We start from the raw sequence: 72,089 nt of genomic DNA, 5'->3' as shown, positions 1-72,089 counted from the left end.
AAATTTAAAAACGGAAGAACACCACCCATGCAAATACATTACACAACAATACACACATAAAACTAAACACTAATCAGCAATATTAAAAACACTTGATTTTTAATGTTGCAAGACAATAGATTGAAATGAAAATTTACCGCAACTACTGAAAAATGTATAAATACCTTGATAAATGAAGTAATAAGATCAGCATTTTGTCATTATATGCGGAACGAACAGCTATAGTGTATAATGAAATTTGACCATCTATAAAAGGTCATGACCAGATTTGCATGTAAGGTTGCTTTGTTTCAAATAAATGAGGTTTAATCAAGCTCGAAAATGAAATATCATACATATGCTAGGGATGAGTATTGTTAAGTACATATGATATCTTGTAACGTTTTGTTAAATTCTAATCATATAGCATAAAAATTGAACAAAAGGTTCAAAAGTGATTATAAGTTTACAAATTATAAGATAACTTTTAAAAAAATGGAACTGTTACCGTTCATACCACTGAGTTAATTCCAGAAACAGCAAAGGAGTAGGTCTGGTAAGGGCCGATTTTGGCGTAAAACATCAACTTCATCTGATTGACGATTTTAGACACTTTTTAAACATTTAAGTGTTTACTAAACTAGATTCCATTAGTTTATGGGAAAGATTTGAATACATTTAGTCATGAAAGATGCTCAAAGTCAAGCGTAAATATTAAAAATCTATCAAATATGCCAACAAATGTCACTTTTCAGATGATTTCTCTCAAAAATGAAAGTGGCCGCATTTGTTTTCCTCCTCAACCTTAATGTATGTTATGTCTAATCATCAAATACAACTCACATTTAAATATTAAGAATGAACACAAACGCGGTCACTTCCATTTCAGACGGAAACCGTCAAAAAGTAACTAAAATGCTAGAATTATGAAGAGTTCAGTGATTTAGAATGACTTAGTGATGTAAGTACCCGATACATGCGCACTGTATTGTCTAAAACTTCTCATATTTATATAACAAGACTATTCTACTTTTCAATGAATAGCTAAAAGTTTACATTTCAACAATTTTGTAAAACTGCTATATTTTGGGGCTAAAATGGGGTCTTATTGTACCTCCTCCTTTCAGCAATCTTGGTCAAACGAGATACTTATCTGAAAGCAGAATCACGCTCTCAATTCTTCTTCGGAGAGGTTGTCGATATTACAGGGATAAACTCCGTCTTGACTACATGACACCCGATAAATAGGTATGATTACATTAAAAGAGGGGCAAACGATACCAGAGGGACAGTCAAACTCATAGATCGAAAATAAACTGACAACGCCATGGTTAAAAAATAAAAATACAAACAGACAAATAATAGTACACAGGACAAAACATAGAACACTAAAGAATAAGCAACACTAAAGACACTGTATTTACTTTATCAGACTACATGAAAGAATGTTTGATTTCTAGTATGTTAGTTATCTAAGAGGAGTATTGAGTTACAGCTTTTCAACATATTCTTTGACTGTGTTTTATTTTCTACGCACCAAAACTTGTTTTGGTAATTTTACCCATCAATGTATGTTTGTACTTACCTTTTTGCTTCCACTGGAACCCATGCTGTTTCTTTAACGTTTTTAAAGGCTTTGTCCTAAATTGTTTTCCAAGTTTTGGAATAGAACTATGCGCTGACGTAGTTTTACCTTTATAAAAAAAGAAAATTAATTATTTTGCGGCTGGTGATTATTGAGTCTATGTCATACTGAGTAAAAATGATAATCTTATATGAATACACCCAGCTTTGATAAAATCCGAATGGCTAGCTCATTCGAAAAAGAAGAAAAAAATGATATTTCACCTTACTTGAATTTTTATTAGCAGAGAAGTTTTAACCTGTCGTATATCTAGGCCAATCCTCTCATCCAGGAGAGAGAACACATCACAAGAGTAAAGAAAATGTTAGCAGTTAGGCAAAAACATGTTTGTGATTTACGGATTGTTTGGTTTGGGATTTCACCACAAACATCCATCTTGTCCGTGGTTAAATCCATTCGTTTAACAAATATTTCCGTCACACTTTTGAAATGTTTTACAAGTCCAAATTGCTTCAAAGTTTGTGAGTAACTTGGCAGTGATGACGAAAGGAAACGTGTAAGCACTTATCGAGTCTATTAGACAACTGCTTCCTGTTTGTCGATACTTTATGAGTGATTTTGGTATACTTAGTACAACAACGCGTGTATGCGCAATGTCTTGAACAGACTGAACTGTCAAAGAATATTGTACAAGTCAGTAGAATTCCATAGCTTAGCATTAAGTTTTATTAGTAAAATCTGCTTGGAAAGCTAGGATGACAAGTTTGTATCACATTTTTTTCGTTGGCGGCAAATTGAAAAAGAAACTTTGGAAATGATATTTTTTTTATTAATATTTGATTTGCTTCGTTTGTTTTTTCTAACATTTCAAAAGTGAAAAATCCTCCTCCTTGATACTTTATTTTTCTCGTCTATCATCGAGTTACCTGTAGGACAACCGGATATGCCCTTTAGGCCAAAATGTGATTCGGCGGCGCTCAGTAGTCCTACGCCAAAAATTGAACTTTTTTGCGTCGGCCGACGTCAAATGAGAAATGGCGCGTTTTGTAAAACAAAAATCATTCGTTTGCAGCAAAGTACCGGTCGTCTATGCTGTTGATTGTATATACATTTATAAAAACAAATATATAAGTTTACTTATTATTTTCATGTTTGAACAAAAAAATAAAAGAAAATCTTATTTTTTCACATCTGAACATGATAGAATTCCGGATTTCGATTCTCTGCACTGATTAAATAGCAATATTAAAAAGGGGTACAAAAAAATCATATCCTTCAATTATCCTAAAATTTCAACATCGGAATTTCGCTTGATTTTCACATCGAAATCCGTAAAGAAAAGGGGTGTCTAAAGTAGGGCAGAAAATTGTACCCATTTTAAAGTAGCCTAAGGGGTCTCAAATTTTTTATAGTTTTTTCCTTGCATGGCCGGACGAATTAGAAATTGGAAAAGATTCTTTTTTTAAAGTAAATATTCATTCAACTATCAAGAATAGCTGAATCATTATATATGTAACCCCTATAAAAATATCAATATGTGTCAATAATTTGAAAATTTTAGATTTTTTTTTCGAAATTGAAGTATTTCTGTATTACGTCTATTTGTCTGCTATAATTATTAGATGATTCTAAAAAAACTTCCGCCTAGATTTTTTTTATACTTTCATTTATAATATTTGGTACATAATGCAGATATTTTGAAAAAAATTAGGCACTTTTTTGAAATTGAAAACGGTAAGACGCAACGTCAGATATTGCTACCATTCAGTGTAACAGAAAATGACGTGAAATTTGAAATACGCACTATCTTCTTCTTCCTGTTCTTTCCTTTTTGGGTAAATGCAAAGTATAACAAACAAGTATAAATGACGTGAGAATCCAATCCAATATGATTTTATAATTAACATGGGATATTCAATTTTACTGCTAGTAATTATGTTTTTTTGGAGGAATATTGGTGCATTATATACTTGTATTCAAGTATGAATTTATTCAAGCAGTGAAATACAATAGCTTATAGTTATGATACTGACGTTTTCTTACTTTTTGATTGTCTTATAGATGTATATTTTTGTAATGTGTGTATCATTTCGTTTTGTTGAAAGCAGGACATTTATATTTAGTGGAGGAAGGAACACGCAAATGCAGTTCATGCCGTCCCTAGCATATTACACTTGTGGCGACGTCAAATTATGATAACGGACAAACTTGCATTTTCATTAATCCGCATTTTTTTTTATAGATAACCGTGTAATCTTAATGCTATTTGATGTACCAATTTTAACTTTAAAAGTACTTTTTATTGGTATAGTTATCAAAGCCGAAAAATAATCTTCACGAAATCAAATCTCTAGCTAGTTTTTTTACCGTAAAAGTTTTGTGAAGGCATGAAAGTTTAACTCGGACATTTCTGCAAGACATTGCAAATCTATTGTTATGAATTGAATATTTAGCTCAACTTATTTTTCAATCCGAATTTTGGGAGCTTACACTTACTACAAAACGATCGTGCTGACAATTTAATGAATTATCTGTCAAAATTTTATTTTTGAACTGAAATGTTTCAAGTTTCCAAATTTACCTTCCAATAGGACATTTCCGTACATCATATTCTTTTGAAAATATGTATGCAAATCTTAAAAGGAGACAGCCATGTTAACCAGTACTGAAATATATCACGTCATAGAATGTTAATGCAAAATTTCGAAGAGTTGCGTGGACATTTCGCGAATTGTTCGAGTTTTATGTTTCGAGTTTGTTACATGGGACAACGCTAAGTAAACGATTTTTCGAATAACCTGTGTCTTCCTAAGACTATGAATATCATATTTCTATTTTTTCTCTATCATAATGTGAAAATTCAAGAATCAATCTTTATTTTCATGTATAATTTGAAATATTTATTTCAGAATTTCTATAAAAATGTTCCCGTCAAATATTTACTTAACGCTATTTTTCGTGGTAGTAGCAATATCTAACGTTGCGTCATATCTTTATTTTGTATGTCCCCATGCACTATGGGGGCATGGTCCTCCGTTAACCTTGTTTCTAAGTACACGATAGCTATTCATCTCTCGAAATTAGTTATCAACTAAATATCATTGAAACAAAAAGACATCAATAAATTTCAAGTGCTAATAATTTTTTAACAGAATATGCCGGAACCGACCCCTTCCGATGTTGTATCAATACATAGATCAACGTTGTCAATTTCCGGCGCCAAAAATGTCAACGTAAAATGTCATTAAAAGTTGGAATCTTTTCTTCTTTGTAGCAATTTTGTTTATCTTTTGTTTTATTGTCAAGAAAGTCATGCAGTATGTTAAATCCATATCAACGTTATACGAAAACAGGCCTTACTTGGTAAACTAACAGTTTTAGGCCTACATCATCATCATCATGAAATTTACTTGTTGACATCATACTATTATAATAGTTGATCAATATTCCTTTCGTGTATATTGTTACCCGACGCTGAGATTTTAAAATGAACAATTTATCTGTTTGGTCATTTCGATTTCTTTCAGACTTTTTCTTTCGTTCGTTAATACAATAATCGTTATGTGTTTTGTTCTGTTTCTTCTTTTTTTTGGTCAAAAGTGGGGGTCTCTTTAAATTTTGTCAAAGGCACGCGTCATTTTTAGGGACTCATGGTTCTCAATTTCTGGTTTGCTGTGAAAATTCAATCTCTTTATGACTTTACTTACTTAAATCTGTAGTTTTGTAGCTCATTGATATAATTACTATATATGAGTATTACATATATAAAGTAATATATCTATACATAAGGGGAAGGGCGACTATTTGTCATTCTAGGTATTGGGAATTCGAAGAAAATCCTGGTGTGTTCGTACTAGTACTTGTCTATCCTATGTGCTTTACCTTTATACCCATTCAACGGTACCTGTTCTTTCTTTTTTTTGCTATTTTGTTAAATGTAAATTATTCAAAAGTTTGTGGCCAATTTAAAAACAAAACACGCATAAACCATAACATTGGAGATCTATAGTAGAACTTTTTTTTCTGGATTGACTATTTATTAATTTGCATCCATTGCATCATATGCTTTTATTTCTAAATATATTTCAATTTTGCATACAGATGCAGAATATTCTTTTTCAGGTAGTCTTGTGTCATGTTATGTAGGGGTCTTTTTTCACGTAGCTTACTATAAGTTATTAGTTCTGCTAAATGTTGAAGGCTGTCAGAGATCTATATTTTTATCGACCTTTTAGTCATTTGGTATCTGGTGAAGAGTCGTCTGATTGGCAATCGTACCCCAACTTCTTATTTTCATATTAGAACTGTAATCAAGCCTTAAGCAGGCAAACTGAAAGGGAACAGTAGTACCTTTAATAAATAACTTCTTACAAAAAACTGTTCCACTTAAAATAAATCAATGAAATATTTCAAATGATATGATGTAGCTAGCCACATGGAATATGTTTTGTATGTTGTGTATCTCTTTTCTCCTTTCAGTCACAGAGACTATGTTGTATGGTTGGTTGTATCATACATTTGTAACTGGGTGATAGGATATATATGTAGTACTGCAGTGTTGAATACTGATTTCCCTCTCCCTAAATTGATAGGAATAAAATAATTAAATTCTTTCACTAAATCTCAACAACAGGGCCTAAAGTGAAGTAAATCAATCTGAGCACACTATTGGTTCTGCTAATGTTTTCTGCTCTTTGGTTGGGTTGTTGTCTCATTAACACCTTGTCCATTTCCATTTTCAATTTAATGGATTATTTAAGTACATGCATGTGATATGTGATAAATATCCAAAAGTAAGCTTATCTGATGAAATTCAGCCTTGTGATTCAATTCTTGAAAAAATATCAAAGCAAAATTGAGTTTTACAGCACTTTGGTAAAAGTTAAAAGTCTTATTTAACATGAATTTTTTTTATATCATTCTTGAATGGTAAAACTTGAATTAGCCCAAAGGTGAAAATGAGGTTTTTTTTTTTATAAATTACACTCATGCAAAATTAAAGGGAAACACTTGAGTCCAGAAGGAAGATATATTCGTTTTCAGAAGTGTAAAACAAAATGAGGAATCTTATTAATTATACAACAGTGATATTGCTTTGATTTTTTTCTCTCATGAAAACAACTGAGTCAATAAATTTTTTTTTTCACTAAATATGGTGACATTTCACTTATGCACATTTTAATGTTGATGAGTCTTGCATATTTCAAAATCTTCTATTTACTACATTGAGCCCATAGTCAGCTTAGTTTCATTTATTCAATCCTGCAAGAGTTCCCCAAAAATGTCTGCTTATAATCACTTGAACCACCTAGATTACAATTCTGTACATGAATGTATCTCTCATAACAAATTTCATATAAATTGCTGATTCCAGGTATCAAAATTTTCATTCTCGAGTAAAATCATTCTTCTGGCAGGATGTGTTGTGTACTGAAAATATAAAAATACATTTTGTTATTAAATTGAGTTTGTTGTTTTAATTGAAAAGTAATAATGAATGATACTTATAATATATTATATTTCCTTGAAATTGGCATCTTTGACCCAAATATGGTCTGCTTAAGTCATTCTCTTATCTGAAAAAAATGGTCAAGTTTATATAAACACTTTTGAAATTCTCATGGATATGATGCACATCATGTAAGAGTTTATTCCCTTATATCTTTTTTTTTAATCTTTATAAATTAATTTTAAATTACTTCATTCTTGAAATTAGGTTTTAAATCCAAATGAAACTATCTTGAAATTATACAACATAGATAATACTAGTAGTATAAAATCATTAAACTATTAAAAGTATTAAAAGTATGCGCATTTGGCCTGATTCTTTGGCCTATAAACTATAAATTTGAACTTCCATTCCAAATTTGTTCCATTGGCAATTTTCTTGTCTGACTGTTAAATGTTAATCATTTTCAGTCTATTTCCTTATCAATAATGTTTTAATACATAATGTCTATCATGTTTTGTTTTAATATTTGTGGGCTTGAAATCATAGCGCATTGTAAATAACCCACTGTTGTTACCCTGAACAGATACATTTGGATTACTTACCATTAATATATTCTAGTCATATTGTTTTCTATTAACAAAATAATTTTGCTTTCAACATTACTCGTCATTTACATTCCATTTGATTACTGTATGTATATCATACATGTGCATGTAATGCAAGTGTTTTTGTTGATATCTAAAAGTCCTCTGTTTTGAATTTTGGATTCATTGTAAACATCTTTTTCTATCCTGTAAATATAAAGCAAATGTACATTCAATGACTAAATCAATTATACAAAATTATTCAAAGCAAAATTAAACTTTGCACTGTTATTCTCAACACATGAATATTGTGTCTCGCTTCAGGTTTAAGTTAGTTGAATCTGACATCAGACTCAGACTGTTTTGAAGTAAATTTTACAGTGCGTATTGTTGTGTGTGTTTTTTTCTACTTTGGCTAGAGGGAAAGGGAGAGGGGATTTGAGATCTCAAAATAACATGTTTAAGCCTGCCCCAATTCAGGATTTCCTGGCCATTGTTAGTCTTGAGATTTGGGCATCCATGTACTAAAGACACATTCTTGTTCTCGATAATTTTGACGAATAAATAATGAATATTGTCATGATGATCAAAGAACAAGTCATACGACACTAAGATTAGTGAAGGCGAAAAATAAACTTAATCACATTGACAAGAACTACAATAAAACAAATATATATACATATATGGTGTACTTAAGAAATATTGACACCGAAAGATTGTGGCACAACATCCTGTCCACAAGTTAACATTTTTTTTTTCTGTGACGTATTAAATTTATATTAAGATCCATTTTGTTACATCTTGTGATCAATTTTATTTGGCAATCGCCAATGGCAGTCAGCAGGGTTAAAGAACATCAGTTGTTCGACCTGTTAGTCAAATGCGTTTTGTTTAAATATACTTTTTCACTTATTGGTCTTTTGGAAAATGTTGTTTGTGCTGTTTTTAGACCCTTCTACAACGAAATTTGTTTGACATGCACACGTATAAAAATTGCGATTTTTATCCAACGCAGTCATAGGTTTGAACGTAGTTTTCAATTTAGACTCGTTTATTTTTTTTGTTTGGGCATGTATCATATTTTCCCTCCGGTTTATATGATCCGTTTATCCTATATTTGACTCTTAAAATTCAAGAGTTAATCTAAAATGAGGGTACTTTCTCTAAAAATGAGGGTACTTTTTATATGGCCTTCCAAATACCGTTTCGATCCGTAACATCACTGAAGAGACATTTAATGTCGAAATCCGGATATGGTGTACTAAAGAAATATTGACACCAAAAGTTTGTGGCACAACATCCTGTCCACAAGTTAACAATTTTTTTTTCTGCGACGTATTTAATTTATATTAAGATCCATTTTGTTACATCTTGTGATCAATTTTATTTGGCAATCGCCAATGGCAGTCAGCAGGGTTAAAGAACATCAGTTGTTCGACTTGTTAGTCAAATGTGTTTTGCTTAAATATACTTTTTCACTTATTGGTCTTTTGGAAAATGTTGTTTGTGCTGTTTTTAGACCCTTCTACAACGAAATTTGTTTGACATGCACACGTATAAAAATTGCGGTTTTTATCCAACGCAGTCATAGGTTTGAACGTAGTTTTCAATTTAGACTCGTTTATATAAAGGAATATAGAAAATTTTAAGAATACAGATTTATTCGAGATATTAGCATGTTCCAATTTTGTAATGCTATAGAATGATATGGTTATAAATATGGACGTCTGAAATAGATAATAAAAATAAGATGAATTTCGGAAAGTCAACCCTAACGATCGTCTACATATGTCTAGAGGGGATGGGACGGGGTGGTGGTGTACTTCAATACTTAATTGATAGGGGTGCCGCTGTTTTGTACCTCACCCAGCTTTACATTTTATATTTTCTTTTCATTAATTGAGTAGGAAAAAAAGTTACCTTTTCCCATATTGATGTGGTTTCATGTGATTTTATGTAAAAGATTAATACTTAAGTGTCAAAAGAGAAAATTTGGTTGATAGAGACACATCGGGAACACCAAACAAGTTGACAGTCAAAGAAGTTATGGGAACTTTATTGTCCTTATCATATATATCTGATAGTTTTCTTAACTTTTCACTTATTCAAGCTTAAAAAAGTCTAAATAGAAGTGCCCCCTTCAACCCCAACCACTTCCTGAAACATAACTACTGTAATGGAAATACACTGACTTTTGAAAACACCCTTAAATGCATGTGTCTGAGTCTATTTATTTAAGATAATTAATATTAAGATTTCTTAGCGCTAAATGTGTCTTGTCTTTATATTATTCTTCTTGTCGCTGATAAGTGAGATCCCACCCAGCATCAACAATCTGTATATATCAGCAATACCCGGTGTTTTGTTTTGTTTGTTGATGTTTCAATATATTGCTTTCCCCCTTAATATCTACCTTGGAGTTTGTTTCTTTTTACAATTTGCATCTTAAATTGCCTTTCTGTTGCAATATATATTCAAAATTAAATCTTGTAAAATAGAAAACAAATTGTGGTTGCCATGGGCACAGATGTGTTGCTAGGGAGAAACAACAGTGAATTTGGCAGAACGTGCATTTAATTATGATATATTTAAATAGTGTACAAGTGTAAAGTTCACTACATGCTAAACAGGTTCAATTAAAAGTATATATATATATATTAAAGCTGTTTAATAATCATATTTGATGAGTTTAACTCCGCCATTATAGTGGTTGCTAGGCAACAGAATAAACGAGCTAGACCCAAAATTCAATTATTTTCAGGAGGTCTATGGTATAGACTTACAACATGACAAATTAAATGAAATTTGGGGTTGGGGCCAACAATGGCCCTTATAGCCCCTAGTCCTTTGCCTAATAAATTACCAAGAAAAAAATATATTATCTTGCTCCAATGAAGATCCATTCTCAATTTTATATATTTAATATGTATTATAAACGATTATATCTCTAGCGTTTCTGCTCAATACATAAAAGTTACAGGCAAAGAAGCTTACATAAATATCTAACATGTCCATTGTACAAGCTGAAATTTTATACATTTTGGGGACACTCACAACCTAGTTTTAATTTAAATCCATGAACCACCACTGTCATAACACCATTAGTTGGATAATATGATATTAATGAAGTTGGAGTACATTTTTTGAAAGTAATTAGTACTGTCAATGGATTATCGTTTCTAGTTTGTATATATATATATGACTTTAGCCTATAGGAATAATATAACATGATGGATATAAAGAACTTGTACAGGCATATTAAATTTGTAATAGTTCCTGGTAATGGGGATACATGTTAATACAGATGATTCAGTGGTTTATTTCAATTTGTAATTTTTTTTTTAAATATGAGGAATGAATTAAGAGGATGGCTATCTAATACTTTTTTTGTATATGGGAACGAAGAGTTTGTGCCTGAAATATCTGGAATAATCTTTACCTTTTGTGTTCTAAAGCATAAAGTTTAAGCATTAAGGACTGTCATTAATGCAACTTTTCATCGTGGAATACCAATCCAACGTCAAATAATGGCCGCCATGCATTACGTGCACCGAAATCCTTCCTCGGGCGCTTCTGGTTGTCATACTGTACTGGAAATGTTTCATCTAATCTAAACGCCAACATTTGGGACATGGGCATTTTCTAATTTCACTACCTACTAGTCTTTTGTAGACGAAACGCGCGTCTGGCGTATACTAAATTTAGTCCTGGTATCTATGATGAGTTTATTTATCTACTCTTAGTTATAAATACAAAATAAAACAATAAAAAAAAGTGGTATTAAAAGATTTAGATATAATCGCATTGCACGATTATAGCTCTCTTCACCAACTAAAGAATCCCGGGTTAGTCAAGCCAATCTAAAAAAATTCTATACCAAGTAATGCAATAACAAAAAATAATTGTCATATAATTAAAGAATAATTTGAATGTCTTCGTAGCATCAGATCTTTCACGATCCTTTTTACGATCTTCAAAATGGCAGTACGTTATCTTTTACGATCCGAAATAACAATTGTTTTTGTAAATACTTCTTTGTTTACAAAGTTTCAAATTATATTTATACAAAATAACTATGAGAAACATTCGATTCATTCAAATAGAATGGCCTTTTCGGAGAAAAGTAATTTATTTTATTCAAATTATTAAACAAAAATCATGTTTGTTTAAATTTTTTGATGTCATTGAAATGTTGAGGAGCAATCTGCCTTTTGTTGTTTTGTAAAAACTATGTACTTTTAAGAATGGATTTTCTCACATATTGATCATAATGTTGACCCATTTTGACAGAGAGTTTTATTTTGTTGTAAATTTGTTTTTAAAATTAATTAAATTAGATTATTCATTGACCTTTCATATGTCTTCTCGATTAGATTTCTTTCGAGATCTGGTCGCAGAACTTTCACGATCGTCCCGCAATACTTAACCACCGTTAGATATTCTTTCACGATAATTTCTCTCGATTAACCGAATGACTCCCGTGTTTATTATGATACGGAAAAGTTTGTCAACAATTTAAAGTGAAACAATGGAGAAGCCGGAAGGAACCATTTCGTAGACTAATTTTGACTTGTAACAAATGATTGTTATTCAGATACAAAATTGCATTGTATCGGCCTAATGAGCTAAGCCCTTTTTAACTGATTTTAAGTGTTTTTCTTTTTGTTGCGTTGTTACACCACTGTCCCAGGTTTAGGTAAGGATGATCGCTCACACATACGTTTGACCCATCCTCATTATGTATGTGTCTGTTCCAGGTCAGGAGCCTGTAGTTCATAATCAGTGGTTGTTGCCGTTGGTTCAAGTCGTTCATATTAGTTTTCCATATATTATAAATAAAGCCGTTAGTTTTCTCAATTAACTTGTTTCCATTTTATTTTCGCTGTTGAAGGTTGTACGGTTGACTATAATTGCTTACATCTACTTCATTTAAACTTTGGCGGATAGTTATTTTATTTGCAATCATACTACATCCTCTCATTTTTATGTAGTTAATTGTTTATTAATTTGAGTCAATTGGGTGAACAAGAATTTGACAGTTATGTCCCTTTTACAGCGTCTGTTTTGCTTGTAGTTGTACAACATTTTCATATGAATAAATTACATTAGAAGCCACAATGAACATTAATTCATTTATAGGTTTAAATGGATATTTTTTGTAAGCATTTATAGAAAAATAAATTTAAACCTCAATTACAACAGTTCTGCCAATAAGTGTACACTCTTAATAGATTCTTTGTTAAGATTCCTGATCTGCAATAGGTAAATGTGTACTTAAGCGCAGGTGAAATCGTTTATTTGTGACATAAAGAAAATAAATAAATGTGGTAGCTTACCGACAACCAAATTCAAAAAGGAAATTCTCAAGATTTTCAATGTTCAAAGAACTGGTTAGATTATTGAGGGTGGTAAAGGGGTGCTTTCACGAAAACAACGTGAAATAAGACATAATTTCACGTTGAACGTGAAATAGATTCTGTAATAAACGTTGCACGAAAAATAAATACTTTTATGTGAACCTTTTTTGACTGAGTCACTGTCTTCTTGTATATATTAGCTCTTTGTTTTACTTGATATTCCCGATTAAGTATACACATTTATAATATAATTGGTTTACGGCTTTTAAAAAAGTATTTCTTGACGATCCCTGCCAAGAGTTTGAATTTATTTGAAAAATACCGAGCACGCAAAATAAGACTTTGAAAATCACGATGCAAGTAAAATTAAATAAGCAGAACACGTTGAACGAGACACCCGTCTTGAACGACTGAACGTCAAAAAATAAAGTAAAAACAGGTTGAACGTGAAATAAAAAACGGCGATCACGTTGCACGAAAATAACACTTCACCACCCTCATTATTAATGGAACAAGATTAATTGTAACATAACATAATGACATTCCATAATAGAAATACCCACACATTTACATCCGTGTAAGGGATTTTTTTAATTTAGTGTTTTAAGGTAGATTAATGGTATACCGCCATCTTGGATTATACAATCACACTACAAAATCGGCCTAGTTATTTCCCCAAATCAGCAAATTTGGAAACAGATTTGCAATTTAATGGTTAGACTGTTTAACTATTTAAAGAAAACTTGTTAAGTTATTGTATCATTTAAAGTATTTTAACAAATATTAAACTTTTTGGTTTTTAAAATCATTTTTGTCAAATGAGACATTTAAGGGGAGATAACTCTTTAAGTACAAAATTTATACTGGGCTAATTGGGAAATTTTTAATTTTTACTTGTGGCAAGAAAACAAGATCGGTGACACCATATTTTATTTTTATTTTCTTAAAACATATTATGAAACCTATCTTCTCACAACTTATTTCAAAATTCTATCTCATAGATTTTTTTGTTATGCACTCTTATGTGTTTTTTCGTGAACAAACTAACCAAATTTAGTCAATTTTCAACGACTCATAGCTTGAAAAATAGCACGATGATCCATACTTTTCATTATATTTTTGAAAAAAGCATAGTAAAATCTTCATTTTGGTAAATTATAAAGAAATTCTATCTCAAAAACATTTACTTATGATCTACCTTAACTCAGTTAATTTATGATCTTCAAATAAAGTGAAATAGAAGTGTATCGTTTAGTACTTAGCTACAGTGTCAAATCCCTTGCCGAAAAACATACAATAAACCTGACAATAACACGTTTTGAAAAAAAATGTATATAAAAAGAGTAAATGTGCACGATACATTGCCCAATGTATACGATAATGTAAAGACAGGGGTAAAATACAAAGAAAAATGGTAAACCTAAATTACGAAAATGGTGCTACTTAACATGATTAAACATAAGTAATACGACAAATATAATGACAACCGCAACCATGACATCATGCAGCCATTTTTCCTGTTAAAAGTATACATACATGTCCATTATTCTTTCCCATATAAGTCCCTTGAATCCCTGTCAAGACAGCAATGTCTTATGCTTTTATGTTGTTTAATGTTATATCGATGCAGCCACACATTTTTTTAAATAGAAGTGTTTATATTTTGACCTCGGCAAATTATAAAAAATTATTAGCAATTATTTTTTGTTAATAACTACTGTATTGACATGAAGTCAAGGCATTTAAAAAAAATACCGCTAATTATTCATTTATTGTATTAATTGTTTTGCATTTTTTATATTTTCGTGTATCCTAACATTCGTCCTTTTATTCTACTTAGAATTAAATTCATACAGTGTGGTCAACGGTAAAACGTTTATAGCAATTAAACTGAAAATTTTTCCTATAACTTGTTTGTTGTTGGCGACGATTTTATGCTCACTCAGACTATCAGAGGCCTTCCAGTTGGGATTTAAATAATCACTTGTTACACATTTCGATATATGAAATGAATCTTTCTTTTCACAAATCTTTAAAGGAATTTGTTTGAAATGATTTTTATACATCACATACAATAGTTTCATTTTTAAGAATAATAATATTCAGTGCTGATGTCATTAAATAATAATAATAAAGTTTATTCATTGTAAAAGAAAAAAAAATAAGTTAATGGGGTTATTTCACAAAATATCTTATTGATTAAAAGAACAAATACTTCTACGTTGTAATCATTTAAGAGTGGCCTACTATTTATTCAATCCTAAACATTACGGACTTTGTTTGTTAAGAGTTTCGAATAATAAAAAGAAACTTTTTGTTTTGTTTAATGGTATTAATCGATTCTTTCATTCAGATATTTTTCATTAAGTCCAACACAATTCCTCATTTTTCAGTTTGCAAAACTTACATTTTTTTTAAATATTCTTTTGTTGAAGAACCTGACTCCCCTTTACATTCATGACACCAAAAAATTAAATTAAACTTACAACAGAAAAAGGGTCGCTTGTATAGTCTATCTAATATCGAATTCTCAATGTAGCCTTTTTAAAAATGTTGTACATTAATAATGCCCGCGTCACACTGTCCCGATTTTTACGCCGATGGAAACACGATTATGGAAATTTTTAAAATCGGGACTGATCGTATCCAGATCGGGCTATTCGTTATGCCATCATAAACCATCGTAGAACCATCGTCACTTTTTTGTCTAGCCTTCGGGGACAACTTTGGGAAGGGTTCTAAATTTGTTAACATGTTAAAAAATCCCCGAAGGTGCGTCCGATGTTGAGGGTTCGTATTGAGTTCGTATCACCATCCTCACCATCGTAATGTCACCGGGAATGCATCTTTGAACATCGTTTTGCATTCGTGTTTCCATCGTTTCCATAGGACAGTTTTGACATAACGATGTCTACACGAATGAATCATGGAGCTATTTGAAGGTCTTACGATAACAACACGACTTCGCGAATACCTCGTAATCTCGTCGTGTTGCCATCGAATAAAATTACGAAGGCGACAAGATGGAACTACGACGGCAATAAATCCAGGTAAATATAAGTTAATTTTAGCGCTAAAATACATTTAAAGTGCCATGCGCAATATGCACTGGCCAGTCTAATACGACGGTTAAGAAATACTTTCACAAAACATGGAGCTCATATCATATGATTTTATGAGAACAAGAAAGGCGACAGTGTTGTTTCTATTAATTCAAATGGAACAAGAAGAGCACCTATTATAGGCTCAGGATTTACTTTTACAAGTAAAGTATTTCTTTTGTCATTTTTTCATATCAAGTAATATATATACTGTAAACCAACTTATTTTCGCGGATACTTAATTTCGCGTTTTACCAATTCTAGTCCATTTCGCGCCTTTTAAAATTCGCGATTTTCTTATTTTTGCGAAAATAAGTTGGTTTACAGTAATGAAAATCATAAACGCGCCTCGTACACCAACACTGCAGGTACACGTATATAGTTTTACCTTCAAGCCCAAGGTCTTCCGTCTTATGATTAAACCAGAAATGAAATATATAATATAACATATATTCATTTCTGATCAAACAATTTGAAACGCGTGATGCCTTCGGCATATAATCAAAATGCAGCGTAAGCTGTACACGACGTCTTTTAGACATCGTATGGCCATCGCGCCATCATTATAATCCATCGTGTAGCCTTCGTAATCCATCGTGTAGCCTTCATAATCCATCGTGTAGCCTACGTAATCCATCGTGTAGCCTTCGTGATCCACCGTGTAGGCTTCGGCTGAGATTTGAAGCTTAAATACCCGTCTTCGGTTAACTTTCGTATGTCCATCTTTTGCTATCGTATATAATTTCGGCACCATCGTATAGACTTCGTTATTCATCGTACTTGCTTCGGTCACTTTTTGGTATTTTAACGAGATCGCAACCAACTTCGTACGAACTTAAAATTTTTGCATTCGGGTGTCCATCGTATATAAAAATCGGGACAGTGTGACGCGCGCATAACAATTATTTTATTTCACATGAAAATCAAACTGTTGAATTTTCCGCTGCAATAAATTTTTAGTTTTAGTCGTATTTTTAAAATCATAAATGACAATTTTCTTCTTGTATTCTTGTTGGAAGTAGTAGTCAACCTCATACGTATAGATCACTTTTTCCCGCGTTTTTTTCTGTTCTTTTTAGATTACGTTATAATGCATATTACTATTATTGTGTTATAATACATATTGCTAATGACTTATTGTGTAATATGCATATTGCATTAATTGCGTAATATTGATAATTGACTTATTGCAGAATAATGCATTGTATAAGTTTAATGTAATACTGGTTTTTTTTTAATAGGATAAATATGTTATATATGCATGGTGAGTCATTAGGCCAATTAGTACATTATATATGCCATTTTTTCACTTGACCTTTGCGCGTGTCTGTTTAAAGATAATTATCATCAATTTAGTATTTAAATGATTTTGCAAGAAGAAAATCGTACTTAAAAGGAAATAAAAACACGCAAAGATATAATGATCTGTTGAATTAAATCAGGTTTAAGTTGTTATAGTTAATGGTTATTTTTTAATTCAATGTTTTTTGTTGTAGCTTGACGATATAGATTTAAATGATTTGTTTCACAATTGATTATGAAAACACCTGTCCTTGCAGCTTCCAACACGCTTGTATTAAAAATTGACGTCATCTGGCCTGAAGCTTTGTAACTGACAAGACAAATAGTAGTATATATATATATATATATATATAACCAAGGCTCCGTGTTGAAGGCCGTACTTTAACCTATAATGGTTTAATTTTTAAATTGTTATTTGGATGGAGAGTTGTCTCATTGGCACTCACACCACATCTTCCTATATCTATATATATATACAACTCGTCTAAACATCAACCCAAAAATGTTAGATCTGTAAATTTGCTTCCGCAAATTTTTGGTTCTTCCCTCGCCGGGATTCGAACCCATGCAACTGTGATATCGTGACACCAAATCGCCTGCACTGCAGCCGTCCCGCTAGACCACATGACCACCTGGGCTCTCATATATATACAACTCGTTTAAACATCAACCCAACAATGTTAGATCTGTAAATTTGCTTTCGCAAATTTTTGGTTCTTCCCTCGCCGGGATTCGAACCCATGCTACTGTGATATCGTGACACCAAATCGCCTGCACTGCAGCCGTCCCGCTAGACCACACGACCACCTGGGCTCTCAAAAAAAGAGCTTTCGGTGAGCATGTGTTACCTTTCCACGTCATATATATAATATATATATATATATATATATATACAACTCGTCTAAACATCAACCCAACAATGTTAGATCTGTAAATTTGCTTTCGCAAATTTTTGGTTCTTCCCTCGCCGGGATTCGAATCCATGCTACTGTGATATCGTGACACCAAATCGCCTGCACTGCAGCCGTCCCGCTAGACCACACGACCACCTGGGCTCTCAAAAAAAGAGTTTTCGGTGGCCATATGTTACCTTTCCACGTCAGTTTTAATCTAGCGGCGTACTACAGTACATGATATATAAGGCATGAAGATGTTATTGTTACAGATCAGCTAAATTATCTATAGTAAAGGATCCTACAAATTAATGTAAGATACAGTCACAGAAAATAATTATATTCATAAGTACGTCTGAGGCAGTGACAACCCTACAACAGATGTATCCATCGGATCGCCATCAATGATGGTGATACATGGCTGTGTACATAATGTATATACAACTCGTCTAAACATCAACCCAACAATGTTAGATCTGTAAATTTGCTTTCGCAAATTTTTGGTTCTTCCCTCGCCGAGATTCGAACCCATGCTACTGTGATATCGTAACACCAAATCGCCTGCACTGCAGCCGTCCCGCTAGACCACACGACCACCTGGGCTCTCAAAAAAAGAGCTTTCGGTGGCCATATGTTACCTTTTCACGTCAGTTTTAATCTAGCGGCGTACTACAGTACATGCTATATAAGGCATGAAGATGTTATTGTTACAGATCAGCTAAATTATCTATAGTAAAGGATCCTACAAATTAATGTAAGATACAGTCACAGAAAATAATTATATTCATAAGGACGTCTGAGTCAGTGACAACCCTACAACATATGTATCCATCGGATCGCCATCAATGATGGTGATACATGGCTGTGTACATAATGTATATACAACTCGTCTAAACATCAACCCAACAATGTTAGATCTGTAAATTTGCTTTCGCAAATTTTTGGTTCTTCCCTCGCCGGGATATATATATATACCAGAGCCCAGGTTGTCGTGTGGTCTAGCGGGACGGCTGCAGTGCAGGCGATTTGGTGTCACGATATCACAGTAGCATTGGTTCGAATCCCGGCGAGGAAAGAACCAAAAATTTGCGAAAGCAAATTTACAGATCTAACATTGTTGGGTTGATGTTAGACGAGTTGTATATACATTATGTACACAACCATGTATCACATCTGTTGTAGAGTTGTCACTTACTCAGACGTACTTATGTATATATATATATATATATGTGCAGGCGATTTGGTGTCACGATATCACAGCAGCATGGGTTCGAATCCCGGCGAGGGAAGAACCAATAATTTGCGAATAACCTACCGTTATTCAATTTAGATAATCCTTTTTTATTATTTCTAAAAATTATTAAAAACAAAACCTCTTTCTAGTTAAGATTTAAAATCTGTCGTATATACTTAAAGAAGAATTAAAGTAGATATTTTCCCACACTGCAGCTATTTAATACAGATGTCCTTAATCACCCATATAACTAGCGGGTCATGCCATGATTAACATCAAAGGTCATGATTAAGTCAATGAACAGACGATTACATCTTTAGCCACTTAATTATGTCTAGTTAAATACACCAGCTGCATTTGTAATTACCAGTTTGAAAACAAAATATTTCACCCATACTTGACTTCGTATTGCTAAATTGTTTGAATTCCTATTGCTAAATTATTTGAATTCTCATTGCAACATTTTTTGAATTCCTATGCTAGAATATTTGAATTCTCATTGCAACATTATTTGAATTCTTCTGCTAGATTATTTGAATTCCTTACAATCAATTTAAATGCGCATGCATGCTTATTTTTGCGCCACATTTAAACGTGTAATAAACGAAGACATACCAGGGAATTTATGTATGGGATAACTTGGACAATTTATTGCTTAAGGTAAGATTTATTATATAAATTGTTTAACATATCAAGTATTTCAAATACAAAGACAACAAAACCTTTTCGAGAAAAAAACATTTTATTAAACTAGTAATACAGTATTTACAAGTCTTGTAAATCGCGTTTGTTAACCCATGATGAAAATCTCTCTGGCCAATAAAGCCATTTCACAAAATATTGTTTGTTAGGCCCCTTTCCTCTGGTTTTCACAATTTTTTCGATTTTCCACAAATCATCATCTTTCATGGTAACCTTCTGAACTTCACTCTGGTAAAAGGTCCCAACTATTTCTTTTCCGTTGTAATCCTGGAGGCGATAGATTGCCGCATTGTTTCTCCAAAATTTACCAGATATTGTAAATATCTCCCCGGTCCATTTTTTTTTCATATTCACGAGTAAAAACATTTTATGTTATTTTAACACGAGTTCCTATTGAAAATTTGAATCTCAAATGTTTTGGCATTTTCTTTTCCGTGCAAAGTATGTAGCTAGATGTACGCTTTCTTCATTTTGTTTAGACACATTTTTCGGTGTCATATCTATGGTTCTGTATAGTCTTATTATAACCTTCAGCACAATCTTGCAATTTATCTATGTATTTGTAAGATTGTTTATAGGCAAAGTAACGATATATCCTGGTCTTAATGGTTTTTATTGCTCTTTCTGAAATAGCTGCTTTCACCTCATTTAAATCATAGAAATGATTAATTCCCTCGGATTGAAAAACGTGTTGTATATTTCTTGATCTGAACTCTTGACCTTTTTCGGTTCTTATTCAGTTTGGTTTACGACCCTCCTTAAAAATGTCTTTAAATGCCAAAGCAACGGATTCGCCCTGTTTGTTTTTCAATTTCGCAGCCATATGTATTTGGAAAAGGCATCAATTACGACCAAAACGTAAGAGTAATCGTCGTTATATTTTTTTAAATTTCACCATATCCATGAGATCTGCAGACCATTGGTCGTCTATACCGGCGACATTTATATGAATTCGATTTTTAGGTCGTCGAACACCTCTCTGCATTGAATAAGACTTGGTTCTTTAACCATTTTCTTATCTTATATTCACTGAGTTTGTATTTTCCGTCACGCTTTACGAATGCGAACAGTTTATCTGGTCCCGCAAAACTAGCGGCATTTGATGGCTCATAATAAATCTTCTGTAAATATTTTTCCCACGACGCCATGTACACTGGTTCAGTGTCAAAAATAAAATGAAACATAAATTGAGTTTTCAATTTATAACCCCTCCTCCTCCTCCTCCTCCTCTCTCTCTCTCTCTCTCTCTCTCTCTCTCTCTCGCTCTAGAGAGAAATGATTTATATTGATAATCTAATCCTCATCCTCATGTAAGATACAGTCACAGAAAATGACTGTATCTTACATTAATTTGTAGGATCCTTTACTATAGATAATTTAGCTGATCTGTAACAATAACATCTTCATGCCTTATATATCATGTACTGTAGTACGCCGCTAGATTAAAACTGACGTGGAAAGGTGACACATGCCCACCGAAAACTCTTTTTATGAGAGCCCAGGTGGTTGTGTGGTCTAGCGGGACGGCTGCAGTGCAGGCGATTTGGTGTCACGATATCACAGTAGCATGGGTTCGAATCCCGGCGAGGGAAGAACCAAAAATTTGCGAAAGCAAATTTACAGATCTAACATTGTTGGGTTGATGTTTAGACGAGTTGTATATATATATATATATATTCCTTTAATCTACAGGGAATCATCATTTAAGAATGGATCGTCAATCAGGGAAGATGTCACAAAAGTATGAATGTTTGCATTGTGGGGCAGTCTTTTCCAAGCGGAGTTTATTAGAGGAGCACAAAAGAATACTTGGGCATAGAGACTTATTTTCCTGTGATGTTTGTCATAAGAATTTTTACAGAAAAGATAATTTGGATACTCATAGAAAGAAACACGACAAAATCAACAATATATCCTATCAACACTTTTTTGAACCAGAATCTCTAGAGTTAGATCATGTCCATACCCATGGTCAGACTGGAAGAGGTCAAAAGCGAAAAGGACAAGAAAATTATGGACCCCCCGTGAAAAGAAAATTAACAACCTTCGATAATCCTGAAGATATGTATACCACTATGGTCATAGGTGAGCATAGAATGCCAAATTTTAACACAACGTCGGTACAAAGTTAAAGATTTAGATATCATAGGAATTCCCAATATTTTATTTTTACTTTTTAACTCTATCATAAGGAACATGACAGAGTTTATGGATCAAGCTGATCTCGTTCGACTGTCAGTTCAATGTCCAGAACTGGACTTTCCAATCTCTTTACCGTTTATGAAATTATCACAACTGCATACCGAACGCCTACTCTCAGAAATAGAAAAGGTTCTTCAATCATACGAACAATTTGTTCTTGATGAAACACTTGAAATTGAACTGATTCATGTAAGTCTCCCATCTAGTGGTATTGGGAAGCGTTGTAAATATGTAGACTTGGAAAAGACATTGAATGAAAAAAGATGTTTCCTCCAAATTCAAAACAAAGATGACTTATGTTGTGCCAGAGCAATAATGACAGCCAAAGCCAGATTAGATGGCCATGAAAAATGGAATTCAATCCGACAGGGCAGAAATATACAAGGGGAACTAGCCAGAAAGTTTCACAATAAAGCTGGTGTTTCATTTCGCAGATGTGGGATAGAGGAGATCAAGTCTTTCCAAAGAATATTAGATGGCTACCAAATACATGTAGTCTCTTAATAGCATTTCAATGCCATTATATACGAAGGACCAGCTGTAGAAAAGAAAATTTATCTGTACCTCGAAGGGCGTAAATGTAAACATTGCAAGCAGTCTTGGTGTGGAACAAGACAGCACATACCAAATCTATGTATTGCTCACAAGATATGTGAATTGTGCAAAGACACGAAGGTTGACCAGACCAGTTATTGCGATTCATGTGGAAAACATGAAAACATTGAGAATGGAAATGGGGAATGTGTCAAAGAGACAACAACCCGAACAAATAAAAAAACAACAGCAGAAGGTCACAAACAGGTCTTCAATGTAGCGAGAAATTCCCGCACCCGGAGGCGTCCTTCAGCTGGCCCATAAACAAATATATACTAGTTCAGTAATAATGAACGCCATACTAATTTTAATGAACATATATTTAGTGGAGAATCATCAAGAGACGACTTTTGCCGATGGTTTTTTACGGAGAAAAATGCCGGATCAAAAGTACTGTGTCACAACTTTAAAGGTTATGATAGCTATCCTATTTTGCAATATCTTTACAAAAATGCTATATTGCCAGAGGTAATTGTCACAGGGTCCAAGTTTATGTCAATCGACATCCCCCAGTGTATATAAGATTTATTGATTCGATTAATTTTCTATCAATGGCATAAGATAAATTTCCTAAAACATTTGGTCTTAATGAAATGGTTAAAGGTTACTTCCCACACTTGTTCAATACCAAATCTTCCTGATTTGAAGTTCTACAATCCAGATGGAATGACAAGAGACAAAAGATCCACATTTATGGAGTGGTATGGAGAGCACAAGAACGATCATTTCAACCTCCAGGAAGAGCTATTGAAATATTGTAGATCTGATGTCGATATTTTACGAAAAGGTTGTTTAGAGTTCAGAAACATGTTTATGGATTTAACCACAAAAGGCGATTTAGATGGAATCGACCCTTTTGAAAGCTGCATCACGATAGCATCAGCGTGTAACCTGGTTTTTAGAAGAAATTTCTTGGAGCATCAAAGTATCGGTATATTACCAGCTAATGGATACAGATGTGAACATAAGCAGTCCATCAAAGCTTTGAAATGGTTAAAATATCTGTCAGTAAAAGATACTATCAACATTATGCATGCAGGAAACGGAAGCGAGAAACAATTTGGTTCGTTTTTAGTAGATGGGTATAGGGAAACAGAAGCAGGTGAACGAGAAGTATCCGAATTCCATGGTTGTTTCTGGCATGGTTGCGACAAATGCTTTGGAAGATCTACCAGAAATCCGGTAACTGGTAATACCATGGCGGATCTTTTCCAGCGAACAATGGACAAGAGGAAATATCTTGAAAAAGATGGTTACAAGTATATATCGATTTGGGAATGCCAATTGACAATGAATTAAAGAGTAATGTACAAATGAGGATTTTTTTTGAAAATATGTGCCTTAAAGATCCTAGATCCATTGGAACCTCGGAACGCCTTTTATGGAGGTCGAACTGAGGCATATACAACCTACAAAGAGGCCAAAGGGGGAAAAATGATTAATATGATGTAACATCATTATACCCGTTTATTAATAAAACGAGAAAAATTCCTTTGGGTCAACCCAAACTTATCACCGAAAATTTTTAGGACATCGATAGATATGAGGGGCTAATCAAATTTAAAATTGTTCCACCCAGAGGATTGTTCCTACCAGTGTTGCCATTAAAATGGAATGGAAAACTTTTGTTTGGGTTGTGTCATACATGTATGAAAAACAACTTTACTGACGAATGTAAGCATACTGAGGAGAAAAGAGCAATAGTCGGAACTTGGGTAACTGACGAAGTACAAAAAGCTATATCAAAAGGATATTTAATAACGGAACTTTATGAAGTGTGGCATTTTGACGAAGTATCACAATACAATCCTGATACCAAAGAAGATGGAATCTTTACAGAATACGTAAAAACATTTTTGAAGATTAAACAAGAGGAAAGTGTTTGGCCCGAGTGGTGTTTGACAGACCAAGAAAAACACACATATATAAAGAACTATTTCGAAAAGGAGGGAATCTTGCTGGAAGCGAAAAACATTAAAGAGAATCCAGGTTTACGACAACTTGCAAAATTGATATTAAATAGGTAAAGTTTTTTTTATCTTCTTACAAATTTGTATACTTGAAGTCAGATACAATTCAAAACTAAAAATAAATACGGATAAACATGCTTCAAATGTAAAAACATTTTAATGAATATTTGATAACATATATTTTTTAAATATTAAAGCATCTTAAATCTTCTCTTATTTAAGCTTCTTGGGTAAATTTAGACTACGTTTGAACCTACCGAAGACGACCTACGTTAAAGATGCAGCAACTTATTTTGACATACTGATAAGCGACGGACAGGAAGTTAAAGATGTTGGCTTTGTATCAGAAGAGATGGTTCGTCTTCAATGGATAAATAACGAAAAATTTGTTGAAGAATCTGGAAAAACGAATGTAGTAATTGCTGCGTACACTACGGCTCAAGCTCGACTACAGTTGTACAAATACCTTGAAAAGCTTGGTGACCGATCACTATATTGTGACACTGATTCAATAATATGTTCTTCAAAACCAGGCGATTGGCGAGATTATTTGGGTGATTTGACTGATGAGCTACCAAACAATAACATTGAAGTTTTTGTAAGTGGTGGGCCTAAGAACTATGCGTTCAAATTAATAAAACCTGACAAAGCTGGCAACCAAACATGTTGTAAAATACGTGGCATCACATTGAACTATAAAATTCACTAGAACTGAACTTTAAAATAGTAAAAGAGATTGTAAAAGGTAGAATGAAATCGGTTACAGTTACAGACGAGTACAAAATTCGTAGAAACGTCAAATCCAATGATATCATCACATGTGTGGAGGAAAAGGACTATAGAATAGTTTTTGATAAAAGAGTGCCAAAAAACAACTACACAACAGTTCCTTATGAAATGTGATGACAGTAGATGTTCGTTTTGTTATAATAGATATATATAAATATATATTTTGTTTGTGTTTTATCAAATAAGCCAAAAATAAAAAAATATGCAGAAACGGCAAAAAAATAGGAAAAACAGTACAAGAAAATAACACAAATGTCAAAATTATTTTTGCCTGATTACTTAACGACAATTTTTAATTCATATCCATCAATATCAAATGATAATAATCATCTTACGGTAAACACACCCAAAGGTTGAGTGAAAAAGGGCATACATTAGGTACTAATTAACCTAATGACTCACCATGCATATATTACATATTTATCTTATAAAAAAAACCACAGTATTACATAAAACTTATAATATGCATTAATATGCAATAAGTCAATTATCAATATTACGCAATTAATGCAAAATGCATTATTACACAATAAGTCATTAGCAATATGTATTATAACACAATAATAGTAATATGCATTATTACGTAATCTAAAAAGAAAAAAACGCGGGAAAAAGTGGTCTATACGTATGAGGTTGACTACTGGAAGTTGCACTGTGTAGTTTATATTCTTTTTTTGTTGAATGCCAAATAAATTTTAATAAAAATGAATGCCAGACAAAAGAAAATGGTAGGTTAAAGACATAATTGATGCTAGCTATACTAAATTGTAGTTTTAACATGTGTAGGCTTTATATTCTTGATTATTTTTGCCCGAGCGATAGCGAAAAAAAGTTATAATAAAATGGGTAATACGTCAGTGAAAATGGACGTCATACTTATATATATATAAATATTAATTCCTTAACAAATACATGTACTAAAATTGATAAACATACAAGTTTATCAAAGGTCAGAAGCTCCTTACTTGGGAAAGGCGCAGATAAAGCTTTTGAAAATTGCATATCTTTAAAATAGCCGAAAACAAAATTGTCTGTTCAATGGAAAAGTCAAGGCCCACAAAAGATCGATGAACGGTGCATTATAGAAACATAGAAGCTGGTTGTAAAGTTGACGACAAAATCTATAACTTGAGAATTGCCTAATTACCTGAAATAATCATATTGATAGCACTTCCCTAGATACGATCTACATGTTGGTCGGGTGGTTTTCTCTTTGACAATTCAATTTTCTCATTTTTTTTTATTGATATGAATGCATATAAAAATAAGAGTATGTGGTGTGATAGACAATCAGACAAATCCTTTTCAGGGACCAACAGACGTTAGCAAACTATAGGTCCCCGTATGACCCTCAACGATGAGTAAAATACACAATTTATAGCATGAAAGCTTTAAAAGGTATTGGCATAACAAACACGAAAGTTGAAAAATACGGATACCGCATGGAAATTACAAAATGGTCCGCAATATTACTTTTATCAACTCACAAGTTGAAATTAAAAACCGGGCGAATTTTAGTCCTTATCTACGGATGTGATGCATGTTTTAATAAAAAGAAAATCATAGTTTGTTTGGACATTTTTATAAGGCAAATCTTGGTTTTAAATTATTTGCAAGTAAGCTATAAATTCAAGTTTCCTATATAGTCCAAATTATACACTTTATCAATACAATAACGTAAATGCATTCAAATTTCACAAGGTTTAATCCAATAGCTTTCTAACTATCCAATATTTTGCAAGCATGAAAAAGACAGGTCAGAGGTATTTGTCTATGTTTAGTGTTTGAACAACTTTTGAAGTGGACTATGCATTCTTTCTAAAATAAAAGACCAGATAAAAATTAAAAGATGACAAAATTCGACAATCCCAATTGTTAAATCGCTTTGAAGTTCGAAAAAATATAATCAATCAACACATGCATTCTAGTTTACATGCGATATCATATGCACTGTTCATATGAAAATTGATTGTCAAAGACATAACAAATACACAAGTAAAGGACGTTTAAGAATTCAATATAAATCAAAACACAAATGCAATTCCTGATTAGTATTTAAAATTATCTTATTTAGGCGTTGAGACCCTTTGGCGACCCCACAGTTTAAATGTCTATAATACGGACGTCGTGAGCAATGGGTGTTATAGACGAACGTTCACTTAATCTGTCAATGGGATATTAAAGTGCACCAATCAATCGCCACAGCTACACTGCTATGAATTTGATTCTCGTTGTTTTTCACTTAAATATATGCACCACTAATATTTATTTTCCGTAATTTCCAGAATGAGGTCGAAATGCTTTGCAATAACGTTACAGAAAGGGCATACGATAAAAAAAACCGAAGCAATTGATATCAACTGGAAGCAGTTGAAATATACTTTGTACACAGAAAGCAGTTGATAACAAAAGTCATATCACACGGTTAAGAGAGTTTTTCAAATTTAATAAATAAATCAAGTTATATCAAAGGGTACAGCTATATAATTACTTTTTACAATTATTGTATAATATACATACATGCCTGTGTCATTTTGGTCTCTTGTGAACAGTTGTCTCATTGGCAATCATACCACATCTTCTTTATATATTTAGAGCCCGGTATGTCGTGTGGTCTAGCGGCCGCCGTCCCGCTAGACCACACGACCACCTGGGCTCTACGCTGTTACGCTGAAAAAAAATATATATATAGGCTAAGGACTCGGAACCGCGATGGTACTCCGAACCGCGTTTGTCACGCTGAAGTGCGATGGTCCACGCTGAAGTGCGTTGGTTTTCACGCTGTAGTGCGATGGTGACATTGGGACGCTAACTTGTTGATACTACACGGAGGAGCTTTGGTGGTTACGCTGAAATGCGATGGCGATTACGCTTAAGTGCGATGGTCTAGCTGTCTGAAAATGTACATTAAATGATTGAATGATATACCTTTATTCAGATTTGACCAAAGTTGCCGCTAGTCTCGCATTTGAAAGATTTTTTTAATTTCTGTTACTAGTTATACAAACCAAAGACTTTAAAAACTTCATTTTGTTCTATTCTATTTTTAAATTTGCCAATTATTAGATACGAAGTAGTATAGTGTCAGAAAATATGATAATCACGGCGTGTAGATCTAGAGAATAGTTCTTAAAAACTGAAATTAGTTGATTCGCCGCTGGGGAGAAAAAAATATATAAGGAAGTACAAGTATGGATACCAGTCAGGTTAATGTCGTGCTAGTAAGCAATTTCATCATTGCATTGTACACACTAAATTGAATAAAGCATACTTGAAGAGAAGTCAAAATTAATATTTAGATCAATACATTTTATTTGTCGTACAAAATGTTTGCCGCATTCTTGCGAACACTGGTTAGCTCATCTCCAAACTATGATCATCTTTTTGTCGCTTTGACATAGCTTTAAATTTTTTTGTAATATCCGCCAGCACTGCTCAAACTTGTTCGTGACTTAAATCCTTCGTTAATTTTGTCATTTCTTTTGATTGCATGAAATTTTTTGTCTAGAAAAACTTATTATTCTGCCTGCAAATCTATGTTGTATTTGATGTAACGTTATACATGTTGTATATATATATATATATATATATATAAAACATATTTCACACGTCATGCAAAACCATCGCACTTCAGCGAATGGACCATCGTACTTCGGAGTGGACCATCGTACTTCAGCGTCCCCATCGCACCTCCGAGTCCTAAATATGCTATCGGATTTTTTTAATTTCATAATAAATGTTAACAATATAGAGTTAAGAATGGGGTGTAAGTAAGTTAGTTATACACTTTCCGCGGACGGGGTTCTTTATCCAGACACACCTTTCCCTCGGTGTATAACTATAACTGAAACGTCAAGCCATCGTACCTGTACCGACACCTATGTATATGAATGTTACCTGTATTAATCGTATAAAAGTCTTATTATATTCCCCTTTGGACGTTGACCTTAGAAATAGACCGTTTTGTCATCAGAACTTCACTACACCGTGATACACATGCTTACATCAACCGACCTCTTCTTTTACACTATTCTATAGACCCGGGATAAATTAACATTAAAATCAATCGAAAATAGGTCAGTTGAAAACCTGTGTTCACATTTTTTTATACCTCTGAATTATATCAGTTAATAGATACCTATCTTTAATTTTTGGTAACTACAGAAAGAAGCATACGCGATAATTCTATAATAGCTCTGCCAATCACAACAGTGTGTTTTATGATAAAGCGTAACTTAGTTAAATAACTACGTGTGCATTTTATATAAAACAAAATCGATGATGTTTTGAATATTTATAGATAAGTGTGTAATATTATCATAGTACGGCGGCTTTGTGAAAAATTGTGCACATCCTGCTACTAGCATGAAATTTAGCATAGACCTTCCTCAACCATTACTCATGTATTTCAGATAGGTAGGCATTTGAAAATGTCGCACTTCCGGTAAAATGCAAAATGGCGGACATCATACTTAAATCAGCCCAATATCTAAGGCTAGTATGTAAAAAAGGTGTTATAATCATGCTACTATCATAATATTTGGTACAAACCTTTGTTTTTTACTACTTTTAGATATATAATAAAGATTAGACGTCTTGAAAAACCCTACTTCCGGTAAAATCTAATATGGCGGAAATTGTTTTAAAATAAGCTTATTTTTTAGGGAGGGTAATTGAAATATGTTTAAATGTATTACATTGTGCAAGAACCAATCTTTGGTGCCTCTGATGGATACAATGTTCAAAACGTTTTTCTTTAAATCCCTTATTTCCAGTAATATCCGAAATGGCGGACATAGACATATCAATTTCTTCAACTTTTTTCAAATGTAGTGAAAATGTTGTTTTTTGTGCTGGTCATCAAATTTTTGGCTTTCAGTTATCCTCCAAACCCCTTATTCTATTCTGTTGTAAATGTTTAAATACAAAGTTTTCACTTTCGGTAAATAGAAAACAATCTGGCGTAAATTTTAAAGATGAGTCTTCAATCCATTTCTCCGATGAAGAGTTTTGGATAGATTGATTACAACAAAATAAACTTACAAAATATTTTTTTTGAAAACTACTAGTACTATTCGGCCAAAAATACATGTTTATTCACGATCACCATCACATTCCAACAAGGGAATCTACAGGAGGCCAAATTTTTTACATTAACAACGATCAAATCTTCCTTTCTTACACCCATATGTACAAGCTTCTGACAAAATGATGAGGCATTAGAAAGAGTTTTTCAAAAGGGATCCACTGTGTCCCTTCGCCATCAATTAGCGCGCCTGGACTGGGTAGCATAAGAGCCAATTCCAAGCTCGACCCCCTAAACACTTGCCTTGGTATATTGCACGTTTTACATGCTGAAATAGACTAGACCAAATTGAGGGAATAGCCTCAATTAGCCTTCCCTTTTCGCAAATAGTTATTTTCTTGCTTTGTTAACAATGTTAACCCCATCTGTTAAATTGTGCGATCTTACAGTAAAACCCCGGTGATTTTGGTTGATCAATCATCATTCTTTATGTTACAGTGACATCTTCAAATACCATCAATGTCTCACACGCAGTCTTTTTTCTTTTTAAGCAAAGAGAGAACTGTATCACAACCGGTAAAGGCATGGATCACAATAAGTGTGTGTGATCATTCATTGCCTAGTGCATTTGAATGGTCATTGATAGATATTAATCCAAAGTTTTGCAAAAACCAGGTTTGAAGGTTGAAACATATAGTTCTAAAGAAATTATTTGCAAACTAAAATGTTAACCTATTTGCAGTTTACTAAATGCTCCTGTAACTTTGACTTTTCTAATAAAAAAATCAAAAGAGGCTTGTTGGTCTATGTGTCAATATTATAACACGTTTGGAAGAGTCGGACATAAACAATATCATTCGGAAATCGAAGTTTTGTCCCAACTCATGTGTACCAGTTGCTTAAGGACCTTGTGGCATAGTGGCCTCAAAATCAACTTATATTGGTCTGCGGCATTTTCAAATCAAGGCGACAAAACGACTGTGTATTTGTTTATGGCTTTAAAGAATCCGAAATGTCCACGTTCAGATGCATGGACAGCTTTATTAAATGAGCATAATCAAAAATTTTCTCTACGTCACAACTTGGCTCAGAATAAATTAGTATGATACAAAACTTAAGATATACATATTTAATACTATAAAGTTACAGATAATTATATAATATGTAGACATATACATTCAATTTCAAAGTTTGTATAGTAATATCTATATCACAAACTGCTTCTGTTTGCTCCATTACTTTCATTATTCACATTCACGAGAACAAACAATAATATTTAACTGCATGGTGTTTCATTATTTCTCTAAAGTTTGTGTTATTTTCACATTTCCTAACCGGTGTGAGAAAAATATTTCTCCTCACTAGTCAAAAATCTGTTCTCGGCAAATGATTTGTTGACCATTAGCGACCATGCCTGATGACGTCACATCAAAAGTACACAACTTTCCTCAAATCTTTGAAAAGGAAGGATGAAAATCATAAGAGAAGCAGATTCCATCACTGTTACTCGTGTATTACGATATTTTTCCACTCTCAACAATTACATTTTAATTATTTAAAAAGCTCGGCAAGCCTCACGCTTTAAATATTAAAATTTATCTGTTTCGCGTGGAAAAATGTCGTTTTACACTTGTTGCAGTTGTGGAATCCATATTTTGCATATAATTTACATGTAAACATGATGCTAAATTTCAAATCAAAAAGAGGCGATAATTATCATATGAAGTAGTACAATGTAGTGTTTTAGACTTGAACTACAATGAAAGACAAAACTAATATAAACTCATATGTAATTTTTCTATATAATATACAGGTATAATAAAATTTGTAAAAAAGAAATCCTGGAAACTTGTGATTGCTGCGGTTTTTTAATGTGTACCGTGGACTGCCATTTACTTTTTTTTAAAGATCAATTTTCTTCAGATGCTTGTTCTTATCTTTAGAATTAACGCGAATAATGTACTGGATTGTTCGTGACTAAGATTGTTTTTCTCGTAGAATATAATGTACAGATACCGCTAATAAATATTGCAGACTGTTAAAATCTACTAAATAACGCATGTATTTTCACTCTATTCGTCTAGTGCAATACTGGAAACAGCGTCCAGTGCCTGCTTTACGGCTTTTGTCTCGGGATGATCCTCTCCCAGAAATAACACATATACCCTGTAAGACTCGGTAAACTGGTATTTGGATTTAGCAAAGTGATTTGTGCCAAAATATAACGCTCCTAAATTGTACCTATAATAAAAAGTTTGAAATATTTTCTATTGTCAGATTTCAGTACAAATTATAAGATTAACTAATAATTCTGATATTATTTCCATATAAGGGAATGAAATGATTGATCGAGAGGACTTCCGGTAGTCGATCTTGACGTTGGTTATTTTTCATTAGGCGACGTTGGCCGAATTTCTTTTCCGACTTTTATTAGTTTTTGAGTGAATTGGTCGACCAATGAATTCCTTTAAAAAGGCGTTTAATCCTATATTAATAGCCACACTCTTTAGTCAAAATAAATTGATTACAAATTATAACATATCTTAAGCTGAAACAATCGCTGTAACATAAGAGGTTTTAAAGTCGTCACTATACGAATTGCGTGAAAATGAAAACAAATATTTGCACTGTCTTTGTGATATATTTAATAATGCAGTTATCATTCCGGTTCTTATAACTTATCATGTTATTCTATATGGGGCATCCAAAAATATAACAAGACACGTGTAAAAATATGAATATCATATTTCATCTCATATCAACATTTATAGATTCTCGTTGGTTATCAAACGATATTAATTTCAACTCTTGACCCGGTAAGGCGAAATTAAGACAGGCAATCGATTTGAGATGACCAATCAGTTGAAGAGATTGTTGGATTATCTCATATTTCTAGTATCAGGCGTCAATATGATAATATAATAAGCTCATGTTTTGTTATCAAACTTTAAAAACTATTACACAATCGTAGACTTTATTTTTGGCACATATGATTCTAGGCATTTGAAACAGTAATGGCGGAAACGTAGCATTGACACGAGTTGGTTGTTGCTCAAACGGATTTCTATCTATATATCAAGGTAATAGTACTATTTTTTCTGTTTGCAATTTACATCCTTTTCGGTTTGAAAAGAACTTTTTCTTGTTTTTGAAAGATAGAGGACAAAAAAAGGGATAAACTATTGAAGTTGTTGACAACTCAATGAAATTATGTTAAAGATAGTCATATTAAGGAGAGATGACTGGAGAATAGAAATATGGTCAATATTGTGTTATTTCCACTTCCCGAGAGGGATTATACAAACAGTTCTTTTTTTTTCATTTCGCTAATTTTTAACACATCAATAAATGCAGCTTATTTAGAATATTTATATGCTATCAACTTTTTTTTAACAGTGTGAAAAATGTTCTAAAATAATAAAAATTCATTGCATACCGTATTGTCCCAGTCCCGAGGAAATTTTTGCCGTAGGTTTCCAGGAAAATTGATAAAGCGGCTTCATAAAGCTGTGGCGCCATGCTCTCATTCTTATCGTCGTAAATAAGTCCAATTTCATTAAGGACAATGGCAGTGCGTGGATGATTGGTACCGACCTCACTTCTCGTGACCTTCAGATCATGTAGACAATAGGCCAAGGCTTCATCTACACGGCCTTGTTTGTAAGAAAGTTGACCAAGCTGTTATAGCATAACAAATAAAGTTATTTTTACAAACAAATTTCAGAAAAAGAAAGGCCTGCATCATACATTGGTTTCAGTGAAAAACACAAAAGTTATAATAAATGTAAAAAAAATAATGCGAAGTGCAAATAACTACCGGTTGAATAGGCACACAGAAATGAAATAAAATATTATCAACGAATAATTTTATTGTATAAAGATTGATTGATTGTTTGAATTTTTGGGGTTGTGTTACACGCCACTTCTAGCTTTTTGGCTATGTCGTGAAGGTCGAATTTTTTCATGGAGGAAACTGGAGTGTACAGAATGAACCAACGACCTTTGGTTAGAAAGACTGGCAATACTAGTCAATTAAGAGCAGAATCAAAGGTATCTGCCGCGAAAGGGATATTAAATGACAGCCTTGTGCTTCATCTACACGGCCTTGTTTGTAAGAAAGTTGACCAAGCTGGTATAGCATAACAAATAAAGTTATTTTTACAAACAAATTTCAGAAAAAGAAAGGCCTGCATCATACATTGGTTTCAGTGAAAAACACAAAAGGTATAATTAATGTTAAAAAAAATAATGTGAAGTGCAAATAACTACCGGTTGAATAGGCAAACAGAAATGAAATAAAATATTATCAACAAATAATTTTATTGTATAAATATTGATTGATTGTTTGAATTTTTGGGGTTGTGTTACACGCCACTTCTAGCTTTTCGGCTATGTCGTGAAGGTCGGATTTTTCATGGAGGAAACTGGAGTGTACAGAAAGAACCAACGACCTTTGGTTAGAAAGACTAGCAATCCTAGTCAATTAAGAGCAGAATCAAAGGTTTCTGCCGCGAAAGGAATATTAAATGACAGCCTTGGTATTAAGAAGCTAACCATAGCTGTAGATAAAAGTCTAGAACCACTCGGTCAATAATGCAACTATTGTATAGATAGGAATTTTTCAATCGGAGTAGCGATATTTAAAATCACATTTCGGTTTTTATCAAATTACAGAAACAGGAATCCAGTATGGGAAATCACATATGTAATGTCTCATATTGATAACTGGAAATCGTACATATACAAGTGTACTAAATGGACAAAGAAATTTAAGATTCTACTATAACCGTCTTAAAAAATAATCTGGAAGCTCTAATGTTTTGCTTTCTACAAAAAAAAATATTTATTATGAAATATCGTTCTTGCTGCAAGATTTACACTTCATCATTGCCCTTAAGGTTAGGAAGGATGCTATTGCAATAGATATTCATTCAACATATAAAATCCTAAACCTATGTCTGGGCCAACATTGATTAAAAAAAAAGACAATTGTTGAAAAAAAGAGACAATTAAATTTGATTGCGGGCTGAAATGTATAAATAAAATGAAATCAATAGAAAACAAAACAAGAAAAAATTAAAAAAAAACAAAAAAAAACATAAAAAATAAAAGCGAAAAGATAAAAACAGATAAGGGGCGGGGCTGTCAAGCCAACGTTTGGGGTATACTTGTAAAATGGCTATACATATATCATGTATTAAGCTCTATTAGCAGGGCCCTGCCCCTAACCTTGAATCCATAGCCGTAACCCATTCGAAAAAGAGCTAGACAGGTTGGAAAGGACCCGATTACACTTATTTATGTTAGGCACAGGAACAATTATAAGTGTTGGTGCAAACACATTTTAAAGCAACACATAGAGTATCAACCTTCGTTAAATACTTCAGGATATTGTTATCTGTCTTCTTTTTTTCAAAGAGGGACGAAAGATACCAGAGGGACAGTCAAACTCATAGATTTAAATTAAACTGACCATGGCTAAAAATAAAAAGACAAAAAGACAAATAATAGTACTTAAGAAACATCATAGAAACTAAAGACTAAGCAACACGAACCCTTACCCAAAACTTGACGTGTTTTGGCAACCATTTCAAAAAAAGTAGACAACAGACAATTTTATAGTTATATTGTACTTAATATATATATAATTTTTATCAAAAAAAAATTTTTATTGCAAATTCCACATCATATAAGTAGCAAATTAATAAACCTATCTATAAATCTTTTTGGAAGACTATATTTCTAGATGTTTACAAAATTTTCGATGTTTTTTTTTTTAATATAAACGGATTTTTTTACCTTCACGATCCCCAAAGTTAATAAACTACCGATTAATTTGAAAAATGATAAGTCCAGGTCGTGATAAATGCTCATCATTTCAGATTACACAAGGAGCTCTTGATTAAGACTGAGCAGCCATGGTATGATGATATTGACTGCTTACTTCCGATAAAACTACCTATTCAAAAATTAGCATTTTTCGTTATTCAAGTAGCTATGTGACAATTTCTAAAATAAAATGGTTATGTTATATATTATACTTATACTTTATTATACTGCACTCGTTCTATTTGAGCAGTCAAAATGCGTTGACCGTATATTTCTATATCATATACAGTCACTGACCTGATATCACTTTTCCTCATGAATATTTAAATAGAAATTGTCGAAATTATATTTAAATATTCATACGACATCTCAACATGTTCTTGTTTCCAATGTAAACAACGATGCGTTTAACGACTCAAACTTGTTTCTTTTACAATTTTTTGGAAAACATATTTCACTTATTAATTGTTTTGTTTGCAACCTATAAATCATTATGTTTTATATTTATTGTTAATATTTTAGTCTGTAAAAAAAACGAATTCATTCCATTGATTGCGGTTTTCAACAGGTAATGATGTACATTTCATCGTGTTGTATATTTCTCCGCCTGAGTGATATGAGGCTTTTTTAAAGGGGTATTTTCCCCAATATATAAATCAAATAAATAAAATTAACACACTAAACAACAATTGATTTTTTTTTTTTTAGATTGCAGTATAAAGACAATAATAGTGCATTGACTTGACATATCAACGTTATGTCAAGTCAATGCACTATTACTGTCTATATAATTGTCAATCGTGTATATCTAGTACCATCTATAACACGTTATATTAAGTTTACATACCCTAGTAAAAATGGCTGCTACAAAGTTATGTTTCTTTCCGAGTACAAATGTAGCTAATTCTAATGCTCTCAACATTAGTTTCTTAGCTTCTAACATGTCTTCTTTCTGGATGTATACTGTCGATAAACCAAGCAACCCCTCACACAACTATAAAAAGAAAATGTTATGCTATGTAGTTCTATCATCGAATATATAGGATACTTCAATTTCCAGTCCGAGTTACCTTGGTATATATATATTTACTCAGAAAAGGTCACAATGTTATTATATCATTACAAGTTATAATTTTTTTTAAACTGCTTTAGATCTTGAATATATGTTACACCCGATTTCTTTGATTGTGTAGGGAAAGGTAAAATCCTTGGTAAGCCTGCTTGTTAGCTGTAAAGGTTAGATAAATTCCCCTTTAAGAGTAGACTGGTCCGACAGATAACCAATCTATTTGTCTGGAAGACTAGACTTCTTTGAAAGGAGGGTAGTATACCTAACCTTAAAATGACATCATGGTTCAGCTAACAAGCAAGCTAACCAAGGATTCGACCTTTTCCTACACAATCAATGAAATCGACTGTACACTTTTGTTTTTAAAAATGAATCAAGAAATAGTCAATGAGCATAAATTATATTAAATAGTTACAGATGTATAAATATTTACAAAGAATTAAGATAATAGCAGTATACAGTATAAAAAGAACAAAAAAAATGCACTTTGTTTATTGTTTCAACCAAATCCCTGATAATTGTAATTCAGAAACTCGATATGAACGCATCACATTAATTACCTGTATTTTCATTAACATACCTGTAGTTTTTGTGTTGGTGTTGTAACCCTGTTCTGACGATTTATAGCATCAATGTACACCTTTACTGCTTTATCATACTCGCCAAGTTTGCTGTACACAGTACCTAGTTCATGTAATCCCTATAAAAATGGACAAAATATTTTGATTAAACAGAGAAAAAAATAAACAAATATATAGAAACAGTTACAAAGTGTAAGATCATCTTAGTCTATGTATTATACAAGAAATCATAAACTTGTCCTCAATGGCGTTTCCATTGTTGTTTTATCAGATTTTAGGTTTTAACATACTTCAAAATATCTTACTTATCTAGGTATAGAAGCAAAATAAGCAAAGGAAAAGGGATTAACATTTTCTCACAACAAAATTTAATTCCCGTGTAAGAATCTCATCAATTAATTGCTGAACAACAATGTTTGTTTTTTTTAACTTTTGATATTGTGCAAGAGTAATTGTGTTCTTGAAATTATCTTCATAGAATACAACTTAGCCAAGTATACTTTATTTTTTTTTAGCTCTTTTCGGTTCTATTAGTTCTTCAAATTCTGGTCTACAATTTGCATTTACAAATAATAAAGACACATTTTATTTCGAACAAGAATGTGTTCACAGTACACGGATGCCCCACTCCTATTATCATTTTCTATGTTCGTTGGACCTTGAAATTGGGATAAAAATATAATTTTAAATAAGACAGATCATAACCTAAGGAACATGTGTACAAAGTTTCAAGTTGATTGGACTTCAACTAAATCAAAAACTACCTTGACCAAAAACTTTAAACTGAAACTTGCACTATCATTTTCTATGTTCAGTGGGCCGTGAAATTGGGGTCAAAAGTCTAATTTGGCAATTGAATTAGAAAAATCATATCATAGGGAACATGTGTACTAAGTTTGAAGTTGATTGGACTACAACTTCATCAAGAACTACCTTGACCCAAAACTTTAACCTGAACGAACGAACAAACGAACGAACGAACGAACAAACGAACGGACGGACTGACAGACCAGAAAACATAATGCCCCTCTACTGATAGGGCATTAAAACAGTTTAGTACAGTAAAATCGTGACCATAGAATGTTATTAGAATTTGATACAGTAAAACTAGATTTAGAATTACGCTGCATTAAAAGCTTCATTGGTTGAAATTTCTTAATGAGAATATGGCTGCAAAACAATAAATGAAGACATTTTTTAATAGAAATACCTTAATAACATCCGGGTGTTTACATCGATATTTCCAAGTGTGATCATGTACATTGTATACCACAGTCCCCTGAGATTCACCATAGTTTAGCTCCAACTGTTTTATCAGAGTTTTAAAAATCTTCTTTGCTGCTTCCATAATTCCAATGATCAAAAAGAAATTTCCTAATCGACTGTTAAAAAGAATTTCAATTCAATAAAGTATCTAACTAACCTCTATTACAATTTTATCGCTTTCAAAATGACCTTTGTATCCCTTGTATAAACTATCAATTGACAATGGGTGTTGATGTGGCTTTTTTTATACTTATAAACTTGTTAAATCGAAATTCTAAGATTTGAACATTGACAGCTGCATACTAAATAATTCTGCTGAATCTAATGTTCTTGCTGCTTTTGTGAGAGTATATTTCTCCTGGAGATTTTTAGGTGTTGAAGTTTGTTTTAAAAGATATATTTTGGTTTGATATTTGTTTATGAATCTGGCCTAAGGTCCAATTGTATCGATTGCATATGCCCTTTTGGAACATCTAGAATGTTGAGTCATAAACAAAATATGAGACACCAGTTATTTGTCGATGTTAAGCTAGGGTCACACGTTCACGAATTTTTCTGCCGTTATTGACAGGACCATTCCCAAAATAAAATTTGTCAAAAGTCTGATCAAGATCCTGTAAATCGTGGATGGAAATTAAAACTTTAATCAAAATGTGTTTCAAAAATATTTTTTTAATCACGGCAACCATCAGATATTGTTAAGGAAGCGTCGATATTCAACCGTTTCCAAGCGAATTTGTCCTGATAATTACATTCTCAATCCGATGCTTATCAGATTTGTATCTTTAGAATGGTAAGTCTGCAATCTGACAGAGTCCAGACAGTGACCAGACAGTGAACCGACGCTGACGGAAGTTATCCGTTAGAAAAATGTCGGCATGTTCGGGATAATCAGGTACTGTTGGAACGTAATCCAATCACGGTACGCTAGCTCTTTAGCATTGCAAACGGTTTATCTGGTCTCAGTCGTACTACTTTTTGACATTCCAGAAAATAGAGGATAGTAATCCTAGTTTTTTTTTCACTTTTTGTCATTCTTATCGCTGTCTGATATCAAACGGGAGCAACGATCGGCAATGTGTGAACGCCGCAATCACCCTGAGAATCATTTTGAAAAAAAAAGTCCAAAATTCAAAAAATGAAAAATGTGTCTTGGGACACGAGTGTCACCGCTCAAGATTTTAATTTTTCCAAATGGAAAAGAGGTATAACTATAATATGGTAAATGACTCATTGCCAAAATTTAAATTTTGTATACATTGTGTAGTTTTAATCATTGTGTATGAGTTATAGAATAAAATACTGATGAGACATCTGAAGTTAGCGTCCGGAAACTGGAAAGTTTGCAATCTTCAGAGTTATTAAATGGCATAACTCTGAAAACGGTTGAAAACAAAATTTGTCAAAATGTAAACTCTGTCTGCGTGTTCTGGTTCTTAGCATTGTGTATGCATTAGAGTTGGACGAGAAAAACGTTAGTTAGATTGTGTAAACTAAAAATAAATGCAATTTTCCAAGTCATAGAGGGTCATTGTTCCCTTTACCTGTACAGTTTGCAGTAGTATGTAGAATTTTGCATTATATCATCTTTAGGTATCTTGTGCACCTTTGACATGTATGCCTCCTCTGACAAATCGAATCCACCAAGCTGGAAATCAAACAATTAATTTGTTATTATGGGGGAAAAACCTGCTAGTCTGTAAGCCTTGTATAGATGATGCATGGTTTAACTGATCAATTGTGGGTTTTACTTTAAGGTATTTCCTTTTGTTCATGTTATTACACAAGTTCTAGAGATTTCAATTAGTAGACTCCACGTATGATTTATGATAAACAATTCCAATCTGTTTTGTCGTGTGAACCTATTGAATGTCATTACAAAACTTAAAGGAATTTTTTATATTTTTTTACATAGGATCATACTCGTATATTTTCTTTTGTTTATTAACATTTTCGATGTGTATTTTTAAATGACAGATTATGGAAAAACATGCAAATTTTTGATTTTGTAGTGTGTAACCGTTATGATTTTGTGTTTTCGACCCTTTTGTTTCTCAAATAAGACAAATTAATTTCAATTGAAAAAAGCGGATCAGAAGACAAGGATTAATTCGAGAAAACAAAATTCAAAGAAAACAAAACCGTCACATTTTTAACCTGTATTCACATACATTTTAGAAACATTTGTAGCCCTTTTTTCAATTGAAAATTATAAAAGCACAAAAGTTGAGTGCACTAAATGCACAAAAACACTGACGTGCATTTCAGTTCTTTTATTCTAATTACCGTTTTCCAAGCTTTGATCAACTCAAAAATTCCATCTTCATTATCCGACAATCTATAGAAGACTGCCAGATCTGTAATTGTTTCTTTAAGTCTGTCCAATTGTCCAGCTTTGGTCAGTAAGAAAGGCAATTCTTCTACCTGAATGATATTTTACGCTTTTTGAAATATTTTGAATGTTACGTCATCTAAAAGCTCTCGGCCTGTAAGGCATTTGTCGAGCTCATATACATCGTATTAGTTCTATAGCTTACTGTAACAAATTTATCTTACCAACTATCTTCACATGTGGCATCTAGATTACTGGCCTATCTTATATTTGTTGTGTTTCCGGCAGATTCTGTTTATGACCTAGATAAGTTTATGCTTAATCGAACTATTGAACAGTGCTATATTTCTGTTGTCTTTAATAAGTGGTTGTATAGTGTTGCCTCCATTTATTTTCAATCGTTCATCATTAGTTTCTTCGTGCGTTTTCCAGGGAACTTACGTTACATATTTGCTCAACGCCGTACCTTTTCAAATGGCCATAGCTATGTTAATAAAAAACGCACACTAGTTCCATATTGAATATACAGGTTTCCCACGTGTTCGCTTTTAATCAACGCTATTTAGCAGGTAAAGGGATTATATTCATTTGATTTAATCCTGCAATCAACTTCTCTATTAAATAAATACAGATTGACATATAACAGGAAGCGATAAACGTTAGCAATAATATAATATTTTCCTGGTACTTTGCTTATGTTGCGAATGGACTGTTATCTTAACATAAAATTTCAATCTTGGGTTATCATGGCGATCTGCGATTTAGTCATGTCAATTTATTTCAAAAAACAATTTCAACAATGTTGATGACATTGAAACTATGCATTACGTACAATGTTAATTTGAAGAATAAAACTATATTTTTTCAGTGACAGATTACTAATATTCATATTAATCTATTTATTTTCGATGAGCCCTGTTTTTCTCTCTGTTTCTTAATCTCGTTAAAATTTGTCTATGTTTCTGCGCTGCAAGATTATTTTGGATATTTTTCTTTAAAGGCTGTAGAGGGAAACACTTACAGTTCTGTCGCTGGTTTCTTTAGCTGCATGGAATATATTTATTCAGCTTTATGGGACGTGATGTGACCTGTAGTTGTTTATATCCTCGTTCTAAGTAGGGAGGTTGTCTCAAACAAAATCATATAAAATCTCTCTTTTTATGTTTACGTAGTCTCCATTGTATCCTTCTGCTGAAAGGAGGCAATTTTATTTATATGATATTATAAATATTTTATAGACAAGAATTAACTATGGTTGTATAATTGCCAATTTTTATAAATTAAACGGTGAATAATTATCATCTTTTTTTTATTGAAGAGCATTTCGGTTTTCCTTAACTCATCTGACAAATTAATTTTAATATAACTATAAGCAATAATTAATTCAAATATCGCAAATAATATCTTTTAAAGCTTTATTAAACTTGGAAGATGAGTTTTACTTTATTACATTCAGGTTACAGGAAATTCAAGAACTTAAAATCGTATTAAATATAATTATCTCAACATACCGCCTACTCCCGATCCATCATCCAATTGATTTACAGCATCAAAAACTATGACACATTTTGTTAGAGATCCTGCCATTCGTAGCCACTTCCCTATTTCATGTACTAGTACTGTATCTGATGACGGAATCTGCATATCAAAACTAAAGAATACTTTCATCTCTTCAAATAATCTGTAATACAAAACAAAATAGATTTTAAAAGTTGTTGATCTATAACTATAAACATTGGCATTGTTCCTTCATATTGTATACGTATGTACATTAACATGATTAAGCAGTAAAACATTTCTAGGGTTGATTTTTTTTCATTTGATCATAGTAATTACATCAGATATTTTTAGGTCTATCTTGTTTGAATTTCCCTTTTACTCCACTAACCTTTGGTTGGGGGACGTTCATACAGATATTTGATTTAAATGAAATTCACATTCTAAAGCAGAACTATATAAAACTATAGCCTTTGTATGCTCTGTTGATAAACATGTCCTCCTAACGTAGCAAATATGTTGTCAATCAAGTATTCTCAATAAAATCAGTTTCAGAGCATGTTTTCTTTGAATCAGCGATATATCCCTCCTCTAGACAATATCAAGGTTTCTTCGTTTGCCATTATTTTTAATGAAATATACAGGACCAAAAAAAAGGGGCGAACATTTGCCTTTTAATTTGGAATGGGGGACACTTGTGTCAAGTTCATAAAAGTAATGTTTTAATATACATTTGTAATTGCAAGATGAAAGAGTCTTAGATTGTATGCACTCTTGAAGATCTTTCGATTGTTTTAGTATCCATGTCTGACCCACACCACCACTATAGTATATAGTTTAAAAATAACTTTGAAGTACGGCTTTAATTGATACATTTATCTCAACAATTTAGATAGAGGTTTCATGGATCACTTGGAATACTCAGCAAGGACACTTATGTACTTACGTATACAAAATAGTGAAGAAAAATCCAGTTATTCAACTTGGTTGACATTTCAAAGAAACATAGAACAGACTTCCTTGGTATGTGTCATGGGGTATATATTGAGTTTCCAGAGTGAATCGTCAGACCTTATTAATTTATCAAGCAGTTTATGTTATAGGATTTACAAAAACGATGTTGTTTGGGACATTATCTACGCAAACTAAATTCATTCGAAGAGTTTATACGTCTTCTTTCACGATTCTAATCCATTGCATTGCACAATCTCGACTGAACCCATACGTATTTTGAAAATGTAATACCAATGAATGGTTTTAGGCTCAAGATATTGCGGCCTACTTGATATTATATTTTGCAAGTGTCATTGACTAGCTTCAGGTCACCAGTAATAATATTACCAGTCGGATTAAACATGCATCAGGAGGAACTAGCAATGTGACATCAGGAGGCCACACCTACGTTTATTAAACATTCCTTTCGTTTAACCGACATGTAACAATCCACAAAGGTTAATTTCTTATCCGTAGAAGAGGTTTTTTTTAGCAAACTGTAATCCGTAGACGTGGTTTGTTGTGGATACCAGCTTCTAGTAGCTTATGTTATTTTGGTTAGATTGCTAGTAAATTGAACATCTAATTCCATCACAAGCCCAGTAGTCAGCACTTTTTGTGCTGACATGAGTTGTCATTGATATGTTATATTTATAAATTTACTGTTTACAAATTTTTGATTTTTTTAAAATACTAAGGCTTTTCTACCTCAGGCATAGATTACCTTAGCTGTATTTGGCAAAACATTAATGAATTTTGGTCCAACTCTTCAACTTCGTACTTTATTTGACATTTTTAACTCTTTTGGATTCGAGCGTCACTGATGAGTCTTTTTAAGACAAAACGCGCGTCTGGCGTATATTCTAAATTTAGTCCTGGTATCTATGATTAGTTTATTTGCAGTATTTGGTTTTAAATTTAGAAATGATACAGTCTGAATCCGTCATTTAAGTTCAAAATGTCATGTATAAGACCTGAACATGACCGCGTACAAATAGTATTGCTTGTATAATGATCAGTATGTGTCATATGTAACATGTTAAAACTTGATTAAAAGGCGACGTCTTATTTTATTATAAGGGATAGGAATACATTTTGGTTTACAACTACGATTTCTTTTGTATGAGATCCACACTTCAATAGGCAAGGTTTGTATGTTAACGTAAGTTCATATCAATATATATATATATACCTTCTGATCATTTTTATATAGTGAGCACTATCAGCTGAACTTCCAATAAAGTGAAGAAAAATGAATGTGTCTTTCTCAGCATCCCCAACCTGTTTCGCCCAGTTAGCAACCAACGCTGACTTACCACAACCTGTCAAAATATTGCCAATTTTTAAAATAATGCATACAACAGTATGAGCGTCTTTTATTATGTTTAAGTTTTTTCCAGTATTATATAGATATAGGAAGATGTGGTGTGAGTGCCAATGAGACAACTCTCCATCCAAATAACAATTTAAAAAGTAAACCATTATAGGTTAAAGTACGGCCTTCAACACGGAGCCTTGGCTCACACCGAACAACAAGCTATAAAGGGCCCCAGAATTACTAGTGTAAAACCATTCAAACGGGAAAACCAACGGTCTAATCTATATAAACAAAACGAGAAACGAGAAACACGTATATATTACATAAACAAACGACAACTACTGTACATCAGATTCCTGACTTAGGACAGGTGCAAACATTTGCAGCGGGATTAAACGTTTTAATGGATCCAAACCTTCTCCCTTTTTCTGAAACAATAGCATAACATCACAACATAGAAAAACATACGATGAAATATCAATTGGCAGACTTAACTCAATCAAAAAACGTATGATTACACAATGAACGAATAAATTTGATCTGCGATATCTGAATACAAATGCACAGTTAATTAAATATTAGAGACAAACATTCATGACCAAAAAACTAACAAACAAATTCAAACACACTGAGAAATATTTAACCAATCAATGTTTACTTTAGAAAAAAACGTTTTTTTATAATCTTGAAGTTTATACAAATGTAGTAAGAATAACTGAAAAATTGAAGATATTACAAATAATCAAAGCTAGTGTACAGAAAAGATCCATATAAATGAAAAATAACAAAAAAGCATTATAAACAGTATCAACAGGTCGAATTAACAAGAAAATACGATTTGAGAGTACTCGCAGTTACTGACAGCTAGTTAAAAGCCAAAACCAATTAATAGTAAAAAATCATGCATCAGAGACTAAAATCGACTAAAACACATCACAGGGATTTAGTATTTTAACGTCATTAATAGTCAAAGATATAGTTATATACTTGTTGTTATTTTTGTTGTTGCCCGCAATGTTAAAGTTGTTGCATTATATTTCAAGTGGTAAAACTACTAATTCTTTAATTTATTGATGGCTGAAGAAAAAAATATTTACACGAAATTTAAAGTTTCAAAAATTAAAGTGGACTGATATTCACATAATTACTAGTTACATATTCCTACGATAAAATGCATCGGTTGTTTAGTGGTATCGTGCTTGCTGCCGCTTCTGGTCAATCAGGTCATATGTGTGTTGTTTTACACATAGTACAATAGCCCATAACGATCTAGCTTGCAAAGCAGAGTTTATATTAGTGTCTTATCAACTTGTTCTCGGCATGATAGCAGCTTATATATTGTCCTGAATACTTATACATTCATATATCCATCACAAGATTTCAAAGCAATATCAAATACGAATTAATGTTGGGTTTTTTAGAATTACTCGAGTTACCTGTTTTTCCAATTATAATGAATGGTTGTGATATATTCTGACTAATGTTTTATTACCTGATTCTCTAATTATAATGAATGGTTGTGATATATTCTAAGTTCTGTATTGTTACCTGATTCTCCAAGTATAATGAATGGTTGTGATATATTCTGACTTCTGTGTTTGTTGATTTCTGTAAAATAATTCTGGTTTCCAATGTAAACTCGACATCTCTGTGAAGCAAAAGCTGCATGTGCTTCACCTTGTTGTTCTAGTTTTGTTAATTCACTTCCAATTGGAAATTCTTGATCAACACAGCCTTTTAAATCCTATTCAAATATAAACATTTGGTCAATATAGCAAACTGTAAGAGGCTCAACATGTTATCACTGAACTAGTATATATTTGTTTAAGGCCAGCTAAAGGACATCTCCGGGTGTGGGAATTTCTCGTTACATTGAACACCTGTTGGTGACCTTCCGCTGTTGTTTTTTCTATGGTCGGGTTGTTGTCTCTTTGATACATTCCCCATTTCCATTCCCAATTTTATGTATTGTAACTAGCCCTTGCCTGACCCATTTTTATTAGTAAACTCTCAGCTAATAAGACAATGTATAGTACCGACAGCAAGTATTTTTTTTATCTGAATTACATTTGACCAATCATGCAAGCAGATAACCATTTCATCATTGTTGAGTAACACGTTTTAGGTAATTACCTGCTTGATCAGTTCAGACACTTCATCAGCTTTATTAAACTTCTTAACACTGATTTTGGAATTCTTTTGTATCAATGACTTCAGATATTCCTGTTGTTGTTTATGCCATTCAGATTCACTAACTAGACGCTACAAATATCAAAAAAAGATGTTACAGCTTCGAAAGTTTTCAACTTGGGAACAGTTTGTTAGTACTTATTTGTTATGAAATATTCATACAGTCCGAAGTCATAATTGTAAGTGTTGCGATGATATTTTTCCAGTCGTGTCTTATGATTATCGGAACATTTGGACATTCGATTGCTGGAATAAGAATAAATTAAAACCAATAAGAACAAAAACATAAGAAAAAAACAGGGATTTTCCAGAAAAAGCTAACTGTGGTAAACCATAACTACCATCTACGAACTAAAACTTCATAAACTAAAATCTTTTTCTCATTAAAACTAAACTATCGATACAACTTTAAGCATCCACATGGACGAGAAAAATCAAATGTAAAATTATTTATCTATGATGTTTGTTGATCAATAAACTAGTGTCATATTTCGTTACAGATATTAAAAGGAAAACAAAGGACATTAAGTTTTATCATATTAGATATGTATGTGATGTACCTTATAAAGTTCTGGTGACACCTCATCTTGTGATGGAGGATTACGGAGATAAAAGAAACATTTGTCTTTTACTTCATCTGGATCATTGAGGACACCATGGAAAATTTCAAGCTAAAAAAAAAAGTATTGTGAAGTTTATAATGCGTAAATGATGAATACATATTTTAAGTTTTCGTAGAAATTCTTAGTCATTTTGTTGTAAATGTTAAAAGGTCATTTCAATGGGTGATTGTCTTCTAAAAAAGGTGACTGATAATTTAGATTAAACAATTATCAACAGAAATATTAATAAACTCATCATAGATAACAGGACTAAATTTTGTACGCCAGATGCTCGTTTCGTCTACAAAAAACTACGCAGTGACGTTCGAATAAAATAAAGTACGATTTTATCTTTGCTCCAAATATTATTTGTAACATTGTTCTTATAAACAGTATCATTTCTTTTAATACCTTCATTTATTTCATTTAGGACTTTGTTGTCTAAAGCCCAACCTTTAACTCACGGTATATATGCATTTCATTCTGTTACCATTGTTATTATTAGGATTTTCTTATCCCAGGAATAGATGAACTTAGCCATATTTGGCACAATTTGTTTTGAATTTTGAGTCCTCAATGCTTTTCAACATTGTACTGGTTTGGCTTTATACATATTTTGATATCAGCTTCACTTATGAGTCCTATGTAGACGAAACGCGCGTCTGGCGTATCAAATTATAATCCTGATATTTTTTATAGCTATCATAGATTAAACCGTCGTTTAGAGAAGACACGAAATTTCATTTAAAGCGAATGCATTTGAGCTTGGTAGAACGAGCATCAATGTATTATTTTTAATGACCCTTTAGTATCATGATGAATATGAACAGAATTTGGGTCTCGGTCACAAGAAGTAAAATAATAAAATATTTTTCTCCACAATATTCCTGTAATTTGTATTTAAGGACTCTTTGAAAAATCCGTTTATATTGCTGCATAAATACATGGTTTAATATGACTTCTGCAAAGATATAACAAATGTTTTTGCTATCACAACTTCGACTTCAATATGTACTGTAGGAAATCGTTGTTTTGATCGAACGTTTTCAATGTGCCACATATATATTTAACCTAATACAAACTTTTACGTGAGAGAAAGGACATATCCGTCAACAACTTTTTTCAATCTTAACCATTTAATGAGGCACTCTCTTAATACACTATACATACAAGTTTGGAAACATTGTATATGACCTTAGTTCGCTTCTATAATAATTCTGCAACTAAATACTAAATTCATGTGATTTGGTTTGTTATTTCTTCTTTTGAAAACTAGTATAAAACATACAAGCTGTGATGTTTTGAAACCAGAATCTGTTAACATAGGAAACCATGATTATTTTTCAAAAAACAGTTCATAAGCTATTAATGGATCGTCAGACTTTTCTTCATTATGGAAGCATACTTTATCACGTTTTGGACCATTTGTCAATATTTGACAAACATCTCAGTATGGTGATCATTTTATCATTTTCGACTTAGCCAATGATAAATCATGAAAACAGGAGCTATTTTATAGTTTCTACACTGTGTTTCAAGATGATACTGGTTAAAAACAAATCAATTATGGAATTTGCACTTTCAAATTAGTATCTGGTAACTGACCTGTGTAACACTTGTGTTGTATCTGTAATCATCAATCCACTTCAGATTTGGATTATTCTCTATTGCATAGTCATAAGTCATATTAAGAGTTTCATCTTTGTTTTCTTCTGTCTGGCTCCACCCAAATCTATCCCCCATCAAACAGATAAAATATGGCCGGCATCGGTCTATCTGAAATATAATTGAATTCACACTATTCTAAGATTCAAATTCAATTAGAATTTCACAATCAATGTCTGTTATCAATTGTTCGGTTCAGTACTTTTTGTTGTAACTTTACAACTTTCTGTTTCTGATCATAACATAACACACGGATGGAAATTAATAAGTAATAATGTCTTTAGTAATATGTCCTTTAAACGACATATTTTTCATTTGAAATACACCAATTGTTCTTACTGGTCTCTTTCAGGTTTCAATTCTTTTACATGTCTCTTGCAAAGCATTTAGTTATTTGATAAGAGATTAATTTGACTCTTACACCCTCTTAGTTCCTTCTTGAAATAACAAAACTAATAACAAGCTTCTTGAATATAGAAAAAATGTTTTTAAATGCCTCTTTAGTACTTCTAAACAGTTTCACTTGCCTGAAACACATAGGATTATCTATTGATTCTAACATTAATGAATGGGTTACATGCCCAATGGAAATATTTTTACTGGTATCTATTTTAACATATTGCAATAGTTTTACATACCTCTTGTAATAGTATAGCAATTGATTATAGTTGCAGAATATAGTTGTCATACAGAAATAGTTTATACTTGCCTCTTGTAAACATATAGCAATAGTTTATACTTGCCTCTTGTAAACATATAGCAATAGTTTATACTTGCCTCTTGTAAACATATAGCAATAGTTTATACTCGCCTCTTGTAAACATATAGCAATAGTTTATACTTGCCTCTTGTAGACATATAGCAATAGTTTATACTTGCCTCTTGTAAACATATAGCAATAGTTTATACTTGCCTCTTGTAAACATATAGCAATAGTTTATACTCGCCTCTTGTAAACATATAGCAATAGTTTATACTTGCCTCTTGTAGACATATAGCAATAGTTTATACTTGCCTCTTGTAAACATATAGCAATAGTTTATACTTGCCTCTTGTAAACATATAGCAATAGTTTATACTTGCCTCTTGTAAACATATAGCAATAGTTTATACTTGCCTCTTGTAAATATATAGCAATTGTTTATACTTGCTTCTTGTAAACATATAGCAATAGTTTATACTTGCCTCTTGTAAACATATAGCAATAGTTAAAACTTGCCTATTGTAAACATATAGCAATAGTTTAGACTTGCCTCTTGTAAACATATAGCAATAGTTTATACTTGCCTCTTGTAAACATATAGCAATAGTTTATACTTACCTCTTGTAAACATATAGCAATAGTTTATACTGGCCTCTTGTAGAACGCAATAGTTTATACTGGCCTCTTGTAGACATATAGCAATAGTTTATACTTGCCTCTTGTAGACATATAGCAATAGTTTATACTTGCCTCTTGTAAACATAAAGCAATAGTTTATACTTGCCTCTTGTAAACATATAGCAATAGTTTATACTTGCCTCTTGTAAACATATAGCAATAGTTTATACTTGCCTCTTGTAAACATACAGCAATAGTTTATACTTGCCTCTTGTAAACATATAGCAATAGTTTATACTTGCCTCTTGTAAACATATAGCAATAGTATATACTTGCCTCTTGTAAACATATAGCAATGGTTTTGCCATCATTTGTTTGTTCTGTTGTTATCCCCCATCTTAAGTCGACATAAGTAAAGAATACACCTCTATCTACACAAAGACGATTTATCTGAAAATAAAGTTATGTATAAATTCATATTTCACACACTTTTATACTACTATTTATAGACATAAGTTTCAAATTCTGTGTTAACATTTTAAGTACGCCTAAGTTACAAATCCCAATTCAAATCATTATCCTTTTATTCCTACCGTTTAACTTTGGTTAATATTGAAGCCCCTAAACTCTTTACTTTGATAAATATTATAGTGCTAAACAGGCAAATTCGTTAAGTTAGTAGATTTTTAAGTTGATTTTAATGCAAAACTTTCTGGGGGAAATGTACAGTTTACCTTATATTAAACATAAGTTTTGGGTAAATTTTCAAATACATTTTTAGTGACTATTCCTTAAAGTCTTTTAGTCTTCACCGTGCTTGCAGAGGGTTTTTAACACCTACAGTTCGGCCACAAATCGAAATTATACGTATAAGAGGCAGTTACTGCTTACCATTCCGGTTCACCTGATATCATCTCGGGTTATTGGTGGGGTCTTTTTATGCTCAATCTCTAGTTTTCTGTGTAATAATTTTAAATTGTTCACCGTGTTTTTTGTCTGTTTTTTTTTCCTTTTCGGCCTAAGTGTTGTCAGTTTTTATTAGACGTGTTATCTTTCCTCACTTGTTGATTTTTATTGTGTTTTCTTAATTGCTATGTATGAATTGTCAATGTTATAAAGTCATCAACTCTTAAATGAGTCAGCTTTTCTTGAGTAGCATATTATATATCTTAACAGACTAATTCCTAATAGATGTCCTTTTTTTCAGGCATAATATTTACTTTTTATGGTAACTACAATGATCTTTTGATACAAAGAACAAAAAGAAATAGTATTTAGGTGAATAAGACCGTTAACAATATTCAGTTATACTTTTGATTCTGGAAATATATATCATATCAAATATTTACCAATTTTTCTGGTATAGCATATTTGAAAATTTCAGACATGCCCAAGACATATTTTCACTCACCTCTCTGAAAGCCTTTTTGATAATTGCTTCCCTCTCCATTGTGAAATCTCGAAATGTGCTTGAAACAAATACTCTGATTTCTCTCTTTTTGTGAGTTTGTTTTTTGCCTCCCTTCCAGCCATGCAATTCATTAGACATATCTGTTTGTTTTTCGAACTCCTGGTCAACTGGTAAATCTATAAAATTTACATTTAATATTTTATACTATGGATTCATTTATATTTTTGGGATTACAATGTTCGTGGATTTCGTTGTCACGGAGACCAAGATTAAAATTTAATTTTCAACGGAGTACAATTGTTCAATGATCTAGTATACAGACAATGAAAAAACCTCGAAATCAAATATCAACGAAAATACAATCTTTTCTGTATCCATCAAAATTGTTAATAACGAATATAAATGAATTCACAATATGCCTCTTAAATGAAACTGCACCATGTTATTTCGCACAGAAATTATTGATGCTATTTCGAATATATAAGGACATAATTGCAAAAAGGCTAAAGGCACTGACTTCTTTTCTCAAACATATTTGATATCCATATTTTTTCCCTTATAGTTTCCAATATCAACAGAAGTGCCTATCCTATTCAATAATATATATAAGACTGGTATTAGATAAACTCATTAATGATACTAAGCAACTCAACTAATTTGCTTTTTCTAATTCTTTTATTCTGGTGTGAAAATATCAAATGAAATCATTTAACATGCTGAAAAAGTTTAAGCCTTGTATAACCTAAACAATAAGGTAGAAAGTTTAATAAAATTTAGTTATACGTTGTTGATTTTCAAATTTGACACAATTGCTCCATTGTAACATTTATGTTCACTTCTGGATTTTGAGGCCATTTGAGTGTTCAGTTCGCATTGTTATTTGCAGGCAGCATTTGCTTTATGTCCTCCTACGACTAATGGTATTTGGTTGGCTTTTTGAAGAGAAAACAATTCTCTGATCTGATTGGTATTATGTGTTATCATAAATACTTACTTTCGTCTTCAACTAGATCTTCGAACATACTCTGATTGCTTGTCAGAATATTCGTCACCATTTTTTCTAAACTAGATCTTTTGTTTGTAACGTCAGTCTGTTAAAAGTTGAATATTCAAAGAATTAATATTTATAAAGAGGTAATAACCACACTCAAGGAATTTTTTTTGAATGATAACAACATAATTGGTTTAGTATTTCCTTGCCTTTGTAGAATTGTAAGATATTATCAAAACAATTTAGAATAACAATATGCAATTTTAATTTGGACGATTCCATACTTGAAACTACAATATGGAACTGTGTTGCGTTCCTCCAAAATTAGATGTAATTTATTAACAGACAAATAACAGAGCTTTGTTATGTTGACAAATTATGTCTACCGTTGTTTTTTCAAATATAAATAAAGGTCCGAAATATCTGTATTGTTGGTACGAAATTTTCTTTGATTGCAACTATTCTACACCCATTAGAACGGACTTCACAACCAGTTTTAGAAACAAAATCAAAAAATTTAACAGAATTGTATTCTAGATATATTACCAATTTCCATGATATTGTCATTATGATAGTTTTCAAAGGTGACAAGATTATTATTTAATACACCAGACGCGCGTTTCGTCTTCATAAGACTCGTCAGTGAAGCATAGATAAAAATAGTTGTAAAACCAAACAAGTACAAAGTTGAAGAGCATTAAGACCCAAATTTTCAAAACGTTGTGCCAAATACGGCTAAGGTAATCTACTCCAAGGATAAGAAAATCCTTTGTTTTTCGAAAAATTCAAAGTTTTGTTAGAGGAAATTTATAAAAATGAACACATAATTGATATTCATGTCAACACCGAAGTGCTGACCACTAGGATTGTGACTGAGAGGTTAGACTGTCTGTATTTTTTATTTTCAATTTAATTCGACTATTTTCCGTGATCATAAAAATTTGGAATGAGATTTTCCGGGATGCTTATTAACTACTCCTAAAGGTTGAATTATTTAATATTTGAAAGGATGATTGTGCTTCTGAAGGTGTTGATAAAAAATACTTTTGAATTTATGAGATCTTTTAAACGATAAAGGTGTTCTTGTGTGCGTTTATGTAAATATCCGACTAATGGCAAAAATCGTTTTATTTTGTTTTCCAATCGACAACCATGGATCACACATGGGAAATCAGGTTATGTTAATATTGTTTGTAAACATGGATTGCTCTTTATCAATAATGAAAGGTTTGGGTTTTGGCTTTAAATTTATTAGAAGATCATTTATGAAGTTGTATTTGAGTCTAATAAGGTAACTACCGCGATAAAATGGAATCAGTAAGTGAATGAAAACTTCTTAACATACTAACATACCGAAATCTAACGTATCCTTAAAAGTGTTATATCATTTTCAACATTAGATATCTCACCAACATCTCTTGCTTATCCTCAATAATTTGAAGAATTTATATAAATTTATATAAAGATAGGTTTACTATAATGAGGTGGAAGGTCCGCATTACAATACCTGATCAATATCTGAAAAGCTGTCATTCTCGGCTGGTTTACTTTCCTTCTTCACACGAATTCCAGCAGCTGATATATAAGGACCAAAATACCCTTGCCAGTATTTGTCATCCTTACCTAATAAGAATACAATTATATAATTGTTGATTATCAATGTTTTTATTAAACGAGATGGTGATACTCAGCTACAATCTCATGGAAGGTCGACAGCCTTGAGATGAGATGTGGCCGATAATCATCCTCCAGTTTTAAAGACCATAGATATTTTGTTTATCGCCATTTTTATAAAGGCGTCGTTGATATTTACATTGACAATGAAATGTGCGCCCATAGTTTCTGACGAAAATTTTAATTCCGAGCAAGTAGTATGATATGAAAAATTATCACAATAAAAGATCAACGGAAAAATACACAAATAGAAATAATGATTTTTATAGTAACAACAATATTTGATAGATATGTTTGGCAGCTATCATCATAAATCTTGTCAATTTAAGTGCTACAGTAGAAATGGTATGCATCAAACACATATTAGTGAACGTGTTTCTATTAAAGGGGTCAACAGTAAAATTGAAGATATTTATCTGACTGAAATATGATACACCACTACAAACTAGTAAAAGTCTGAAATGGCCTATTTCTGTGCTCGAATGCACTGATTTTTACTCGACCAGTCTAAATTGGTGTGAAATCTACTAAATAATACTCGACTGTAGTCTGAAACATAATTAATAGTCTGAACTTGTATTTAACCATGTTAAATGTGTCTTAACCTAGTCTGAATCATACTTGACCTAGTATGAACCATTCTCGACGTAGTCTGAACCATTCTCGACGTAGTCTGAACCATACTCGACCAAGTCTTAAACAACCTAGACACATTTTGTGTACTTTTACATTGTATTTAATTAATTTAGGTAGTGAAAATTAGAATAACGATTTCAAACTATATATAGATATAGGAAGATGTGGTGTGAGTGCCAATGAGACAACTCTCCATCCAAATAACAATTTAAAAATTAAACCATTGTAGGTTAAAGTACGGCCTTCAACACGGAGCCTTGGCTCATGTATACATTATAGTATTTAAACAATAATTTCAAAATAAACACAATATTACTTCAACACCATATTTACAACAGTTAAATATGGGTACGTTTAAACATCGACCAGCACCTACAAAGTGCACTCAGGACATACAAAGTGCATTCATGACCCTTTATAGTCATCATGTCTGCACACAGGATAGATGTATATCTTTCGTCCCTATTTTGAAAGACCGTGTCATATACGAAAATGCATTCCTTAAAAAACGAAAATTCCTTCAGCTGTGATAAATACGGCTTATCCAAAGTAAAAGTATGATTACACTTTGAGATAAAAGACCTGTAGAACTATTTGAAGCTTTATCAATGCTTCATGTCACTATCTTAAGATTACATACCTTTAGATGAAAACGTGACAATCCTCACGCCAGGTCCATAACCAGAGAAAGTCACAGAAGCTTCTGTCCAATCACTATTAGTTAACGAACCTAATTCTCCTGTTGTATACTCTTTTATTACCTATAACATTCATATTAAAAAGGTAAAATACCAGATAATACCGTTTTAAGTGTACCTTTAGGAGATAATTGTATTGTTTTTCTAGACCCGACGACATCAATTGGTGAGTTGATGGTCGTAAATTATGTTAACAGGTGACGCGTAAGCGGAACAATTAAACGGGTATTTACAACCATCAAGTTACCAATTTATTCCGTCGGAGTTAAAAGAACACCTAAATTTTCTGTGCTTATGGAATAACAGACACAGGAAATTAACCGCTGCCCTGCTTGGATACATTCGCCTTTGGTTCGCAATACCGTACTAATGTTTAAATTGCTTGTATAGAAGGATGATTGCATTTCCTCATTGACCTCCTATTTCTATATCTTATCCTGTTTGAAAACTCTGGATCAACAATATGTTCGTTATTTATCATTTGAAATTACATGTGATTATTATACGATAAGGTTCTAGCTGATTCAAATGTTAAAATGAACACGTGTTTTGGTTCTGATATTTGACTACATATAAGGTCTATTCAATTATTGAGTATATATCACGAGCTAAAATAAGCGGGTAGAATTGTAACGGTAAATAAACAATTTAAGTCTAATACACCGAGCTAGGGACAGGTGTGTCTGGATACAAAAATCAATTACAGGCCGGAAGGGGGTTCTCATCCAGACACGCAATTTTTTTTAGGGGGCGGTTACAGGGGGAGGTTTACAGGAGTTTAAATCCCCTTTGAATAATTGCTTAATCCGCCCTAGGTGCCGTTCTAAGTCTTAAACAATCCAAACCTTAGTATTTATTCAATGATTATTACATACACAAAATGAAAGTTATATGTTTTAATGTATAATTAAAATAAAAGATGTTTAAAGGGACACTAGCTGTCGAATTCATGTTCATCGATTTGACTCTTTTGCAGATTGTGTATTAATTTATGATATGTTGAGGCAGCGCGTAATAACATGCACACAAATGTGAACATTGGCGCATTGTAAATAAAATTAATAAAGTTGCTACACTGTACTGTCCAAGCGAGCTGATATACCAGAGAGTATTTGGTGTTTATTTACAAATATTTAAGGATGTAATTAGGTGAGGTTTTGGAATAAGTGCCATATGTTTGGACTCCTTGGTGTTTTTCTATATGATACAAGGTAAAATACTTTGCCTCATAACACCTATTTATTTTTTAATATGAGACTTAATAGCTCATGAAAGGTCATTTGACAAAATGTAAGCAGATTCTTGATTTTCTTTCGGTTGATTTCAGACCAAATAATACAAAAACAAATATAATGAAAAAGTCCGAGTTAGTCTTTTCCCGCCATATTTAATAAATAAAGTATCGCAAAAAGGAGCTCTATGACCTATCAATATTTTTAGTTTACTTTTATCCTTAACTAATACTCTTGCAGCTCAAAGTATCAATTATGAGTTATTAAATTTTTCCTTAGATCCTTAATGTCCGCTTGAGTAGACAAACAATGACATAAATCAAAAAAGTTTGCTGGACTTCCGATTTTTACATTGAAAGCAAAGATTTCCTTTGAATGAATCGAACAATGATACAGTACATATTTTATCTAAACTGTCCGTTTTCTGTCACATTTTAAAATGGTGTATAGGTGAAACATATCATCTTACCTGACCATCGTCTGACATGAGCTGGGCTGTAAAGCAGCAGAATCCTCCTGAACAATGCCCTTGTTTATACCACTCAGACACCTGTACACATAAATTATGGAAAACATTTTTGTTAAAAATGAAACATACTGTAATCATTTAAGTCTTTATTTCTTTATCATTTAATCAGCGGTTGGATATAAATTGAAATTGCATTGAAAACACAACTCTTAGAGTCGTAGACATTATATCTTTCCACCATTTCATTGATATTTTGATATTTTTATTTAGTTCAGCGTAATCAAATACAATAATTGTTGTCTCACTAATATATGCCTAACATGTATAATACAGGATACTAAACGAATTATGAAAGATAACAAAAAATTAAAAGTATTTGTATGGTTCCAAACCGAATTTAAATTCTCGTTTAATTTGCATAAAAATTGCAACTGAAAATACAAAATTCAAACTTCAAACTTAAAATAGACAACCGTCATCAGTATTTATGTCAAGGCATAATCAGTAACGTCTCAATCGAAGGATGGAAAGTCCCATAATGAAACAGCAACCAAAACATATCTACTCAACGAAAACATCTTACCTGTATATCAGGAGCCGAATCTAAGTATTCTGCTGTTAAATGGTCAAGTAGATTTACTTCTTGATATTTTTCGGACCACATGAACGACGTTCTAAAGCAAGCCTCAGTCCCATACCCAGATGCATCACATACTCTTATGTCTCCTGATACGTTCCAGTATTTCATATCTTTGTTCTATGAAAGAAAGAAAAAATCCGTTACTGTGTAAGTTCACTGCACATGTGGTGAATGTTGCACCATTTATATATGAAACAATGTACTTTTCAAAGTTAAGTGAATACACAGAAGCAGCCATGCATCCAATTGAACTTTAAAGAGTTACATTGAAAGTGTGTAGTTGGTTTGATTACAAATCAACTACAAATAATCAGTTTCGGCTATTGTCTTTAGATTGTTTTTGTTCATATACTTTTTAATTGTTTCAACCGCTCTGGTTCGCAGACATTTCAGATATTTTGGAAGGGGGATACATGTATATGTTTCTTTAAATCTTAAAAATAAAACATATATTTTGTAAATAGAGCAAAAAACGTCAGAAAAAAATATTTTTAAAAACAATTATTTTTTCCTTGAAAGTTGGAAAATGGAATAATTCCTTAAGTTTTGATAAATATGGTTAATTTGCTTGCAAATGGAACTGGAGACATCAGATGGAACGAGTCAGCTGTTATATCACTGTGACGTCATAAACTTATTGCATTTCAACTGACCTATTTGACCAAACACGTCAATTCTATACAAAGTTTTTGGGTTTGGAAACCTTAGGTATGAGCCAAATCCTTAACTTACAAAATGATTTTAACCGCATTCATTAACATCTGAACAAAATACTAAAATGATACTGGTGCTCGAATAAAAACTGTTCAATATGAAGTTGATGACTAATTACTCCAAACAGCTGAAATGAAGACAACTTCGTCACTTAAACCTTAGTGTTGTGAAATAATTTCTTGGTTTTATGAAAAGCAAATTTTAATATAAATAACAATAGGCTGTCACAACGACAGCAAACCGGATTTATTAACATTTATTTGTGTCCTGGCAATATCATAAAAAACATAACTGATGAACGCTGAAGGTGAAAATCGTTAATATCAAATTTGACCTCCATTTTGCCATCAGTAACAACATATTCGAATTTGAAAAGCTTTGGTGGAACAGTTCACAAGTAAATGTATGGAAACGACTGGAAACGCAATTTTCAATCTTTCAAGAACCATAACTCCTGAACGGTAAAAGTAAAAATCGTCATTATTAAACTTGACCTCCATTTTGTCATCAGTAACAACATTTTAAAATTTGAAAAGCTTTGGTGAAACAGTTTTCGAGCAAATGCACGGACACGACTGGAAACACCATTTTTCAATCCTTCAAGAACCATACCTCTAGAACGGTAAAAGTCAAAATCGTCATTATTGAATTATACCTTCATTTTGTTTTCAGTAACAACAGATTAAAATTTGAAAAGCTTTTGTGGAACAGTTCATGAGTAAATACACGGACACGACTGGAAACATCATTTTTCAATCTTTTAAGAACCCTACCTCCTGAACGGTAAAAGTCAAAATCGTCATTATTTAACTTGACCTTCATTTTGTTTTCAGTAACAACATTTGGTCAAACGCTTCATGAGTAAAGGCACGGACAACATTTGGTTGCCGCCCGACCGACCGGGCGCCCGACCGACCGACCGACCGGCCGCTCGATAGCCCGACCGCCGTACATCCCCAAATCAATATTAAAGCGACATTTTTGTCACAAAAATCCGGTTAAAAATGAACATATCAATAAAATTTCCTGTGAACACAGTCAACAAAAAAAATTCTAACTTCTGGGCTCTTGATGCTCTCGTGGACAAAACTTTTACCGCCCAGTTGTTCTAAAAACTTATTAAAGATATCATACCTCACCACTTGCATTCTTGAGAAGATTTGGAGACCACCCAACAACTGTCATCTCTTTTCTGGTAACAGCAATATTCATTGGAAGTGCTTTATCTGCTAATTTGTGTTTTTCTTGCTCTTCTTCTTTAAACTGGCTCTCAGAAATTGTTTTGTCTTTATATGAATTATCAAGTAATGCAAAGGCATACATGTAGTCTACAAGAAATAAGCATATTGCCGTGTATACAGTATTAAAATGTAACGGTTTAAAATATTTTACGATGACATTGACATCCCAAAAAGTCCAACTGAACCCTCAAAATATATTTCGTTTTTTTATAATTGCATTTTATTTATATTGAGATCAAATTAGGATACAGCTGACGTTGTGGGGGTGGGGAAAGACAAGATAAATATTTATTAACCCGCAAATGGTTAACAGGTTAACTACGACTTTTTATATTCAAACCTTAATTCTTTATTTCACAATATATTGGAAATTTCCAAAGTACCTGAGATTACAACCAGAATTTAATGGGGTTAATGAAGATACGTCTTTATTTTAACTATGTGAGAAAATAACCACGAGCTGACTGCTAGGTGATTTTTATTTTATTTCTAACAGCATATTTTCTAGAAGTAGCCTCTCCACTGCGGGAGCTCATGATTTCAAACCCTAGCCATTTCAGACCAAAGAACTAAATGTTGGTGTAGTTCAAGGTATGCTTTATATTCATATTATATTGTAATGTTTTGAAATTCCATGTTATATACAACTGCATGTTAAACATCCATCCATTTATCTATTTGTCCATCATGTCCATCAAACTGTATATTTACTTCCTTGTACCAGATTGTACAGGATGAGTCGGAATTTTAATATGCTAGCACACATGTCAGCAAACTGGACAAATCCTAAATCCTGTTTATACTGTGGATTCATTTTCATTCGTTGGATAACAATTTTCGTTAATTTGTGGGCACAAGGATCTACGAGTTCCAATGTTTAACTAATTACAAGTTTTCTATAAGATTGTTTGCAAACTTTGTAAAAACCACGAAATCAAATATCCACGAAGAGGGGATTTTTTTTCTAAATCAGTTAATAATGGTACCCACGGAAATAGGTGAATATACAGTGTTTTCTGATATTCATTCAAGCAGAATGCACATTTAGAAGTAGTAAGAACCATCATTGACGAGCATCTTATCGTTACAATCAAACGGGTTAGGTGGAAGAAAAAATATCAAGGGTACCAGGATTATAACAAGGAACAACTTACTCCAGGATAGTCATAAAAACTTATTAGGGGAAAATCAAAAATTTAAATCGATTCAATTAAAGAAAATACAATGCCACTGGCAAATTAAATTTAAAAAATAACAAAATAACAAATCATAACCTTGTCAACATTGTCAATATTAACGAGGTTATGATATGTCATACTTTTAGTTCAGTGTTGTTTTGATTTTATTATTTTTTAGTGGTTGTTACATGTGGAGCAGGATCTAATTACTCTACATGAACACTTGGGATCACCCAAGTTCTTGATGTTATTCTTTTTGTGTTACACTTGTCAATCTTTATTTTTGAATGTCCCCTTGGTACCGTACGGTTTGCATATTTTTTCATGTATTTAGTTTTGGAGACACCTACCAGAATTCTTATAGACATCTGATCCGCTTCGACTCTGTATCAGTAGACAGTTCTCTGTTATCTCCACGTTAATGTCGACATGATAAGCTGTAAGGGTTTTCAAGTTTCCTGCTGCTTCCATACTATCGTTAATTTTCTGTAATTATAAAAAAAAATTAAAGTCTACATTGAAGGTTTAATATTTTTTCTACTGGCAAAGTTTTTGATACAACTTAAGATTAATTTAAAACAGTTTTCCCCTTAAAAAAGATCTCGTGTCTAAATTATAATCCATAGAATTTTGTAATAATTTGCTAAAATGTAGTTAATATCATGCGTTTTTAAAACAAAAATATTAAAAAGAATGGTTCACGAGGCTGCTTTGTTTACGCTTCTGGTTGTGCCAAATTGACAGATTTTGTATTGATTATGCATGAATTTTTCTGCCATAAAACGAAAACTTTACCATAGAATTTTGAGATAAATTATCAATAGATAGTTCCAATATTATGTTTTCAGATAAGAAAAAGATAAAACTGTTGTCACGAGACTCGTTTTCTTGCTGCATTATAAAATAGGTAAATTTCTAACACATTCTTTTGTAAAAGTAACTTTATCTGAATTATCTGCCCTAACATTCGAGTTGCCTCCCCTTATGTGGCAAACATGGAATAATTTAATCAACAAAAGTATTCTGCTTTTTGTAAAGTACAACTTTAAATATGATAAAACATGTCATATATCAAAACGACAATTGTACACATGAATTACCTTCTACTCTCAAAACTTTCACATTCTTTTAAAGATCTAGACCGCTTGTTCTCTGGTACTTTTTTGTATTTCAAAATCTAAGACGGAGGACGACACCCTATCTACCTTAAATTGGCCTTAACTTTGTATAATTATAAACATTCCAAATGCCATCAAAATAATGTCGTTACTGTTTTGAAGATTCTAGAAACGTTTCAAATTTAATATAGGAGTAGGTAGAGTTATCAAATTCAATTTTTCTAACAAATGAAGAGTAATTTCAAATTTTCGTTGTTTAACAATGTATTGAATATGAAGTAGATGAGGGTGTTATCACGAACATAGAAAACCATGAAATTTAATTTGAGTATTAATTATGAACACTTAATAAGTCTTTGGTAATCTTTTTCACAATCAATTATAGATTTTCTCGGTTATGAAAATTAAAGTAAAATCACAAAAAAAACGAACTCTGAGGAAAATTTAAAACGAAATTCCTTTATCAATCGGCAAAATCAAGAGCTCAAACACATCAAAAGAATATATAACAACTGCCATATTCCTGACTTGGTACACGCATTTTCTTATGAAGAAAATGAAGGATTAAACTTGGTTATATAGCTAACTAAACCTCTCACTTGTAGGACAGTCGCATACAATTGCATTATATTGACAATAGTGTATGAAAAAACAAACAGACATGATAGCTATAGGTAAAAAATGTAAAAATAACGTAAAACAGAGGTAATTTTTTACAAAAAGCAACACACGACCACAGGCCCCTGACTTTAAGCAAGCGTATATATATATATTTATTCATGCCTTTAGCAGATACAAAAGTTGATACAAAACTATTATTTAAGAGGTATTATTGAACGAACTGATTAACTAACCTGGTTGACTTCATCATTAACATCTTTCCCATTTACTTCTAAATGGAACGTTGGCTGTGTCAGGTGCAATCTAAGTTTGAATGTCCCATTTGGTAAGTCATCTACCTGAAGTTTTCAGTAAGATGTTAAAATATGTAGAGTTCTTAATAAATGACGTTCAGTAGTATATGAAAATGTTCATATTCCATCTACATACAATCAATATATGCATTTAGTTTTTTCTTTCATACCTTTAGTAAAAACCGAGACTTTGTCAGTATGGTCTGCTCTTACAATTATTGTTACCACTATTGAAGTTAGTGTCGTTGAAATTTAACCAAAAAAGATATTTTTGAAATTGTTTGTACTAAAATATGGATATTATGTGCTGACATCTCTTTTTGTTTTTAATCATGATTATACACACATTGTAAGTTAAAACGTGTTCAAATACCACTTGTTTGCTTACTCAAATTTTGTATATAAACCAGTGGTCAATGTTACCTTTGTTTTATCATACAAACCTTGTAAATAAACCTGTGGTCAAGTTACTGTTTTATTATGCAAACCTTGTGAGTAAACCTGTATCCAAATCCGTTTTGTCATACAAAGCTTGTACGTAAAGCAGTGGTAAAATCTCCATTTAAAAATACATCTTGCAAGTACACCAGCGGTCAGACCCATGTTCGTTTCTTATATACCAAAATTGTTAGTTATTCTGTGGTCAAAGTCCTTTTTGTTTTATCATACAAATCTTTGAAGTAAACCTGTTGTCAAGTTCCTCGTTATTTAATTATACGAATCTTGTAAATGAAGATGTTGTAAGATTCCTTTTTCGTTTTTTTATACACATATTGTAAGAAAACACTGTTGTCTGCTCTATGGTCGGGTTGTTGTCGCTTTGAAACATTTCCCATTTCTTTTCTCAATTGTATACAAACAAATGCTATTCATTCATTGTATTTTATATCGTACAAAATGCGGTCAAAAACTACTGGTATCTTTTATGATTCATGAAATACCTTGTAAGTAAACCTGTGGTCAAACTCATTATATTGTTCAGCTCTTCTTGCTCGAGAGTATAGAAAGCCGTCATCTGTCTTTAATATAGAAGCAGGAATATTTGCCCTATTCTTAGGCAATCCTGCAGCTTTGCATTGAGTACCTGGCAAAAAAAGTAAATCGAATAATGTATAATGAGTCCGAAAAAAATTTAGGAAAATACGAAGAACAAATAGTTATTAAAATATGTTTTTCATATGAAAATTACCTTATATCTTTGATAAATGTTTAAATTTGTCTTTATCTATATCATGGTTCGTAAAATGTATTTTTTATATTTGCTTGTTAGTGCCGCTGTTTGAAGGTAATGTACACACACTGTTGCTTGTAAATCATCAAAATGGGTACTGATTATAACGCCTCCTTAATTTCTATAGTCACAGTGCGTAAAGATTTATTTATCATTGGTCATATATTTTTTATTAGACAATTTGATATAGGCACAACATGATGTCTATTGATATATCTCAGAGTCTTTTTACAGCATTCTGCCGCTGATGTTTATGATTTGTAAATATATTATATCGTATGCATAACCATTTCAACGCCGATCGAATACGTACAGTATCAGGTATTACCGACACTTGAAGACAAATAGGCATAAGCATCGGCAAATTCGATTTAACAATGATCACATTTCGTATATGATTTTATAAGTAGAAACTGATCATACGTATATAAAAAAGTAAAATAACAAAACAAAACAAAAATGAACGAAAAAAAAAAAAACGGAAAGTCCCTTATCAAATGGCAAAATCAAATGATGAAAAACATCAAACAAATGGACAACAACTATCATAATCAATTTGTCATAATAAAATACATTCTGAAAGTACAAGTGGATCATGATTTCTCACCCATTTCAAAAGTCGAGTCGTAATTGGCAAACAATGAAAATTCACTTGAATATACAATGCCATTCATGTCTTGGTAAACTGGGCTTGCGACGTTCAAGGCATAAATAACTCCTGGTTTCTGTCTAATCAATGAATACGGAGAATTTGCAAGTTCTATGTAAACATCCTCGCCACCTACAAAAAAATAATCATGTATATATGTATCTGAGCAGAAAACCAAAAAAAACATGGACGTCTATATATAATTGTCAATGAATTCACCAAGAGAGTAGATACCATTATTAATGGCCATAAGACAATACGTCCAATGTTACTTACAACTAAAAGGAATATAACCAATGAATATTTTTCTGGTATTATTATCATAGTGTTTTGTAAGCAAAATGTATGTCAATTAATCTAATAGCCATTGGGTTGTGACAGAGTACGTCAAGAAAATTTTAGAATCTTGATGGTTTATTTTAACAAGCAATGTTGGTGAATAAAATTATCATATTGTTAAAAAAAATCGTAAAATAACAGAATTAAGAGATAACAAAATCAGTATTTATTCATATTATTCTATTGAGTTTAAGTACCGAAACTAGTGACTTCTCTGTCCCTTTGAATGTTCAATTGACAATATTATATTTCAAGAACCGTATTATCTGCTATTTTTTTATTCTTATCATTTTTCATTCTACTCTGACATGAATACATTTCGAAATTTAGCATTCCTTATGGACAAAGACAAGGACATAATGTAAAATCTAGTACCGAATTGAAACAAAAATTAGTTATTGAAAGGCGTAGATTACGCATAGTATAGTTGAATTACTTTCAGTATTCTCAAATGACATTTTGAAAAATTGTGTTGTAAATATACATCCGTATCTAAGGAATAGAATATTTGAGAATTCTCAAATGACATTTTGATAAATTGAGTTGTAAACATACATACGTATCTTAGGAATAAAATATTTGAGAATTCTAAAATGAGATTTTGATAAATTGAGTTGTAAACATACATACGTAGCCTTAGGCATAGAATATTTGAGAATACTTTCATTATTCTCAAATGACATTTTGATAAATGGAGTTATAAATATACATACTTCTGACATGTTTCCTGGTAGCAAATACTCGTACCAGATAATGTCCTACATCTCTCTCATCTTCTTTCCATATATACTTAAATGAATAAGATCCATTTTGCTGTGAAAGTTCATTAATGGGAATAAGTTGAATTATTTTATGGTCTAACATTATACAAATCTCTGAAGGTTTGTTGACATGCCCTTTTATTTCCTCTACGGTCACATTTATATCCCCCTTTGTTTTCGTCGAATCGCCTGTTGCTAGACAGAAATCTTGTTTGCATGATTTCTTTAATTCTTCATTTGATGCTATTATATTGGATAAAACCCCATATCTACAAGGTCCAGTAGGTCCAGAAGCAAGCAAACGACAACCAACAACTTCGAAAGTCCATAAGTCCGATTTTTTGTAATTGGTACCATGACAACCAGATATTGCATTTGACGCAACAAGACTTCCATCTTTTATCACTAAATGATAAACACTGGAAACCGTAGAATCCTCCATTCCGTTACTGTTTGAGCATAGGATTACTATAGCAGCATGTTCTGTGACGTTTTCCATTAGTAAAATGGCTTCGTTTCCATCTAAGCACTGTGTCTGACTGACAAAAGGATGGGACGTTACCGTTGGTGTACCTGTTAAATTATCTCTATTATGCCATACACCAAATCGACTTCCAGCTGGTCCACTGACACAAAGACAGCCATCTTCATTAACAGAAAACTCGTATTTATCCTCCCCAGAAATGGCTTTAGCGCTGAATTTGTTCCCTTCTGTCTCAGAGAGAATCAAATACAACGCATTTATAGAATCGTCTCCTTTTCCGCCACTACAAAGTATCAATGTAATTCCACCTCCATGTTCATCTCTCGCTCCATTGACATTCAAAGGAAACTCTACTGTTGACTTACTATCCTGCATTTCTACAAACACCCCATTCCTTAGATTGCCATAGTTACTGTCGTTTGTTAAAAGCATGATGTGATTACTGTTATAGTAACAATGAGCAATAAGCATTCCTACTTCGTCTACCTGATAGTTCCAAGTTTGATCTTCAGTTGATACTGATGTGGTAATTTTTGAAAGGAGCTCAATTTGTACGTGATTACCATCATATCCGGATCGTACCAAAGACAATTGTGTATTGTTATAATTTGACGTTGTCGAGACAAGGTACAGTGCAGTACGTCCTCCATGATATGCATTTACATTGTAATCAAGTTTTCCAAAATTGCGTAATGGGCGCTCTGACGAGGTAGCACAATAAATTGTTTTAATGAAATCTGTAAAACAGAAAAAGAAGGTAATTACTTACATGTCAAGCGTTTACTAAATTGTCATTGATTCAAAACTGTTCAAAATGATTTTGGTCAGCTTGTTGATACAAATTCATTTCAAATAAAGCCTTAAAGGGGTACTAGCTGTCAAATTCGAGTTCACTGATTTGACGCAAATTCACATATGTCCTAAAGAACAATGTAAAACATTAATCCAAATTATAAAAAGACTAAAACAAACAATTGAACGGGCATGGGCTCAATTTTATGTAGCTTTGTTGTGTGTGTATTTTAGTATATTCAACATCTAATCAACTATCGAGTTGACATCCAACGACTTCTGATGACCATATTAGCGATATAAACATAAATATAGATATAAATGGATATCAAAATCGAACAATTGGGTTTTTCTATGTCTGTTTAATTTCTTTTTTAGATTAAAAATATGTTATTCATCGTCTTTACCTGTATACGATTTTTTAGTTGTTGATCGAATCAGTTAACCGAATGATTTTAAACCTTTGTTTCACTTTCAATGTTGACATTCATTTTCTTTAAATAAATTTACAAGCACTATTCATACGTCATTCATTTCTAGCTAAGGGATTAAATTGAAGTTCACATGAATACGAAATACATGCTACTGAATTGTTGTCTCACGGTTTTTCTGATATTTTTCCATATGGAATGATCTTACGCACGATAACCCTCTTTGTTAGTACTCAGACAACCGCACAGCGCAAGTGGGAGGGGAAACTTGAGATATAAAGATAAACAAAGTTGGAGTCTGAATTGTTATTTGGTTCTGAAAGAAAAACTTTAATACACCGAAACATTTAACAATTTTAATGACAAATTTAATAAACAATAAGAAACGCAAGGAAAACATATATACTAAAAATAAACATCGCTTTATTGTTTGACTATCATTTTACTTATTTTCGACATGCTTCCCGTGGTTAAATTATCGATATATCTATACTTGGCGCAGACTCAGAGATAAACATAATAATGGAAGTTATATTAAACCTCCCACGTAAATCCACATGTACCGGATCATTTTACCCCTATGTTCTTTTCTCAGCAATGTCTGGCATATTGGCAAGCGCGGTCATCAGACACATTTTGAAAACTAGAAACAAGTTTGTCCGAGTAGATTATTGTAAAAGAAATTGACGAGGATGACTACGGACGACAATTGATAAGAAAAGCAAATGAAAAGATAAAAAGGTCTATTACTGTACCTGAATCATGTACCGTCTGTGTATCCCCTTCCGTCTTTTTATCCCCTTCCACCTGTGTTTCCCCTTTCGCCTTTGTTTCCTCATTCATCTCCACTACGGGTTTTGAAGCTTCCATATCTACAGTTTCAGTTTCAGTTAAACTAGTTGAGAGATCATTTTCCTTCTTGCTGGTAGAAGACATCGTTACTTTTGCGTTGGTTGACGTTGCATTAGATGGTGTCTCTACTTCACCTTCATCGATTCTTCCAACCTTATTCTGTTTTACTTTCATCAACGATACATTGCTTATCTCTCGTCTGTATCCCTTTAAAACGGTTGGTGTAGCCTAAAACATTCAAAACACGAAACTGATTTGATGTTTCTTTTCAGGCAGGGATCATCAAAGAAAAATATAAATGTATGTACAAAAATTAAAATTATCGCCTTTCAAGATATTACTTAATAGCAATGTGCCCCGTACGGATTTCAAGCATCACTCTTAATTTCCTGACAAATGAACCTGGAGTTTTGACATTATATGAGATAAACTTTTCTACCAGAAAATCAAGAGTGATACTTGAATTACAAGGGTGATGCTTAAATTCAAAAACGGAAGCACAACACCCTCAAATATCTTGAGGTGAACCATAAAAATACAAATACACAACAAGCTACACATGAAACAAAGCACTTATCGACGATATAGAAAGCATTTGATTTCACTATTGCAAGACAATATTAGTTAAAATAAAAACTTACTACGACTAATATGATATGTATAAATACCTTGATAAATGAAATAATAAGATCAGCATTTTGTGATTATATGCGGAACGAACAGCTACAATGTATAATGAAATTTGACCATCTATAAAAGGTCATGACCAGATTGGCATGTAAGGTCGATTTATTTCAAATAAATGATGTTTCAACAAGTTCACAAATGAAAAGATATACAAATTCTTATGATGATTATTGTTAAATACATATGATATCTTGTTACGTTTCGTTAAATTCTACTGATATAGCATTAAAATGGAACAAAAGGTTCAGAAGTGATTATAAGTGTACAAATTATAAGATAACACTTAGAAACATTCAACTTTAAACGATCGCACCCCTGTGTAAATTCTAAAAACAGCAAAATTCTGCAAACTTGGTCAAACACGTCACTTATCTGGTCAGGAAACACAATACGTATTTAGTACCTAGTATGGACAGTGTGTTAATTTTTGTACCCCTTCTAAATGTATTTCTTCATGTTTTATGCTTAGAACATACTTCCCCTTCTCGTCCAATGAAAACTCATTTTTTGCCCTCTAACTTTCATTGTACATGGTTTTCCGGGCACTATGAAATCTGAAATGCTATACATGAATGACTTTTCATTGTCAGTTAATTATCAAAGTGAACTCTTAATAGTTGCACAAACGAAGTGTTCAATCCTCTAAGGCATTTTCCTTGGGAAAATAGGCTACTGATTAAAGACGAATGAGCAAAGATTAAAATAAAAAAATAAAAAATTTGCAAAATTTCATGCATTTTCTAATCATGCTAATGCAACACATATATAGAATACTAAAAAAAAACTGGTAAGGATAAATAAAATGATTTTTATTTAATTTTCATACCTTACATTTGAGGGAATTCTTTTCTTTTTCTTTCAAAAATACACAATGCTAGAATGCTGATATATAAAGCAAAGGATTGTTTTCGGAGAAACACATTTAAATTTATCAATAAAAATTAAGCATTTAATGTTAAATGGTTTGAATTGAAATAATCATACAGAGAGTTTTATATTTATAAAAAAAAAAAAAATCAGAAAGGGGATTTTCATTGTGTTGCTTTTTAAAATGAAAAAAAAAATCTAATGATATATAAGTATTAAATTTTACCTGACGCAAAAGAAAAACAATTCATCCTTCACAAACTATGTCATTGCTATTTCATTTCATTCATTGAAATGATCATTACCTATGTTTTATATTTAGTTCATTATAAAAAGTGAACTCTTATTTAGGTTTAAATATTACAATGGGAAAGGTTAGTTTTGTAAGGTCACTCAAAAGTGTGAATATGTTCTAAATTGGTCAGACAATACTTGGTCATGTTTTATGAAGATTTAAGCACTCGGCTTTGCCTTGGGGTTAAATCTTCATAAAACATGACCAAGTATTGTCTAACCTATAATTCAAACCGCAAGTAGGGGGATTAAATTACACAGTAAAAAAATGTGATTGTGTCATGAATTTTAAAGTAAAGTAGTGATTTGGTCCAGTTAAAAAAGTTTTAAAATTAGCACATCGGATGCTGTCA

General features: G+C 32.2%; 1 protein-coding gene across 1 annotated transcript; it reads right to left on the bottom strand.

Annotated features, from left to right (window-relative positions):
* Positions 1-31,947: 31,947 nt before the first annotated feature.
* On the bottom strand, positions 31,948-66,191 carry LOC134699017 (uncharacterized). The gene is made up of 25 exons (XM_063560709.1): positions 66,188-66,191; positions 65,291-65,433; positions 64,290-64,394; positions 62,668-62,803; positions 61,033-61,226; positions 59,128-59,301; positions 58,545-58,625; positions 56,786-56,906; positions 55,343-55,458; positions 53,839-53,935; positions 52,845-53,020; positions 51,770-51,883; positions 50,053-50,223; positions 48,406-48,516; positions 47,789-47,917; positions 47,204-47,399; positions 45,530-45,659; positions 43,366-43,528; positions 41,802-41,939; positions 41,060-41,163; positions 39,460-39,631; positions 38,249-38,368; positions 37,447-37,593; positions 34,207-34,448; positions 31,948-33,011 (listed from the first exon to the last, which is right to left on the bottom strand). The coding sequence occupies exons 1-25, from the start codon at positions 66,189-66,191 to the stop codon at positions 32,843-32,845; spliced, it is 3,453 nt and encodes a 1,150-aa protein (XP_063416779.1). The 3' UTR covers positions 31,948-32,842.
* Between the last annotated feature and the right edge of the window lie 5,898 nt (positions 66,192-72,089).

The sequence above is a fragment of the Mytilus trossulus genome, unplaced genomic scaffold (genome assembly GCF_036588685.1).
Source record: "Mytilus trossulus isolate FHL-02 unplaced genomic scaffold, PNRI_Mtr1.1.1.hap1 h1tg000024l__unscaffolded, whole genome shotgun sequence".
Classification (NCBI taxonomy): domain Eukaryota; kingdom Metazoa; phylum Mollusca; class Bivalvia; order Mytilida; family Mytilidae; genus Mytilus; species Mytilus trossulus.
Note: the sequence above shows the minus strand (reverse complement) of the source record. Positions and strands in the feature narration are given on the sequence as shown.

Coding starts and splice junctions, on each gene's coding strand:
- LOC134699017 (XM_063560709.1), bottom strand. Junction 61,227..62,667: donor AGATGTCTATAAGAATTCTG/GTAGGTGTCTCC, acceptor TATTTCTTGTAG/ACTACATGTATGCCTTTGCA. Junction 38,369..39,459: donor AACACCCGGATGTTATTAAG/GTATTTCTATTA, acceptor CCATTTTTATAG/GGATTACATGAACTAGGTAC.